A 72,089-nucleotide genomic window follows, 5' to 3' on the forward strand; every position below is an offset into this window, starting at 1 on the left:
AGGAGAAGGCTCTCTCCGGTCAATCTCGGCAGATCTTCAATAGAATGAGATGACCAACAAGGTAGCACTGATATTAGGCTAGTAAACGAATTAAAAAGGTTGTTTTGGGTTTTTTAATTAAATGACGGGGTTTTTCTGGGTTGCATGGGCAAAATCACAGCTTGAATATAATGAACAACACAGATTATTGACTGAGGCAAGGTAGGCAAGAAATTTAACACCAAATCTAGATTTAAATGGGATGGCAAGACTGGTGAGGAGCTAAGGAGGGCAAACAATAACTTTGAATCCTCCTTAAACAGGAGAAAACATTGAATTGAACAAACTTAAAAGCAGAGCATGGCAGGCATGAATTCTTACTTTAACACTTCATTTGTTCAATTAGATATGATCATGTAGTGAAATGGAACATAACAGATTACATATTAAACACAAGAAACACATATGCTAAATTAACATACCACAGGGATCTCAGAAGTCAGAGCTGTGTAATTTCATTAAACTCTCTGCCAAAAACTGTACATTGAAAGCTCTGTTCTCCACCAGCTCTCAGCACTCAGAACTCTCCCTTTTCTCTCTTCCTCTCATACACTAAGAATTTACAATTAAAATCATATCATCTGTAGGAAACAGATCGACCTAAAACAGGGCGCTGTTTAATCTAACATTACAAAAATTAACAAAAAAGCGTTACATCCATTCTACAAATAAAACAGCCTTCCTCTCAACCTTCTACGATTGGTTTATTAAGAGACAAAATCTGGAGCAAAGATCTCATGAAATCATGACTGAGGATCGAAATAGGAAAATTCGTTTCTCTTGAAATCCTATGATGGCTAATAAACCAGAGCACAGATCTTTTTGATTTCTGAGGTCTTGAAATAGGAAATTGGTTCCTATTTTTCTGTTGCGGTTGATGTCTTTGTGGCGTGAATGAGGACCGAATTTAGTGCCCTGGCGGGGTTGACATCACCTGATTCCATATCTAAAGAGAAAACCTTTTTTATTGTAAATATCTGTTATTGGGGCGCCCGCATCATTCGTGAAAGTGGCAGTGGTGATAGTGAGGAGAAAACAAGCCACGACATCCAGTTTCATGGGCAAGATGTTCTAGCACTGCATGCGCAATTGCCTGTCCATCTGTTTTGAAAAGGGGCAGCGTTACATATAAAATCCGATGATAATCAATGTGGAGGCAACAACTGTAGCTGCATATCCTTTCTGAATCGGAACTGAAACTAGGAATAGACCGTTTACTCCTATTTCAATGCTTCTGTGGCATTCGTTCTTTGACTATTTACTTTCCCTTTACCTGGGCCTTTTAAATCAAACTAATTTTTAAATAAAAATAGCTCTTAAACTAAAATTTTGCCTTAAATGAAGGGAACCGCCATTATGCGATCAAAAGTGGCTCTGTCATTCTTTCTGGCGTTGGGGCCATTCATTTATTTCAAGTCTTCCACTTCCGTTATCCTCTGCCTCATTCATTTCTTGGATCATTATGCCATTATTTCTGCCTGCACTTTAGCGGTAATATCCAAAGAAGCTTTTGTTGTAGTAGATGCTGGATTTGACATAGCGCTGATACTAATTGCACATTTTAAATTCTGCATACAACACCACGACTCTAGTTTACGGTTTGGAAAGCTTTATCCACAACTAACTATATCCCCAGAACTATGTTGCATAGTGTGTCTACAGCTGAGAATTTCATATTCTAAAATCTACAGTTCCTGAAGCAGATGCCTGGGACTCTTCAAAGGAAGCACTTCTAATTGTTCTGCACATGCCACATGTAGAAACATGCTCTGGATTGTCATAGGTGCAAATTGAGCAATGCCAAACATCAGCTTGTCTATTGAGATTCTCTACTTGTGACACATCATGGCATTCAGCTGATTCTTCATTGTCATCATAATCATAGGCATAGTCCTCATAATCGCGATGCTTGATTTTCCGAGGCATCTTCCATATCATAGCCTATATAAGCAAGCACTGCAACAATTGCATTTGCCCCTGTAGGGAATTCATCAATCATATACTTCTCATATCCAATTGTACGTGCAATCAGAGACTGAGGTGTTTGCAAACGATAGAGCTTGTTGTCACTGCGGTATTGTACAGATTGAGAAGCGAAACCCATAGTTTGTTTTGCCATCTGACATTGATACATGTTACGTGGACTTTGATTGTGGTCAGACCAAGGGGTTAGACCAGCAATAACACTTAGCATTGCAGTCGGATGTATTTCTTCATGGGTTGCAGGAACAACAGATTTCCTTCTCCCTCCATTTCCGCCATCAATACATTTTATTTCCATATATGCCTGTCAATACTGCTCAAATGGGCCAATAAGTTCTATGTTACGATGGTCCTTAAACCTGCCATCATTTATGAAGTCCATAACCTCCAGTAAATCTTCATGAAGTTGTCCCGCCATTGAAGTCAAGTTTCTTCCTGAGGAAGGCAGGGCCTCGAATGCAGAACAACATCGATGGTGCATTGTCTCAACTATGTGTAGAAACTGAGGAACTACCTCCTTTAACTCATCAATTAAATCTGGCTGTGATTTTAGGGCATTAATAACCAATGATCGGACTAGCTTTTGCATTATCATGCCCATATATAGCACAAACATCCATCAACTTTGGCATGTCCAACAACCTTTTCCCCAGCAAGAGATCAGTGTGCTCCTTTGAACTAAAGCTTTCACTTGCACAAGTTAATCACCTCGGATCACATTCCTCTCATAAATGAACAACAGGGCATTCCCAGCGCTAACACAATCATTTAATTCAATAGCTGTGACAATGAAATTTGTTCGGGATTTCGAGTGAGACTTTCTCCAAATAACTTTTTGCCTCTGATTGCTGATGATGTTTTGAATTGTGCTTGTGCAGAGATAGGAGCTTGAAGTTGCTGCTGACTTTTGAAGAGCTGGAGAATAAATTACATAATCTTAAACAACACATTTAATGATTTCTTCTTCAAAACAGGGTTTTGAAGAAGAATCAATCTCTGACATGAGACGGAGTCTAACATCGGCTCCACTTGGGATGGCAGCTGCCGCTCCGTGGAGGTGCCAAGAACCGCAGAACTTTGGGAGAGCAGACAGTGCCTCCACCCATTGGGCAATGTAGTCATCATCAACACAACTCTTGACTCATTTTCAAACTGAAACTAATTTAATCTCAAGACTGGAATGGCTGAAAAAATGACTTAACAATCTTCAAGCAAACTAAAACAAGATGCTGCCCTTATGGCTACTTATTTATTTACAACATCTACCCTAATCTGTTGTACAAACAAGAGATCAAGTAATACTAAAATGCCATATTAACCATTCAAGTAAACCTGAAAATGTTGCCGCCGCTTGAGAATGCTTCCACCAGGACACAGATGTGATTACTGGCAGCCCTTCATGCACGTACTCACCCTAGCCATGGAAAATACAGCCTGATCTATCAATCAAACTGAAAAATGTGTCCATGTATGCCGCAATAGGATCACGGAAACCAGACTCTGTTGGCTACCCCAACTCTGCAACACATACTTCCAGCTGCACATCGTCAATGTATACATCTATGGGCAAGTCTGTTATTTCTTGTTTCAATGGAGGAACGATTTCCAAAAACTTTTTAGGGTCTTGGAAATCATATGACTGGATTTGCTCATCGAGACACTGAATCTCCTTTTCGATTCTTTTAACAACTAACTCACAAGCAACAGTTTTAGCTTCAGAAGAAAACTCTAGCAATTTCAAACCTTGAAGGAAGGTACTGAAAAATTCTTCGTTAATTTCAATATCCACGAACCACTCTCTAACTTTGTTTAGAGCTTCACAAAATGCAGGGTTTACCACATACCCTACCATTGCATGAGTGAATCAACAAGCATTGGAATGTCTGGATCGAGTTGGAGTCGCCAGGTGAATGGTTAAGCCTGCATAAGTGTCTGACTGTTGTCCACCATCAGCATCAGATCTGCACCTTGATACATGTACTGGGGTAAAATGCAAATGAAGTGTTGTATTCACAAGCTCACGGAGATGGACTGAAGCAGCGTTTATCTACTAACGCTGATGTAAAACAAGAGCGTTTTCGAAGGCTACCTGGCATAACTTCAGGCTCCGTCTAAGACTTATGAAACAAACACATCAACCCACAAACAAGTGTGTTCTCCCCAGTATGGTCGCCAGTATGTTAACGCTTGAAATTTCACCTCAGGCTGAGAAAGGTAAACCTCCAGGCTACATCAAACCATTTAACCTCGTAGCTAGCCCTATGGGGCAGGAGAAGGCTCTCTCCGGTCAATCTCGGCAGATCTTCAATAGAATGAGATGACCAACAAGGTAACACTGATATTAGGCTAGTAAACTTATTAAAAAGGTTGTTTTGGGGTTTTTAATTAAATGACGGGGTTTTTCTGGGCTGCATGGGCAAAATCACAGCTTGAATATAATGAACAACACAGATTATCGACTGAGGCAAGGTAGGCAAGAAATTTAACACCAAATCTATATTTAAATGGGATGGCAAGACTGGTGAGGAGCTAAGGAGGGCAAACAATAACTTTGAATCCTCCTTAAACAGGAGAAAACATTAAATTGAACAAACTTAAAAGCAGAGCATGGCAGGCATGAATTCTTACTTTAACACTTCATTTGTTCAATTAGATATGATCATGTAGTGAAATGGAACATAACAGATTACATATGAAACACAAGAAACACATATGCTAAATTAACATACCACAGGGATCTCAGAAGTCAGAGCTGTGTAATTTCATTAAACTCTCTGCCAAAAACTGTACATTGAAAGCTCTGTTCTCCACCAGCTCTCAGCACTCAGAACTCTCCCTTTTCTCTCTTCCTCTCATACACTAAGAATTTACAATTAAAATCATATCATCTGTAGGAAACAGATCGACCTAAAACAGGGCGCTGTTTAAACTAACATTACAAAAATTAACAAAATAGCGTTACATCCATTCTACAAATAAAACAGCCTTCCTCTCAACCTTCTACGATTGGTTTATTAAGAGACAAAATCTGGAGCAAAGATCTCATGAAATCATGACTGAGGATCGAAATAGGCAAATTCGTTTCTCTTGAAATCCTTTGATGGCTAATAAACCGGAGCGCAGATCTTTTTGATTTCTGAGGTCTTGAAATAGGAAATTGGTTCCTATTTTTCTATTGCGGTTGATGTCTTTGTGGCGTGAATGAGGACCGGATTTAGTGCCCTGGCGGGGTTGACATCACCTGATTCCATATCTAAAGAGAAAACATTTTTTATTGTAAATATTTGTTATTGGGGCGCCCGCATCATTCGTGAAAGTGGCGGTGGTGATAGTGAGGAGAAAACAAGCCACAACATCCAGTTTCATGGGCAAGATGTTCTAGCACTGCATGCACAATTGCCTGTCCATCTGTTTTGAAAAGGGGCAGCGTTACATATAAAATCCGATGATAATCAATGTGGAGGCAACAACTGTAGCTGCATATCCTTTCTGAATCGGAACTGAAGCCAGGAATAGACCGTTTACTCCTATTTCGATGTTTCTGTGGCATTCGGTCTTTGACTATTTACTTTCCCTTTACCTGGGCCTTTTAAATCAAACTAATTTTTAAATAAAAATAGCTCTTAAACTAAAATTCTGCCTTGAATGAAGGGAACCGCCATTATGCGATCAAAAGTGGCTTTTTCATTCTTTCTGGCGTTGGGGCCATTCATTTATTTCAAGCCTTCCACTTCCGTTATCCTCTGTCTCATTCATTTCTTGCAGCATTATGCCATTATTTCTGCCTCCACTTTAGCGGTAATATCCAAAGAAGCTTTTGTTGTAGTAGATGCTGGATTTGACATAGCGCTGATACTAATTGCACATTTTAAATGATGCATACAACACCACGACTCCAGTTTATGGTTTGGAAAGCTTTATCCACAACTAACTATATCCCCAGAACTATGTTGCATAGCGTGTCTACAGCTGAGAATTTCATATTCTAAAATCTACAGTTCCTGAAGCACATGCCTGAGACTCTTCAAAGGAAGCACTTCTAATTGTTCTGCACATGCCACATGTAGAAACATGCTCTGGATTGTCATAGGTGCAAATTGAGCAATGCCAAACATCATCTTGTCTATTGAGATTCTCTACTTGTGACACATCATGGCATTCAGCTGATTCTTCATTGTCATCATAATCATAGGCATAGTCCTCATAATCGCGATGCTTGATTTTCCGAGGCATCTTCCATATCATAGCCTGTATAAGCAAGCACTGCAACAATTGCATTTGCCCCTGTAGGGAATTCATCAATCATATACTTCTCATATCCAATTGTACGTGCAATCGGAGACTGAGGTGTTTGCAAACGATAGAGCTTGTTGTCACTGCGGTATTGTACAGATTGAGAAGCGAAACCCATAGTTTGTTTTGCCATCTAGCATTGATACATGTTACGTGGACTTTGATTGTGGTCAGACCAAAGGGTTAGACCAGCAATAACACTTAGCATTGCAGTCGGATGTATTTCTTCGTGGGTTGCAGGAACAACAGGTTTCCTTCTCCCTTCATTTCCGCCATCAATACATTTTATTTCCATAAACACATATTTCATTAAAATTGGAATTTTTTTATTACAAATACATCATTAGAATTGAGATTTTTGGTTATTTTGAAATTCTAGATTCACTGTTTAATTCCAAATTTAATGAAATATGTGTTATATATGCCTGTCAATACTACTCAAATGGGCCAATAAGTTCTATGTTACGATGGTCCTTAAACCTGCCATCATTTATGAAGTCCATAACCTCCAGTAAATCTTCATGAAGTTGTCCCGCCATTGAAGTCAAGTTTCTTCTTGAGGAAGGCAGGGCCTCGAATGCAGAACAGCATCGATGGTGCATTGTCTCAACTATGTGTAGAAACTGAGGAACTACCTCCTTTAACTCATCAATTAAATCTGGCTGTGATTTTAGGGCATTAATAACCAATGATCGGACTAGCTTTTGCATTATCATGCCCATATATAGCACAAACATCCATCAACTTTGGCATGTCCAACAACCTTTTCCCCAGCAAGAGATCAGTGTGCTCCTTTGAACTAAAGCTTTCACTTGCACAAGTTAATCACCTCGGATCACATTCCTCTGATAAATGAACAACAGGGCATTCCCAGCGCTAACACAATCATTTAATTCAATAGCTGTGACAATGAAATTTGTTCGGGATTTCCAGTGAGACTTTCTCCAAATAGCTTTTTGCCTCTGATTGCTGATGATGTTTTGAATTGTGCTTGTGCAGAGATAGGAGCTTGAAGTTGCTGCTGACTTTTGAAGAGCTGGAGAATAAATTACATAATCTTAAACAACACATTTAATTATTTCTTCTTCAAAACAGGGTTTTGAAGAAGAATCAATCTCTGACATGAGATGGAGTCTAACAGGGTCTAATACCATATTGAAAGAACAACAAAGGTGGGGAGCGGAAAGAAAAATATTGGAACTGTGGTGCTAGGGTTTTGGAGTTTGGCACCATGGCGGATCGCGCAGGGGGGGAGTGCGGCTCCCTCCTACAGTCAGGTTGTTACAAATTGAAGTAAGGATAAAGGAAAGTAGAATTTTAAAAAACCTTTGGAACATGTTTCAGAAGCAAGAAGCAAGGGAACTTTGCGAAGAAACAAACTTCAGGAACAGGAAGGAGATCAAATGGACACAAACAAGGAGGAGGAGTATATAGGCAGTAGTGAAAAATCTACTTCCACAAGAAATAATGGTGTCTGTAGACCCATGTCGAGCACCATCCCTCAGGTCATATTGAGTCGTCTGGCGCTTCAAGCGCATAGAGATCATATGACCAAACATGCGATCATATGCAAATTTATGGGGTTATGGCCGATGGAGAGGGTGCTACACATCTGGATAAGAAATCATTGGAAGCCAAAGGGGGATATACACCTTCATCTAGGATCTAAGGGCTTTTTCACAGTGGTGTTTGCAAGCCTGGAGGATAAGGACAGAGTATTCGAAGGAGGGCCATATTTCTATGTTGCTGTTGGACTCTACATGCAGCCATGGATGATGAACTTTGTCCCGGAACGTGAAACTTTCACATCAGTACCGGTATGGATTAGATTATACTCCCTTCCTCTAGATTATTGGCTACCAGAATCTCTGAAAACAATAGGCAACAAGCTGGGACACTTTCTAAAGATCTCAGAGGCAACTCTGAAAGGAAAATACACATCCTTCGCCCGAATATGTGTGGAGATGGACTTATCGGGAGCCCTTCCGGAAGCAATAATCTTAGAAGTATATGATGAGGAATGGGTGCAAACTGTGGACTATGAGCAAATCCCATTCAGGTGCCGCAAATGCCATGAGCACGGGCATTTAATCAGGGATTGCCCAAAAAATAATATGGAAGGTAATACGAAAACTACTATGGATAAAAATCATGAGGGTTTCACCAAGGTTGGGAGCAAAGGCATGGGTGGGAAACGTACACAAAAAAAGATGAATGAAAACAGACATTCAAGGCATAATCGGTTCCAGATCTTAGAGGAAGAAGAAGGGATCAAGGAAACAGTCCAAGACAAGGAGAAAATAATAAATGAGAAGGAAAAGGAAGATGACATGGAAGGTATCACAGTAAACAGCCAGCAAAAGGAGGATCGACCAAGTTCCATGGAAATAAGCAGGGATCTAGAGATGACTCCAAGTGAAGCGGGTATGGAGGATCATGAACTACAGGAAATTCTAGACAGGGAAAATCTAGATCTAGAAAAAAATTTGGAACAAGGGACGACCACAGGAGTGGAATCTTTGCCAAAAGAGGACTATGACAGAGTACAACAGCTCTTTCTATGGAGATCACAATCGAAGGGAGCTGGAATCAAAAGAATTCATGATAACCAGGAACACAGTGGGGTCAAAGTGATGGAGAATATACAGGCACAATCTCCAAAGAACTCAGGTAGGAAAAGAGGAAGGAAAAAGCAGAGTGAGTTGTTGAACGAATGTGGAAAATTATTGATTAACTCAGGTAAGATGAAAGATCTTACCAATTATTCTTTTACTAACCTTTCTTAATGAAGCTCACAACCTGGAATATTAGAGGCCTAGGTAACAGAAGGAAACAAAGAAATCTCAGCAATAGAGTTAGAGAAGAAAAACATGATATGATTTTTATTCAAGAGACAAAATGCTCAATGGATAAGATTAGAGAAATTCATAGTAAGTGGCTAATCAAGTATGAGTATCTAGAGGTTAAAGAAGACAACTCGGCAGGGGGGATTCTCACACTGTGGGATCCTCAGAAATTTACTATCCTGGATGTTGAAGCATCCAGGAACTATCTTTCTATGATATGTCAACCTGTAGGTGATAAGGTAACATATATGATCACAAATGTTTATGGACCTCAAAATCAAGCAGATAAACTCAAATTTCTGATCTCCCTTGAGGATCTTAGAGCAAGACACCCAATTAAGCCTTGGATCGTTGCAGGGGATTTCAATATGATAAAATCTCTTTCAGAGAAGAAAGGTGGTACTAGACAATTAGGAAGAGACTCCATGGCCTTCCAGAACTTCATAATGAACATGAGGCTAGTGGACATAGAAACTTTAAATGGAATCTTCACCTGGAACAACAAGAGAGGAGGGGCTTCCCAAGTTGCCTCCAAACTTGACAAATTTATTATTTCAAAGGACCTCATTCTGACAAGCCCTACCATCACAGCTTCCATTCTTCCCTTTGGAGTTTTGGATCACTGGCCAGTTCAACTGGAGGCTACCTTTATGGGTACGCCAAGAAATAGACCTTTCAGGTTTGAAAATGCCTGGCTCTCCCACCCTAAATTCACCAGTAGCATTGAAAAATAGTGGAAAGAGGATTTGAACATTCAAGGCACTAGGGTGTTCATGCTCCAACAGAAACTCAAACACATAAAGTCTCGACTCAAAGAGTGGAACATAAAGGAATTTGGTGATATATTCCAAGCCAAAAGAGAGGCTGAGCTAAAACTCCAGGAGATTAATCAGACGAGTATCACTGAGGGCTTTACCGAGGAGAGGCAAAAGCTTATGGACTCTTTGTAGAGAGAATGGGAAATTTGATGCTTGCAAGAGGAAATTTTCTGGAGACAAAAATCAAGAATACAGTGGATCAAAGAGGGAGAAAGGAATACCAAATTCTTTCACAAATCCACCATGGCTCACAGGGCTCATAACAGAATCACAAAGCTCAAAGACCCTCAAGGGATAGTGCTTGTCACTCACAATGATATGGAATCAATCCCTCAAAATAGCAGAGGAGACTCCAGAGGATAGATCCAGGTTCATCAACCTTTTCACTCAGTGTTATGAAACCATCTCAAGAAAAGATAGAAAAGAAAGATCAACGCCTTAGAATTCAGCCTCTTCGAGGGGGCAACCTCCTTTAAATTACATAAATGAACAATTCTTGGATGATACAAATGAAAAAACCTCCTTTCTATATATAGGAGTCTAAGGAGTCACAATATAATCTAGCCGACCTAACAATAATAATATAAAGCCACAAAAATAACAATAGAGGGATTCTATGGGGCACAAAAATAACAATATGGGGGTAATAGAGGCACAACAATATAAATAAGGGGTATAGCTACAATAGTAATGGGGTAATCACTAGTATTATAGGGACCCAACATGCCCCTCTCCTTCAAAAAAGTGTTGTCCTCAACGCTTGAGTAGTTTTGGATACTTTTGCATAAAATTCTAATCCTCCCATGTGGAATCTTCAGCGGATAAGTTCTTCCACTTGATAAGATACTCTGAAATTGATCGATTTCGTAGCTGTCGAGTTCTTGTTTCTGTGACTGCTTCTGGTTCCAATATAATTTTTCCTTCCTCGTCAAGTTCTGGCAATATTGTTTGAACTGGGAGCTTGTCGCCTATAACCTTCTTTAAACATGAAACATGGAAAACTAGGTGCAATCGAGAAGCTGCAGGAAGCTCCAATTTGTATGCCATAGTACCAATCTTTTCCAACACCTTGTATGGACCATAATACTTTGGTGATAATTTATTATCCTTCTTAGCTTGCTTTAGGGACATTTGCTTATATGGTTGTAGCCGTAGGAATACCCAATCACCTAGATCAAAACTTCTTTCACTGCGATGTTGATCTTCCTGTTGTTTCATTCTATTTTGTGCCAACACGAGGTTATCCTTTAAGAGTTGGAGGACTTGTTGTTGGTGTTCGATGTGATGTTCCACTGTCTGAACCTTAGAAATTTCTCTTAAATATGATGTGATTGATGGTGGTTGGTACCCATAAAGTGCCATAAATGGGGTCATTTTTGTTGCTGTATGGAAGGAAGTGTTATACCACCATTCAGCCAGAGGCAACCATTTGACCCATTGTGTCTGTTTATCAGATACAAAGCAATGAAGATATCCTTCCAAACATTTGTTTACTATCTCAGTTTTCCCATCAGATTGAGGATGATAAGATGAGCTATGAGCTAACTGAGTACCAAGACAAGAAAATAATTCTGTCCAAAAATTTCCAGTGAAAATGGGATCTCTGTCACTTACAATAATCTTTGGGTTTCCATGTAGCTTTTGAACTGTTTCCATAAATGCAGTAGAAATTGTATTGGCTTTAAATGGATGTGATAATGCACAAAAGTGTGCATACTTGGTAAGTCTGTCAACTACCACCATGATGACACTCTTTCCCTCAGACTTGGGTAAACCTGTGATAAAATCCATTGAAACCTGCTCCCAACGTTGGCTCTGAATGGATAAAGGTTGTAATAGACCCGGTGTCTTAATTGTTTCAACTTTATTTTGTTGGCAAACCAAACATTCCGCCACAAACTTTTGAATATCTGATTTAAGGCCATCCCAAAAAAATTCCTTCTTAACCCTGTGGTAAGTTTTTAAAAATCCTGAGTGCCCTCCTAAGGGAGAAGTGTGCAATTCCATAAGAATCTTTTGTTTTAGCTGGGAATTCTTACAGAGGTATAAGCGATCTTTGTACCATAACGAATCATTGTTCCAGCTAAATGTATCAGAAGTACTGGAATCTTGTTGTAGCTTTCGAATAAGTGCCCACACTTCTTCGTCATTCTTCCATTCCTACTTTGCTTCATTTATCCAATCTGGTTGGATAATAGAAATGGCGCACAACAATGCTTCCATATCCTCATCCTTTCTTGAGAGTGCATCTGCCACCACATTTTGCTTCCCTTTTTTGTATATGATTTCAAAGTCATAACCCAACATCTTTGTGACCCACTTTTGTTGCTCTTCAGAGGATAATCTTTGTTCTAAAAAGTATTTAAGGCTATCATGATCCGTTTTTACCTTGAAGTGTCTTCCCATTAGGTAGGGTCGCCATTTCTTAAGTGCATGGAGTATTGCCAACATTTCCTTCTCATAAATATCTTTGCTTAAAAACTTTCCCTTGATTGGACGACTTTCAAAAGCAATGGGTCTTTCATCTTGCATTAGAACAACACCAATTCCATTACCTGAAGCATCACATTCCACAATAAAGGTTTTTTTGAAGTCTGGTGTAGCTAAGACCGGTGCTTGGCACATTGCCTCTTTAAGATGTTTAAAGGCCTTTGTTGCTTCCGGAGTCCATGAAAATGAATCTTTCTTCAATAATGTTGTTAGAGGTGCTGCTATTCTCCCATAATTCTTAACGAACTTGCGATAATACCCTGTCAACCCAAGAAATCCTCGCAGATGCTTTATGGATGTGGGGATTTTCCATTCCTTAATGGCTTTAATTTTGCTAGGGTCTACCTTAACTCCTTCATGAGATACAATATGACCCAAATATTCCACCTCCTGGACTCCAAAGAAAAAATTGGATCTTTTTGCATATAATTGTTTCTCCTCCAATAGTTGTAGCACCTTGTCAACATGTTCAACATGATCCTTCCAAGACTTGCTGTAGATTAGTATATCATCAAAAAATACCAACACAAATTTTCTAAGGAATGGTTTGAAAATTGAATTCATCAAACCTTGAAATGTTGAAGGTGCATTGGTAAGGCCAAAAGGCATGACCAAAAATTCATAATGACCCTCATGAGTTCTAAATGCCGTTTTCGGAATGTCTTCAATCTTCATTCTGATTTGATGATATCCCGAACAAAGATCCAACTTGGTGAAGTAAATTGATCCATGCAATTCATCCAGTAATTCATCAATGACAGGAATGGGGAACTTATCTTTAATAGTGAGCTTGTTGAGCTCCCTATAATTTGGACACATGTGCCATGATCCATCCTTCTTGTGCACCAATACTACTGGAGCTGAGAAAGAACTTTGACTCGGTTGAATTATACCAGCCTCTAGCATTTCTGCAACCATACGTTCAATTTCACTTTTTTGGACATATGGATATCTGTACGGCGTGATGTTTGGAGGAACACTTCCTGGAATCAGATGAATAGCATGATCATGATCACGCATAGGTGGGAGACCTTTGGGTGTCTCAAATACCTTGGAATGATTGTCCAGGACTTTTTGGAGATCTAGAGAAATAGATGATTCCAATGTGGAAACATCTAGCGAACATAATTGTGCAATTACACCTCTTTGCTCCTTTTTTAGAAGCTTTGTCATGCCATTAGAGCTGATTATCTTTCCTGGTTTCCCTGCAATACCCCTTAATTCAACTTCCTTTCCTTCCACAGAAAATTTCATGAAAATTAAAAGCTATTGTACCCAAGGATTGTAGCCATTGGACTCCTAGTACAACATCAGCACCTCCCATTGGAATGGAAAGCATTGGGCTAGTCAATACATATTCTCCCATGGATAGCTCGATATTATGGCACTTTCCAGAAAAATTTATTGTTCCTCCATTTGCAATCATCACTTGACACTCTGGTGCTGGATATAGGAAGCAATTCAATTCTTTTGCTACCCTACAATGAATAAAATTGTGGGTGCTTCCTGAATCAATCAACACTATTACCTTTTTCTTCTTGATTTGTCCTTCTATCTTGATGGTTTGAGGAGTGGTAATTCCCGCCAATGCATTACAAGATATGGTTGGATTTATTTGTTCTTCATCTAGGCTTTGTTCCTGGAATATATCCTCTTCTTTTGACCTTTCTTGCTCCTTTTCTTCTTCCTCTTCACAATCTATGTAGAATAATTTCTTCTCAGCATACTTATGACCTTTTGTGTATTTGCTATCACAATTGTAACAAATCCCTTTTGCTCTTTTTTCTTCCAATTGTTGTGGTATCAACCTTGTAGGTTGTGGAAGACTATGGGCAACATTACTTCCATCTTTATAGTTGTGAATGGTATGCTTCCTAGTTTCCATAATTTTGCTTTCCATTTTTCTTGCTAACCTGAATGCCTTCTCTAATGAATTAGGTTCCCAAAGGCGCACATCATGTTGGATATTATCCTTTAAAGACCCTATGAACACATCAATCCTATGCTCCTCTGGAATATCTTTTACCCTTATGTTCAATTTTTGGAACTCCTCAATGTGCTCCATTATTGAACCCTTTTGTTTGAGACTTATCAATTGGCTAAAAAAATTGTTGCTTTTTGTATCCTCATAATGTGCTATCAATTCTTCCGTAAAAATTGCCCAAGTGATAAATTTTTTACGAGAACAAAGCCATTGATACCATACAAACTGATTTGGTTCCAAATATAAAGTTTCCATGCGTACCTTTTGTGTGTTTTGCACATTATTGATATCAAAGAATTGCTCCATCTGTAATATCCATGTGGTGGGATCCTTGCCATCAAACTTCCTCATATCGATTTTTGGAATGTGGTGATTCTTCGATCCAACATTAGCATCTATGGAATCATGATTAAGATTTCTTTTGTTCTCATCATGAGTTTCCTTTACTACCTTTTCACCATTAGTAAGTATTTCTTGTAGAAAAATAGTCAAATATGTCTTCAAGTCTGCCATGCCTGTCTTCAAATTTGTGTTCAAATCTATCTTCAAATTGTACATCTTAGCTTCCATGCCATTCATCTTAGCTTCCACGCCATTTATCTTAGCATCTGTTAACTTTTGTGAGCGTGACATTTGTTGCACGTGTTCTTGTAATTTTGATATATCATGTAGCATTTATTCCTCTTCTTCATGAGTCATGCTAGAGATTTCAGGTTCCTTACTAGGTGTTTGCATTTTCTTTCCTTGGGGCATCAGTTACCGATAATAATGCTCTACTATGCCCTTTGAATTCCTTCAAAATAAATTTTCAAACCAAGCTTAAGCAAAAATTAAAAAAAAAACTACACACCGTTTTTCACTTTGTAGGAGCTCGATATTGCCTCTGATGTATCTCTGTACTTTCCAATCATCTAGCTCTGAATTTGTGATCTGTAGTAGCTCTCTGTGTCCTCTTTCCAATGCCACAAGTCTGACCCAAATTGGATTCTCCAAGGAAGATTTATGCGAAATATCCCACAGTGACTTGATTATAGACTAGTTCAGTAGAGCTAACTTGTACGATGTGCCACGAGTCCCTGTTTCGACCTTTGGACCTGAAAAACCCCCACAAGAAACTACAGTCCATTTTCTGTACCTTCTTACGAAACTTCAATCCGATTCCCAGAGAGAAATTTATGACGATTTTCCCCAGGTCATCTATTTTGAATGTAATTCAGGAGTCTGCAAAAAGACAAACTTCCTCAGATCATATCTCCGCAAATATCGCGCAAAATTCTCTGAAATTCAGACCCAAGGTTCAAAGCGATTTCTTCTCAAATGGGTTTTTTTTGCGACTTCTGAAACGTCACAGAAAAATGTTATAGCGAAAATTCCACGATGACCTGTTTGGAGCAGCGAAACCCTAGAATCCAAAGCTCTGATACCAAATGTTATGAAACCATCGCAAGAAAAGATAGAAAAGAAAGAACAAGGCCTTAGAATTCAGCCTCTTCGAGGGGGCAACCTCCTTTACATTACATAAATGAACAATTCTTGGATGATACAAATGACAAAACCTCCTTTCTATATATAGGAGTCTAAGGAGTCACAATATAATATAGCCGACCTAACAATAATAATATAAAGCCACAAAAATAACAATAGAGGGATTCTATGGGGCACAAAAATAACAATATGGGGGTAATAGGGGCACAACAATATAAATAAGGGGTATAACTACAATAGTAATGGGGTAATCACTAGTATTATAGGGACCCAACACTCAGCATATACCTCAGTTTGTCACCGGAGAGGACAACCATAATCGTAATAGGCCAGTGTCGGAAGAGAAGTTCAATGAAGTGATGAATGAGATGAAAAATGGAAAAGCCCCAGGCCTGGATGGTTTCAATGTAGATTTCTTTAAAGCCTGCTGGGAAACTGTTAAACAGGATATACTTGAGGTTGTGGAAGACTCAAGAAAATCCAAAAAGATTTTGAGGGCTCTTAATGCTTCCTTCATAGCTTTGATCCCAAAATAGGAAAATGCCATGACTCCGAAGGGTTTCAGACCCATAGCCTTATGTAATGTTGTGTACAAAATTATCTCCAAAGTGATAGCCAATAGACTCAAGCCCCTTCTACCATCTCTTATCTCGGAGGAGCAAACCGGCTATGTGGAAGGAAGACAAATCCTTAACAACATCATTCAAGCTCATGAGGTAATACACTCTCTTAAAAGAAACAAACAAGTTGGCATGATCATTCAGCTGGATCTTGCAAAAGCTTATGATAAGTTGAGTTGGTCCTATGTCAAGGCAATCCTAAAAGCCTTTGGCTTCAACCAAAATTGGATAAGATGGGTCATGGCACTCGTAACCACGACCAGTTTTTCAATCTTGTTTAATGGTGCTCCATCAAGAACCTTCACACCTTCAAGAGGTCTCAGACAAGGAGATCCGCTCTCTCCTTTCCTCTTCGTCCTCATGATGGAAGGGCTCCACAGAGCAATCAAAATGGAAAATGCTGAAGGTCGGATACACAAAATCAAACTCACCTTGGATGGAGTATCAAACACTCATCAACAATTTGTGGATGACACAATGCTACAAGGCATCCCCACAGTCAGATAAGCCCAAGTGATCAAACACATCTTAAATAACTTTTCTATGGTAGGAGGCACAGAGGTAAGCCTCCTCAAATCCAAGGTTTTCTTCTTTAATACTAAAATTTCTATCCAAAGGAATATCACCAAAATTATTAAGTTTCAAAGGGTACTTCTTCCTTCAAAGTACCTAGGCATTCCTCTCACTGATAAACCTCTAAGAAAGATAGTGTGGGAGCCATTAATGAACAAATTGCAGGAAAAGGTCAGAAAGTGGACATATAGGACTCTGAATTTGGCGGGACACCTTGTGCTCACACAGGTTGTCTTACAGGGAATTCTTGCTTTCATGTTCTCAGCCCTTCCTGCTCCTGAAGGCATTAAATAACAAATCAGGAACATACAGAGAGATTTTCTGTGGGGCAGAGGAGAGGAAGAAAAGAAGTGGGCCTTAGTGGCTTGGGACAAGATATGTAAGCCCAAAATCCATGGTGGTTTGGGGCTTCATGACCCCAATACTCTTAGTAAAGTCTCAGGGGCCAAACTTTAGTGGAGATGGATTAAGGAGCCGACAGCTCCATGGGCTAAGTTGTGGAAACAAAAATATGCTAGGCATTGGCAGGAGAAGGATCACATTAGAATGTTAGGGAAAATCAAGGGCTCTCAGATTTGGAACCTTGCATGGGAAAATAAAAGTATTGTTCAACAACACAGCTTCTGGGAAATTCGAGCAGGGAACCTTGCTCGTTTCTGGGAGGATAACTGGCAACAGGAACCAAACCTTTATAAAGAGGAATTAGCAGATCTCAAAAGTGACATAGACAACAAAGGCTTACTCATGGTCAAAGACTTCTGGGACCAGGAAAGAAATGATGGAAAATGGAGGAAGTGGAAGGATCTAGGCCACAGTAATGAGAGTCCCATGAAAGCTCATGCAGATGCTCTCCCATGAACTTCAGAATAAAAGGATTCTAGTTTCCGCCTTACTTGACCAATTAAGGTGGGGAAACAACAACGAAGGTGACTTCAAACTCAAAGAAGCTAATATGGAAATATCAGGATTTAACTACTTAATTCTGGATCAAGTATGGAAAAATCCAGTGTTGATAATATCGATATCGGGAAAATATCAACGATGGTCCAGAAAATATCTTATCAGCAATATCGATGAAAATATCGGCAAAATATCGGAAAATATCGGCAAGCATAAAAAATGCATAATATATTCATTTTTTTTTTTCATATTTTTAAACATATAAAGCAATAACAACATGAAATAAACACATTGGCACATAAATATGAAGAAAACAGTGATATATATGATGTCAAATAGAAATTATACATCAAAGGCGATACCAAATTCTGCTGATCCCTAATAATTGTCCATTCAAGGACTCAAATGTGGAGAACCAATACAAATAACATCACATATATAAAAGTATCTCATCATCATGAGTTATATGTAGCATAACAAATAAAACTAGCAGCTATCTATCTGAAATCACTGCCCTCTCCCCCTTTTACGAGAAAACATGATGGGCTGTTTGCTAGGCCTGACCCTACCTCTGCACCTAGTGTCAAATAATGAGTGCTAGGTATGGGGCTATGCTCTCCTATATCTATAGCAGATGGTGTTGATACTGATGCTCCCACAGTGTCCTCCTCCTCCTCCTCTCGCTCCTCCTCTCAGTGCTGCTGCTCCTCCGACTCTGAGTCCTCCTCTTGCTGCCCCTGTTCTAATGGATCATCTGCCACTGGCTCTAACCATGAAGGTGACTCCTCCAATATGGGCTCCTCAGACTCCACCCTCCACGGAGACAATACATCAATATTGTCTAAGGAAATGGAATCTGGATCCATTGGTGATTCTATTTGCCTCACTCGAAGTCGGATGTTGTCATGCACATACACCAAATCGTTGAGGTGTGCGAAATCCAACCTGTAAGAGTGTCAAAAAAAGTAATGAGTCTTGACTCTTAACTCTTGACACTTGAAGGTCATAAATTAAAAATTAAAAATTACAATAAGTGTAATTGCTCAACTAAAGGCTTGAGCTCAAAGTTATACCTGTTGCGCTTTTTTACGTGTATTTTCTCAAATACACTCCAATTGCACTCACACCCTTAAGAGCTACATGTTTGAGTCAAGATTCGTATGGCCAATTTCTGCAACTTTGGTGCCCTTGCACCATAGCTTCGCCATCAAATATCTACAACAAAATAATGAAATAAAAAATTCAAAAACTTAAAACATAATTAAACTTTCAAATAAAAGTTACATAATTGAATTTAAAAAAAATAGAATTATAAGTAGGGAAATTCTAAATTGAAAATTCTAATTTCTAATGAGTGATGACTTGTCACTTACATGGCATGAAGACGGTCCTTTCCCTAATAGCATCATCAAAGACAAATAGGCCAACACAATCCCGATAAGACTGTATCTCGCGATTGATTTTTCTACTAAGCTCAGGATCAGGTACCATCCTCTAAATACAGGAATGGAGCCCTTCTATCACCTCGCCATCAAAATCAAAGCTGCATTTGTATGAAAATGCGGGGTTGAGGAAGAGTGCTGCTGCATGAATGGGTCAATGAAGCATCCTTATCCACCGACTATCAATCACATCCCATAACATCATTTGCCTATCAAGACCAACAGAGCCCTTGTCTACATAATAAGAACGAATGGCCTCCTTGGCCCTATCCATGCCCTCATACAAATAAGCCATTGCAGGCTTCTCCCCATCCACCAATCTGAGAACCTTTACTATATGTTCACTAACTGCACATGCTTCTTCTACTCCATGCCGAAATGTCTCAGAGTACACCATTTTTGTAATGGCTTTCCCGTCCTGTCTCATGTTGTATCTACAATTATGCCAATCATCAGACACAAACATTTGCTTCAACTCGAACTGACATCGAAGCAAAGACTGAAGAGTAATAAAGTTTGTGGCAAAACGTGTGATGGCAGGACGTCGCAACTCCTTGTTTCTAGTGAACCTCCTCATGAGGCTAAGAACAAAAGCATGGTTATAAATAAACTTGGGGATGCTCCTAGCCATATCAATCGCCTCCTTGATGAAGGAGAGTTTCCCCATATCCTCAAGCAACAAATCGAGACAATGTGCTGCACATGGAGTCCAGAACAATGCGGGATGCCTCTCCATAAGCATCTTGCCGGCAAACACATAATTAGCTGCATTGTCTATTATGACTTGCACCACATTCTGCACACCAATCTCCCAAATGAACCCATCTAACAACTCACATATCGTTGCTGCATCTTTGATATGTTTTAATGCATCCAACGATTTAATAAACATGGTACATTTAGGACAATGTACCAAGAAGTTTAGAAGGGTCCTACCCTTCCTATATGTCCAACCATCAGACATCACTGTGCATCTAGTAACTTCCCATGTCTTTTTCAACTCCGCCAATCTAGAGTTGATGTCCTGCTTTTCTGCTTGAGGAATTGGCCCCCGCAACTCCTCATATGTGGCACTTTTGTACCCTAGGCCCACAACAGCAATAGCATCACACATTGGCTACCAAAATGGATTGGTTTTGGTGATGCTGATAGGTAAGTTGCTCCAGAAAATACACCTACCCATGATTCTATCTGCTTCTTGCTTCTCCTTTTTTTAACAAGCGATTTTATGCCATGTTGTGCTCCAGGTCCTGTTTTCGGAACAAAAAATGATGACCTCGCAGTCGCACTAGCAGTAGCAGGTGATGATGTGCCAATTGTGGAGCCCTTCCCACTACCCTAAACAACAAAATCAGAAGAACATATCCTAAAATATCTACCTGAACGTTCAACTTTGTTTCTTTCTGCCCCTTCCTTCTTTCTGTCTTTTTCATCAATTGCCTCAAGAGCTTTTTGTATAAGCTCTGGACTAGAAACTGTACAAATCCCAACATCATGTCCACTAAGTCTAGCAAGATGGTATTTCAGTCATGTAACCCCACCTGTCATCCTGGTCCCACATAATTTGCATGTAAGATATGCACGATTTGTCCCACCATCAGGGTTCCCATACTCCCAAAATGGGTCTAAGGCTTCTGGCATATTTGTATTTTGTAGTGGGCTAACTCAAACCTAGGGCACCCAAAAAAAATTGGAATTAGTAACTTAATAAGTAATACTAATAATCACATCATTTTACAAAACAATTTTTTTGCTACATTATTTGCAATTTTGCAATGTGAATTGAAAATTGAAAATTCATAAATTCATTTGAAATTTCAAAAATTCATACATAGAATTTACTTTTAGAAATAGCCAAACGGTAAACCTACCTCACTGTTCACAACTTCACATTGCACAATAAGAAACTAATTTCTAAGGTGAAGAAATTTTATAGAGATGAACCCCTAATATATAATAAAATTAATAAATAGCCTCTGTAGCTATGAACTCAAAAAAAATGGAGTTTGCTCTCCAAATATGGAGAAAACTTGAAAACTTAAAAACTTAAAACCCTTGCATTTGCTCATGGGCATGAAAATATTTTCAAATGGAAAAAAAAATCAAGCAAAATGATTGTAGGCAAATAGGCAAGCAAGAACAATCCTAAAACTAACAAAAAATTCATTAAAATAGGGGTTTATTTGAACATACCTATTAATAGAAGAAATGAAATTGTCTTACTGTTCTTGAAGCTTAGATCAATGAAATCTTCGTTGTTGGTGGCGATAATAGCTATGGAATTCTCAAACCCTCCTTGGAAGCAAGCACATAGCTCTCTCCTTCCTTCTCCAACAATCAGAAATGAAAATGATTCATAAAAAACCAAAATCCGAATTTTATAACCCGCGTGCCAATTTTCTACTATCTCCCGGCGATAAATTAGGTCGTTGCGCGATATTTTGGAAATATAAAAATATTTTCGGGAGCCAAAAATATCACGATATTTTCTCGGCGATATTTCAGCTCGCCGAAAATATCACAATATTTATGAATATCACCGATATTTCGGCGATCTTATCAACACTGGAAAAATCTATGGCAGAGCCCTCACTGGATGAAAATAAAGATTTTCATCTGGCTTGTGCATCAATGGAAAATCCTAAATTGGGAGAATCTCCTAAAAAAAGGCCTTATAGGTCCCTCCAAATGTTACCTCTGCAACCTACAAGAGGAGACAATGGAGCACCTTCTCAACCTCTCTCCTTTCACATCACATGTGTGGGATTGGGTGGCCTCAATTTTTAGACATATAGATCGGGACAATCTCAGCATTTCCAACACTTTGAGGAATTGGAGGAATAATTTCTCAGGGAATGAAATCATCAATAAAGCTTGGACTCTGGTTCCAGGCTTTGTTATCTGGAATGTTTAGAAAGAGTGCAACAGTAGGATCTTCAAAAAAAAGGCAAGCACGCCACACCACATAACTGATCAAATTTTAAAGCAACTCAAAGATACAGTAGGAAGTTTGGTGAGAACACTTCCCAAGGAACCTCCTCAGCCCCAAGAGGAAAGTATCATACTTCAGTTGGGTCTTCAGTCCATAATCCCTCAGGGCCTGACCAAGGGAATAGGACAACTAAATGTAGTTAGTATAATTTGGAAACCTCCTCCTCATGGCTTCTTAAAGGTTAACATTGATGGCGCTTCCAAGGGCAACCCAGGATTAGCTGGCTTTGGAGGGGCTATAAGAAATGAACAGGGTCAGATAAAGAAGATCTTCCATGGACATCTGGGAAAAGCCACTAACAATATGGCGGAGCTTATGGCATTAGAACAGTGCTTAGAAATCCTGTTGGACTCAAATTCTCATAATATTATCATCGAAGCTGATTCAGAATTAATTATTCGAGCGGCCAAGAAAATTTGCAATGGTTCTTCTCCAGAAAAAGTTTCGAAGAATTGGAGGCTTCTGCAGATCTTTCATCGGATCCAATCCCACCTGCAAACCTTAAAAACTATTCACTTTGTTCATGTGAAAAGGAAAGCTAACATGTTAGCAAACCGTTTGGCGAATGAAGGTGTATCCAATAGGAACAGGGATTCAAGATTTATTTGGGAGTCGCTTCCCACAGGAAAATTGATGGAGGACTGTCTTTGTCAGGCAGACAGAGATATGGAGCTATGGACTAACAGGTTGGAGAGACACAGTTCAGGAGATAAATATTTCGGGAGGAGGGCACAAGTTTCGTCTGTTGCACCTGATTAATGGCCAGTGCAGGGCACATGAACATGTAGGTCTGTCAGCATTGCGTCCTTTGCTAATACCATTCAGCGGTTTATCAGACAGAGTATATCCAGTTTGTGGTTTTTTTGGTTAAGGCTCTGATTCCTTTCAACATGCGACACATGGCAGTGTTAAGTGAGAGAATACCACCCTCATCGGGCAGTTATTCTTTGAGCTTTTTGTTTACCTGATATCTGTGTAGACCGTTGGATCTGTGTAAAGGGATCAACGGTGTAGATTGATCGTGCATGTTTGTTTGGCATCGACGGTTTTTCGGACAAGGCTCTGATTCCATTCCGAGGGTGACACATTGCCTCATCAAGTGAGAGAAAAACCACCGTCATCGAGCGGTTATTCTCAACGCTTTTTATCCACCTGATATCCAAGTAGAACGTTGGAGTCGGGTTGGGGGATCAACGGTTTGGATTGATCGTGCAATTTCGTTCGGTAGTATGGATCCGAATTAAGTTTTATAGCTAGCCTAATGTTTTATCTGGCTCCATGCTTGACAGTTTTTTGGGCGGGGCCCATTTGACTTGATCGGCCAGTGGTAATTCATGCTTACTATAAAAACTTTTATGGTTGTTGGTAGACCATTTTGAAAATTTTGTATTCTATTTTCTGCTCTCTTTTGTCCAAGAGTGCTCATTTGTAATTCCCAGTTTCCCTAACCAGCTGCCTGACTCTCAGAGTTGGGGCGATGACATGTAAATTATGTATCATTGGCTAGATTAATAGAAGGTCCTACTCTTACTTGATAAAAAAAAAAGTTTATCATATCAATCAAAATCAAGTTAGATACCAAATTGTTATAAGAGGCTTCCTTATTTGTGAGACAAGTGATTTTGTTGTTAAAGTTTATGGAGATGTATATACTTTACCCCTTTGAATTTGATCATGTGGATATTATAAAGGATTATTCATAACCTTTTACTCACTATACTATATATATAGTATAGTAATATATCACCATATATTTAACACATTAATAATGTTTCTTCTCTAAATTGTATTAAATATAGGTTTATTGATGAATATTTATTAATGTGATTGTTCTTAGTAATTAGTTATTATGGAGGACCTTATGTTATTATTAAAATTATTTCAATTAATTTATGGAGGAATAACTATTAAGTTTAATAGTTAAGTTTAATTGCTAGAAGTGATATGTTGATCTCTTGAGCTTGTGAAAACTTTGGATTACCATTGGTATCGTCTTCACAATGACGGAAATTACCTTGTAGGTTCAAGGGGATAAATATTGCATGGTTAAAAAGAAGAAAGAGAAAAAAAATTGATTGTGTGCTAGGACCATATTTTTATGGAAACATTTAATACTTGTGAAGCTTTAGCATGGGTGAGGAAACAACACATAGTGTTATTGAAACCAAAAAAATAAAGATAAATACCTAACAATAAGCAGAGAGGGACTTTGTAACAAACGTGTCATCGATAATTCTGGTTGAGATGTGATCCAAATTTCCAGGTTTGCAAATCTTTTAGAATGCCATGATACCATGGGTCACCAAACGAGATGGTGAATAAGTGTTCATTTGGAAGTTCATCATTCAAGGGTAGGTCTTGCACACTCGTGGGGAATTCAAAATGAACTTAGTGAGAGCCAAGCCTTTCTTACTTTCTAGGGTCACAAACTCCAAATCATACTCCTAAAGGATAACAACCCAATGGGCATACCTCCCATTAATGACCTAAATACTCGATATAAAGGACATAGGGTTATATTTTGTGATGACCCGAGTTGTTCAAATCAAGATATATTGACAATTTCTGGACAAAGAACGCAACTCACAACACCAACTTCTCCTCATGGAGGTAGGACATAGAGGGTGTGGTTAGATTCTTTCTCCCATAGTAAATGATATGTTCAAATCCATTGACACTCCCTTGAACTAAGACACATGCTACAATTTAAGTGGAGGTGGAAAGGTACACGATAAAGTCCTTATCAAAGTTAGGTGGACTAATCAGAGCAGGTGAGAGCACACTTAACCTGAAGAAACTAATGAACAATGGTGGTATACTCAAGAATGAATCTACGTAAGAAAATTTCTTTCTCTTGAATGCTCAACAATTGGTGTAGGTTATCAGGGCGAGGTACCTCAATGGTAGCTCAAACTTTGAGAGGTTCAAAGGTAACACTACCTTTGGGGATTATGAAACCAAAAATCTATTTCATAGGAGCGAAAAAATTCACTTAAGAGGGTTAAGACGTATATTATACTTGTGACATGAAATGAAGATGATACACAAATCTTACAAATGTTGCAACCATTGTTTCAAATGAGTAATGAGATTATCAAGGTAAGAAAGGATGGCTCTAGCATTTTTTAACCCAAAAGGTGATCCGTAAATTTCTGTGGATATTCCACTGGACAGTTCGTCACAAAAAATATGATAATAATGTATTAAAATACTGAAATTTTACACTATTACAGTTCTATTAAACTTTAATATATGTAGATTTAATTGAAATTAATGCATGCATGTGAATGGAAATAATGTAGAAATGTATAAAATGATAAAATAAGCTCAGACGCACATAAGACAAAAGATATGATCTATGGGAAACCCTTTCAGGAGAAACCCCGGCTGGAAGGTGAGGTTGTTGTGCTCTCTTTCTCTATTTGGAAATATGGCTGTAGGTACAAAGAAGTAATGCCTATGGCTCGTGGGATGCTAAAGTGCACTGATCTTATCTATGTGCTCTACCTCCTATCTCTCTTGGCTATCTTTGCTAAGCTATTGAACAAAATTCTCTTGAAAGAATGGAATGCCTCTTCCTCCTAGTGGTCTGATTATAACAAAACCAAATAGCCTACTAGTGGTTAAGTTTAACTACATCAAATATTAACTAGAGTTACAAAATATACTCTTTTAGAGTCTTTTACATCAAAAAAACGTGACTAGGCCACTTTCCATGAATAATGGGGGTTGACACAACATCCTCCTGAACTATAGGTGTGAAAACAGGAAGGTCAACTTCTAAATGGCATAACTTTTGCATACAGACTCCGATTGACGTGCTTCTTTTTTTGTTGGAAAGGTATCTGTGTGTAGAATATCATGAGAAGTTGTTAGGCTAAAGCAGCCAATTTTACCCCAAGAAATGTCGTTTGATGCCTCAAAACACTCCCATAAGGTTTTATAATTTGTTTCGCCAAACTGGGTCCTACTGGTAAAAACTGTCCCGTGAGCTGATTCCTCCTCTTTTTCCACTACAAACACATCAAGATGGATGACAAGCAATATAATGATCCAATTCAGATCACACCTCCCCATTTTGGGAGGCTTTTGGTCCCCAAAATATTTTACTGAATGAGGTGAAGAAATTTTTCCTCCACCTTCTCTCTGGTTTACCATTTAGCTTTGCTTGGAAGTTGTCCCTTCAACCCAGTCTTCCAAAGGTCATGTTGCCCCTGTCTTGTAGTTCTAGACCTCTTTTGAAAAACTGTATCTTTTGTCAACTCTACGTGATCGTTTGGTGCCAAATCCTCCATAGAAGGTAGGACCTGTTCCTCCTCATGATCTAGCATGGAAGGCTCATAGAGTTTTAAATTCTCTACATTCACAACTGAATAAATGTGAATATATGGTCGTAAATTAAGTCGATAGGAATTATCACCCACCTTTTCCAGTACCTCAAAGGGACCACACCTTAGAGCCTTGATTTTCATAGTAGGCCCCTGCAACCTCTCCTTGTTCAACTATATCCATACTCTGTCTCCCATCTTGAATGATTTCTACGGTTTGTGCTGATCATGCCTGGCCTTATACTTCTCTTGTGACTTTTGTAGTGTTTCATGTACCTTTAGATTGATTTTCCTAATCTTCTCTATACATTTTTCAGCCCTCAAAGCATCCCCTGTAAGATCTTCCCTCACTCCTCCTTGTTGCCCATATGAAATATCCAAAACAAGTCTCAAACGGGGAGTTTCCTGTAGAAGTGTGGACTCCTTTTTTTACAAGAATGGTGTATATATACTAGATTTTCATCCTAGGTATTCAGATGCTTCTCGTTGTATCCCCCTAGAAGCTACACCAAAGTCTTGTTGACTACTTTTTCCTGCCCATCTGTCTGTGGATGGAATGTTGTAGATATCTTCAACTTTGTGTCCATCTTCTCCCACAATGTAGTCCAGAACACACTAAGAAATCTTGTGCCCTTGTATGAAATGATGCTCGTTGGTATCCAAAGTGCACCCAGACCTATCTAAATTTTTTTTTACTACTTATTATCCATTTATTGTCTTTGTCCAAAGCATCAGAACACACATATTGCTGAAACTGTCAACTACCATGAAGAGGTATTCATGTCCCTTCCTTGTTGTCGGTAAACCTCCCACAAAGTCCATGGAAATTCTTTCCCAAGGACAAGTAGGTATAGGTAAGGGATGATATAGACCCTATTTCCTATTGTTAGGCTTGTTGGTACAACAAAGCATTCATCCTCTTATGAACCTAACTACTTGCTCTTGCACCTTGGGTCAATACACATACCTCTGCAGGTTATCCATGATCTTCCCTACACCAAAGTGCCCTGCAACCTTCAAGGTGTGAGCCTATCTAATCAACTACAAACGCTCACTGTTTAGGAACACATAACTTATCCATCTTATAGAGTAACCCATCCTAGAGATGGTAGCCAATGGTGTTGTTGTGATCATGCACATGACTCTGACTCTGCAACTGCTAATACACCTCCTTGAAGTCCTCATCTTCTGAATATGCCTCTATATATGCATCATGGGTAAATGGCTCCATGTGCATAAGAATCCCTAAAGTTGTAATCTCTGATGTAGGTGGCCTTAAAAGCATATTGACCAAATTGTTTTTGCTACCCATCTTATAGTTAATCACCAAATGAAAACGTTGTAAAAACCCCATCCATTTTTAATGCTTGGTATGATGTAAATCACTTTGGGCCTGCAAGTATTGTACTAGCTGGTGATTTATTTGGATTACTGTCTCCTTTCCCATCAGATAGTGCTTCCACTTCTTCACAACTTGCACCATGGCATAGAGCTCCTTATCATAGGTAGGGTGGTTAAGAACTTCCACATGAATACTTCAGAATGGTAGCAAATGAGCATTCCTCCTTACATCAAGACAGTTACTCCCATATCATACCCGCTCGCATCTGTCTCCACTTCAAAGGGTCGTTGCATGTTCGGTAATGCTAGAACTAGTGCTTAACTAATCTTCTTTGTTAGCTCCTCGAAAGTCTTCTACTAAACTTTTTCCCATTTGAAACTCTTACCACTTGTTGTTATGGCGTGGAGTGATACTTTTACCGTTTAAAATGAGGCTATGAACTTCCTCAAGTACTGTACTTCCCTAATGAAACTCCTGACCTCAGAAAAATTGCTAGGCACCGGTCATTTCGTGATGGCCTCCATCTTGGAAGTGTTGATTTGGAAGTTCATCATTCAAGGGTAGGTCTTGCACACTCGTGGGGAATTCAAAAATGAACTTAGTGAGAGCCAAGCCTTTCTTACTTTCTAGGGTCACAAACTCCAAATCATACTCCTAAAGGATAACAATCCAATGGGCATAATTCCCATTAATGACCTAAATACTCGATATAAAGGACATAGGGTTAGATTTTGTGACAACCCCAGTTGTGCACATCAAGATATAATGAAAATTTTTGGACAAAGAACACAACTCACAACACCAACTTCTCCTCATGGAGGTAGGACATAGAGGGTGTGTTTAGATTCTTTCTCCCATAGTAAATGATATGTTCATATCCATTGACACTCCCTTGAACTAGGACACATGCTGCAATTTAAGTGGAGGTGGAAAGATACACGATAAAGTCCTTATCAAAGTTATGTGTACTAATCAAAGAAGTATAGGTGAGAGCACACTTAACCTAAAGAAACTAGTGAACAATGGTGGTATACTCAAGAATGAATCTATGTAAGAAAATTTCTTTCTCTTGAACACTCAACAATTGGTGTACGTTATCAGGGCGAGGTACCTCAATGGTAGCTCAAAATTTAAGAGGGTCAAAGGTAACACTACCTTTGGGGATTATGAAACCAAAAATCTATTTCATAGGAGTGAAAAAGATGCACTTAAGAGGGTTAAGACGTATATTATTCTTGCGACATCAAATGAAGATGATACACAAATCTTCCAAATGTTTCAACCATTGTTTCAAACGAGTAGTGGGATCATCAAGGTAAGAAATGATGGCTCTAGCATTTTTTAACCCAAAAGGTGTTTCATAAATTTCCGTGGATATTCCACTGGACAGTTTGTCACAACAAATATGATAATAATGTATTAAAATACTGAAATTTTACACTATTACAGTTCTATTAAACTTTAATATTTGTAGATTTAACTGTAATTAGTGCATGCATGTGAATGGAAATAATGTAGAAATGACAAAATAAGCTCACACACACATAAGAAAAAATATATGCTCTATGGGAAACCCTTTCAGGAGAAAACCTAGCTGGAAGGTGAGGTCGTTGCGCTCTCTTTCTCTATTTGGAAATATGGCTGCAGGTATAAAGAAGTAATGTTTATGGCTCTTGGGATGCTACAGTGCACTGATCCTCTCTATGTGCTCTACCTCCTATCTCTCCTGGCTATCTCTGCTAAGCTATCGAACAAAATTCTCTCGAAAGAATGGAATGCCTCTTCCTCCTAGTGGCTTGATTATAACACGACCAAATATCCTACTAGTGGTTAAGTTTAACGACATCAAATCTTAACTAGAATTACAAAATATACTCTTATAGAGTATTTTACAACAAAAACACGTGACTAGGCCACTTTCGATGAATAATCGGGGCTGACGCGACATCCTCCTGAACTATAGGTGTGAAAACAAGAAGGTCAACTTCTAAATGGCATAACTTTTGCATACAGACTCTGATTAACGTGCTTCTTGCATTGTTGGAAAGGTATTTGTGTGTAGAATATCATGAGAAGGTGTTATGCTAAATCGGTCAATTTTAACCCCAAAAAAATGTCGTTTGATGCCTCAAAACACTCCCATAAGGTTTTAGACTTTGTTTCGCCACACTGGGTCTTTTCAGTAAAAACGGTCCTATGAGTTGATTCCTCCACTTTTTCCACTCCAAACACATCAATATGGATGGAAAACAATATAATGATCAAACTCATATCACACCTCCCCATTTTGGGAGGCTTTTGGTCCCCAAAATATTTTACTGAATGAGGTGAGGCAACTTGAAGACACATGCGATGAACAACCAATGGGGGAGAATTTTTTTTGCATTGTTTTTAGACTAAGAGTCCCTGGTTGGCTTGCCATCTCTGCGTAATTTTCTAGAGCATTGATGTTGGGCTGGTCTGTGCATTTCCTGAAAGCAGTGGAGCTGGCTAGTTCTGCGTAGTTCTGGAGAATAGTGCAGCTGACCTGGGCTGCTCTGCGCATTTCTGGAGAGTAGTGCAACTAGGCCTGTTATGCACATTTCTAAAGGGTAGTGCAACTCATCTGGCCTACTCTGCACAATTTTGGAGAACAGTGTGAGTTGGCATGCTCTGTGCAATTTCCATAGCAAGGCTGGTTGGCCTACTCTGCGCAATTTTTGAGTGCAGGGGAGCTGCTAGGCTTCTCTATGCAATTCCTGAGGAGAAGACAAGTTTTCCTCTAGGTTTGTGCAGTTTTGCCTGACAATCAATTAACAGGGTGTGAACCAAGTGTTGGATGTGCTTGTGGTTGACCGACGGGAAGTGAATGAACACAAGCTGTTAAATGATAGATGAGATCAAATAAACACTAGTACATGATATGTGTAGGATAGTTGCAATGATTTTGAGAAGGGAGGCTCCAAAATGAAGCAAAGGAAAAATTTTGGAGGGAATGTTGTAGCCGCTACAACAAATCCATTGCCTTCAATGAATATTAATGTCAAGTGGTGTTTCCATCAATCATAAATGTGGATATTGTTTCACATCGTGTTGTCATTGATGACAAGAAGTGCCTTTCATGAATCAACGGAAGCAGTATGATAGCCATATCTCTTGCATTCCCTCATCAAGTGAAGTGAAAGAGTCCTGAAATTTATTTAGTTTATTTCAAATTTAGGTTTCCCTAATGATTCTATGGATGGTATGATTGGATAGTCCTCTATGAGACCTTTCTAATGGTATATCACACTTGGAAAAACTTCTCCTTCGTGAGAAGTTATGATCATTTAAATATGGAAGTTGTAGTGAGAGCCCAATACACCAAATTTATGTAAACTCACCAGATTTGTTAAAGATCACACATGTTGAGGGCAAATCCATACATTGGAAAATCAATCAATGATTTCAAGTGTGTGAACATGTGCATTGTTTGATGTAGTTAAACGATGTGCATCTATCAATTTATCTAATGGTGGTCAAATGATTTAATGATGGATGATGAGAAGAGATGTGTGGCATTCAACCTCCCACATTGAACCAATGAGATGTTGACATGTGGTAGGCATCTAGTAGGTGTACACCTGGACAATCAAAGTGGCAATACTAGACAACTGGCATGTTGAGTCAAGTCCACATGGAAGTGTAGGATTATGTGGCATAATGTTGATGATGTGGCACCCTTCCATGTGGCATGCTAACAAGGCTTTCTTGGTTGGCAAATAAACGAGAATCTTGATAAGATTTGGCCCACTCAAAATTAACCACTTGGCAAGTATAATGTCTTGAAGACATCAACAAGTGAATGCCTAATAACTCTTAGCCCCTAGGTTTTAAGGAACGGTTGTACGAGTTGACTTGTTCCTTGAATCAATGGCCCGATTGTGCATATATTATGGCACAAATTGTGGTTCATTGGCATTGATTGTGAACTAAGAGTATAACATGAGAGCCTCATCCTCATGGCTAGTCTACAGTGAGTTTGTTTCATTGGTCACATGGTCAAAACCCTAGAGTATGTCGAGGGATAAATCTTTGATTAGCTTGACACTATGACGGTGATATTAGTTTGGCTTAGATGATTGGATTGATGATATGACATGGAAATGGTTCTTATTTGGAGAGTTCCAAAGGCACAAATTTTACTCGCTCAATGCCATGATTGTGATATTGTTCTGGGTCATTGACTTAGACATTGTGACGCATGGTTTTTATTTGGAATGTGTTGAGGGAACAATAGTTGATTGGATAAGACATCATTACGTATGGTTTTGATTTCAAATGTGTTGAGAGCACAGTAGTTAATTAGGTCAATATTGCAATTGTGATATTGTTCTGGCTCATTGGCGTGACATTGTGACGTGGATACAGTTTTGATGTTATGAATATGATATTGTGACCCGGATATGGTTTTGAATTGGGTGTGTGAAAGGCACAACTTGCGATTGGCTCAAATCATAATTTTACATTGTGACGTGGATGCAATTTTGAATCAAAGTGTGCTAAGGGCACAATTTTTTATTGGCTCAGACACTGTGATGTATGATTCTAATTTGGAATGTGTTGAGAGCACAATAGTTGATTAGATCAGATGTTGTGATGTATGGTTTTGATTTAAGATGTGCCAAGGGCAAAATAAACAATTAGCTTAACACTGTGACTATGTTATTGTTCTAGCTCGACACCATGATTGTGATATTGTTTTTTTTTTCATTGGCTCAACATTGTGACGTGGATATGATTCTAAATTGGAATGTGACAAGGGAAAAAAATTTCGTTGGCTCAAATGTTGTAATGTGGACATTTTGACTGGATCAATGTTGTGATATGGATATTCCTCTAAGTATGGCTCAACCTTAGTGAGATGGATAAGCAGTGTGTTTTGACAAATAGAATTGACAATCCCTTCTAGCACATGATATGTTGTAGCACAGTTGGTTGGAACATGGTTTATCTCCTGTGAGGTCAAGGTTTTGAACCTGAAGGTTGGTTGATTCTTTTATTGTTTTTATTTTTCCAACAAAGATCTATTTTGTAGAATGCCACCGTACCTTGTTCATTTTGTAAAGTGTGCTTGGATTGTGTTATTTTTTAGAACCATTAATTTAATTTCTATTTTTATATGGTTTTTGGAGTCAGTATGAAGCCAAATTGAATTTCGCAAGAAACATCATGACCAAAATTTTGTGGTGCTTGAAGAGCCTTGATGATACGTTTTTGATGTCTAGAACCTATAATCTTTTTTTTGGATGCTTGGTGTGTGTATGACCAAATCAAGATCAGGGAAAGGAGTTAGGGTGATAGATCAATGAAGAGATTGTTGTAATAAGCAGAGTAGGTTATGAGCATGTTTTGGAAACATTACGGTAGCAACAATATTTATATCAAATATTTTTGGACAAAATCACATTTAGATTATAAAGTCGACGTGTTTCAAACCACAAAAACCTAACCATTTCTTTCAAAAAAAGACCATGAGACATAGACAATGAAGTTTTGATAAGGCACTCTATGGTGTAAAGGTCATCGAGTCAAAATTTTGTGAGAAAATCTGAGAGTGTGACTTAAATCCCAGAATGATTTTAACAACTTAAATATCTCTAAATCATAACTACTCAATCTAAAAATTAATCTTGCAAGACTCACAAAAATTAACATAACAAAACAAACAAAAATATTATCATAAAATATTTATTATTTATAAATAAAAAATTAAATATATATTTTCTCATTTTATTCACGATTACATTCACTTGAACAAAAAATGAGCCAAGATATCCTCTACAAAAAAAAACACATACTACAACCACATAAACCCCAAATATTTATAAATACAAGTCCCACTTTAATTGCAACAAATTCAAGAAGCGTGCATTAACTTTGACGAAGAGAATCCCATCTACATTTTTTTTCGATATGCTACTTCGAAACTTTTCGACCAAATCCCTATCCATATCTTACACGCAATTACTATTAAGGCGATGACAGAACCCATAAGCTTGTTGTACCATGGCTCCGTTATTCTGGAGATGCTCTACATCTCTCTTCCACATGAAGATAACGATGAACGGGCTGTGACTGTGGTATCTCCGCCATGGACGCTCTTATTCGCTGCCTCCTTCGAACAAAGGAAGAATGTGTGGGAACCCAAGTCCTCGACCTTATCACCTGGATTTAAACCTGCCAACAAAACTGACAGACCATTAACCACGGTTTGCATACGAACAAAACTGATAGACCATTAACCATGGTTTCCATATCAAACACAACAACCTATATTCTAGGTACATCCACCATTTCTCCGAAATTGGGACATAATTAGGTTCAAGGTGTATTTAAAATTCAACGCAGTTTAGATGACTAAACCAAATTAGGGTTCTTACAGTTGATGGTGAATTGTGAATAATGAAGTCCAAATGAGGCAGGATCATTACTGAGAAGAGGCTTACGCCCTTCCTTGGCATAGAGAACAAGGGTGGGTTTAATTGCATCCTCCACTGTGGCATCTTTGGAGAGTAATGCATGTAGTAGACCAATGCTCCGTGCAACTGTCACGTTCACCAGTAATTTATTAGCGCCTAATGCCTTATCATTCACTCGGTTATTTGTCCAAGCCGTGTGTTTCCACTGATCCCGATTGAGAAGCGCAGGATGTGTCTTTGGCCTTCTCATGGTCACACTTGTATTTTTCTTCAATTTCAATGATGAAAATGTTGAAATGGTAATTTCAACTGCTGCGTATTGTTCCCAGAAAACCAGCCAGACTTCCCCTCAACGCTTTTCAAGAGACAGTGGTATTTCGCAAATGGCAGCGATAACACCTAGCAGCAGCTACTTTACTTATTTGTCCTGATCCGACGCCCCACATTTATTCCAGTTATTTTAAGCCACCGCCATTACCGTCTTTTCACCCTTTAATTGTGTTTGTGTTCCCAAAGGAAGGAGGAAGATCAGATCCACAACTAAGCCATTACTTCTAAACAACCGCATTAAAGAGCAGAATGGCCGAAAGTGGAAAGAACCAGCCTCGAGCCGGCCGCAGCATTTATCAGCTATGGGTTTCAACACAACCAACTCAAGAAGCACAACAGAATGTCAGAAAGATCAGATTTCGTTCATTATGAGCAGCAGATTGCAGCAGAGACTCTATCAGAGAGTTGAAGCGGTTGATGGACTGTTATGACCCCTATTGCACTATATATGTGTAGACACAGTAGTGTAGATGATATAGAGAGCAGAGGAGAGAACGCAACAACGTGAAGAAAAAAGCTTCCAGAATAGTGAAATGCACAGCAGTGCAGATTTGAATGTAATTTGTTTTGTGATTGTTTGCTGTGAGAGAAGGTAGAAACGCAGCAACACAATTTTTATTGTTTGCATCTGAAATGCAAGTGAGGCATAGTAGAAGTGCGATTTTAATTAATGAAGGGGAGCACGCAGCAGCGTGAAGTTTTGGTTATTGTCCATTGTGAAAACAACAGGAAGGGAATGCGTAGTAGTGCAAGTGAAATGTAATGCAAAGAAAACACAGTAGCGTGAAATATTTGCAGTTGTTCTGTTGAGAAAACAAAAGGCAATACGCTGCAACGCGTATGTGTTAAATGAATGTAAGACACAGATTGAAGTGCCTCTAAAGGAGGCATGTTGGAGAATCCCTCCATTAGAAGGAGGATGCTATTTGTGTGGAACTGAAGCGTTCCTTGGTGAATCCCTCTGTCAAGAGGAAGATGCTCTTCAGCATAAATTGGTGAATCCCTTTGTTAAGAGGAAGATGTTTTGTAATAGCAATTGTGAAAATCCCTCTATGTGAGGAAGACGAATTTGTATCAGTTGGTTTACTGTTTATAAATAGAAGTTTTTTTTGTGTGTTGCTGAAACACCAGTTTCAGCGTTGCTAATACACCGTAAGCAGAAAATAGTCTTGACGTCAAAACAGAGTGTTGCTGATACACCGTAAGCAGAAAATAGTCTTGACGTCAAAACAGAGTGTTGTTGATACACGAGTTTCAGCATTGCTGAAACACCGTTGCTGAAACACTGCAAACAGCAACTGACGAAACTGCGTTGCTGAAACACTAGTTTCAGCAAAGCGATTTTTTTTTTCTGTTTCCGCTGTGTTAAAACAGAGTATTGTTCAATTTTGTTCAGTTTTATTTGGAAATATCAGAAATTCCCAACAGAAAATGAAGATGATGCCTCCCAAGTCTTTTAGGCTTGGGAAGAGCGCCCAGAGTAGGTGGAGGACCTACGGAAACCTTTTTCATGGGGGATATTGAAATTGCGAGGTAATGATTGTCGAGTTGTTACGGAGCTGCTCATATGGCCATTTCTTTGCACTGATCCATTTCTCGGATTCGACCTGCTTCCTGACAACTTGGCCGCCCTTTTCTCCATGAGATCTTTGATTATAACTTCAGAAGACAACATCTAACTTCACCTCAACCTCCTGTATCTGTAATTAGGAGTGGGTGAAAAACAAGAACCCAAAACACGACTTCATCACCAGAGAAAAAATAATGGCAAGCCCCAATGCGTGTACTCAGTGTATTGGGTGCAACAGATGCCCACAGGGCGGCCTTACTTCCACTACACATCAATCGAAATTTCTGGAAGAGATTCTAATCCAATCCAATCCAGAAATTATAGATGCAAAACAATTTAATAGCACCTAGGGTATCACTGACCCCTTCGTGAAATGGCACTAGGCATTGTTACAGCAGACAACTTGGTACTGGTATTATAATAATCCATGGATTAATAGGATGGAGTGAACCTATGGCAACTTGCACTCCTCCTTGTCCTTCACTTTGCCTTTCTCAAAACGCTCGAATGAATTGTGAATGAATAAGGGCGTGGGGGACTAAATACATCTTAATGCTATAAAGGGCCCGCTTCGAAACTACTCTAGAGACCCACCTAGTGGCGGGAGGTTGAGTAGCAGGGTGAAGGAAAGTAGCCACACACCCACGTTGTGAGCGAAGGAGAATACGAATGGTCGGACCAATGAGAGTCCGCAACCTCCTGTTTTCAAATTCCTACTCTACCTTATCGCTTCAATTTAACCTAAAAGTCTAGATTGAAACTTTTTAAAATTTGAATTATGAGATGGCATAACTTATTCATATTATCTCTTCAATTTAACCTGAAATTCTAGATTGAAACTTTTTTAGATTTGAACTATGACATGGCATAACTTATTCATGTGTTAAAATTGGGTTAGCATGGTATTATTGTTTTAAACTTTTTGAAAATTAAACTATGACATGGCATAACTTATTCAGATGTTCAAATTGGGTTAGCATTGTATTATTGTTTTGGGATTTAATTTAATTATAAATTTGTTTTTATGTAATATTTAAGGAGGTAGTGAAAATGAAGTGCTATATATCAAAAAATTGAGGTTTAAACTTTTGGATTTACTCATGTTTTTATAGGAGATATATTAGACACCTAAATTTTTAATGTGAATATGTATTGGGTGTTGTCTCGGGTGGTTGGGACGGAGCACTATTGCCCTCCCCACTTAGGTTCGATTCATGATGGACATGTTGAGTTTCATGCGCACAACATATATCGTCTCATGCTGGGTTGCTGTCAAGTGTGACGCTGAGTTGCCTGCGCGCAACATATATCGTCTCATGATGGGTTGCTATCAAGTGTGACGCAACGAATTATACAGATATTAGTTGTACAGATATTGTATATATTGTGATATAATGCTTCTTCAGCCGGACCCTCCCCTCCACCCCCACCCCCACCCCTCCCTTTCAAAAAAAAAATTAAATGTGAATATATTTACTTATTTTTTAATTAGAAATAAAAAGAAAACACAATTAAGAATTTTGATTTTGAGAATATTTTTAAATTTAACTAATAAATATGAAATTAATTATTTATCTTTATTTTTTAATTTCTTTCTCTCAATTTCTAAAATATTCCTAAAATCTACCATAAAAATAAAAATAAATTCCCTTACCTCACTTAAGGACCCTATAGACCCAAAGGACATGAAAAATGTTTACTTGATTCCATGTTACTGTGGTATACCATATATTGGAGAAATGGGTTGTTCAATTACCCAGATAATGCATGAGCACACTATAGACATAAGGCACAATCGTTCCCACTCATCGGCCCTAGCTGATTATGCAAAGAAATACAAGCATCATTTCTGTATTGAGGATTCCAAAGTCATTGCTAGAGTTGATCATTTCTACCATAGGAAACTTACAGAAGACTATCGGGATTGAGAGGCATGCGAGAAATCTCATCAAAGATGATGGTTGGACGCTGAGCAGGAGGAGGAGGAGGAGGATTCTTGCCCTCTCCCTATGATTCTCTTGTCTCCTCTCCCCTTCTTTTTCCTTCCTCTCCCCTGAGGATTCCGGCCCTCTCCCTATGATTCTCTTGTCTCCTCCCCCTTTCTTTTTCCTTCCTCTCCTCTCCTTTTTCTTGCCATTGGTTATCTTTATTAATTCTCTTGTTTTTATTGTGTTCCTTTTGTTTTCCTTATCTTTAATTTAATTAATTAATATTTTATTGTTTTTTTCATTTCCTTTCTCTTTATATTTTTCATTATTATTTGATATTATTTATAAACTCCTAGCAATGATTTTTATATCTCACTCTAAACCCTCTTATTAATTTTACGGAGTACTTGTATCCTCTTTATTCCCCTTTTCAGTTTAATTTTATAACTATGTTTCTTTTAATTTATTAAAATTTAATATTTTATTGTAACAACTATTTTTATTTAAAGCTTATTCTTTTCGCCTTGTTAATTTTTCCTAACTTTATTATTAATATTGGTAAACCAATTTATAATTATATTTATCATATTTTATTAAATAGATTTTATAACTAATAAATATTAAATCATTCATTTTTAGTTTTCTAACTACCTAATCTCGAACGGCTAGTTCTCAACATCGGCTAGTTTTAACCGTGGACAATGATGCATCTTTATATTTATTCATGAAGATTGTATGATTTTTTTCACCTTGCCCTGAAGATGAACCACATTAGTTGGTTCGAAATGTCGACCCAATCTTAAAATGTGATTAATTGAAAAAACATTTTTCTACATTATAAATCACACAAATTTCAAATCTAACCTATTATCACTTAAAAACGGTCTACTAATCTAGATTAAATAAAACCAATTTCTATCAATGAGAACGGTCTACTAATCTAGATTAAATAAAACCAATTTCTATCACTGAGATGCCGTAAACATAATCTTGATTGAATAAAACCCATTTTCTTATCTCCTCGACACTGTCAAGATAATCTAGATTCTCTTTCCCAATAAAACCCCATTTCCTTTTATTTCCACTTCCATTTCAGATCTGCTCGTCTGTGTGGTTCATATTATGGCCAGATAACTATACCACAAACTTAAAATAAATATAAATTATCTTTCACTTTATGGAATTTATTTGAAAATAACTGGGGGAAGTGATGGCTGGTGAAGGTAGAAGCTCATTTGGATATTTCTGTGGTGCTAAAGATTGAATCGATTCCTTGTGATTTAGGTTTAGATTTATATTTTGTGGTGAAGACATTATCCAGTGAAATTATTGGAGCGTGCAGGAAGGTCCTTGACGGATGCATTTATTTTGGCTGTTTTTTAATATGGTAATACAACATGCATAAATGATTTTGGCTGTTTTTTAATATGGTTATATCACAATTCTATTTCCACATTAATTGGGGGAATCTATGAGTGGAACGTTTCCCAACTCATACCCAGCAGAAACCAAACTCTCGTTTGATGGATTTCCTATTGATACACGGACATAGACCGACTGCGTGCCAACGGACGAACATCACGTTAAAGAACCTAATCTACTCTACAAATAATTGTAAAATGTCGCACCAAATGACTTTCAAACTTTGATTGAATTTAAACCCTAAAATTAAAGCTGTAACGTCAAGAAGGTTTGAACCAGAACGCAAATGTTGGCTTTCTTATTAAGATTGGACTGTTTTGATGTTTTACTTGTGCGTTGAAATATAACCTTCACACTAATTTTGATTTCAGAATCTACATTATATTACGCCAATCTTATTTGGGTATTGATGATAGCACCATATACCATCATTTTATTATTTACTTGTTGAAATAATAAAAATTTAGAATATTTAGAATATTTTATTATGTTAATAATAATAATAATATATTACTTATATGACACTCGAAAATGAAGTTGATTATATCAATCAAAATCAAGTTAGATATCAAATTATCTTATTTGGGTATTGATGATAGCACCATATACCATCATTTTATTATTTACTTGTTGAAATAATAAAAATTTAGAATATTTAGAATATTTTATTATGTTAATAATAATAATAATATATTACTTATATGACACTCGAAAATGAAGTTGATTATATCAATCAAAATCAAGTTAGATATCAAATTGTTATACGAGATTTCCTTGTTTGTGGAGTGATTTTGTTGTTAAAATTTATGGAAGTGTATATACTTTACACACTTTGAATTTGAACATGTAGAAATTATAAAAGATTATTCATAATTTTTCATTCTCTATATGATATATGTATAGTATAGTAATATATCACCATATATCTAACATATTAATAATGTTCCTTCTATAAATTGTATTAAATATAACTTTATTGATGTATATTTATTAATGTGTTTGTTCTTAGTAACTAGTTATTATGGAGGACCTTATATTATTATTAAAATTATTTCAATTAATGATTAATTTATGGAGGAATAACTATTATCTAGCCCATTTAAGTTTAATTGCTAGAAGCAATATGTTGATCTCTTGAGTTTGTGACGAATTTGGTTTACCATTGGTACCATCTTCAGAATGAGGGGAATTACCTTGTAGGTTCAATGGGGATAAATATTGCATGGTTAAAAAAGAAGAAAGAGAAACAAAAATAATTGTGTGCTAAGACCATCTTGTTATGCAAGCATTTAATACTTGCAAAGCTTTAGCAAGGGTGAGAAAACAACACAATATGTTATTGACACCACAAAAATAAATATCATCACCTCATAGTAGGTAGCAACAAGATTGGTGATGAATTTGTCATCAATAATTGTACTTCATATGTGGTCAAAACTTCTAGGTTCACAAATTTGTTAGAATGTCATGATACCATGGGTCGCCAACCGAGATGGCAAATAAGTGTTCATTTGGAAGGTCACCATTGAAGGGTAGGTGTTGCACACTTATTGGGAATTTAGAAATGAACTGGGTGAGAGCCAAGCCTTTCTTTCTTTCTAGGGTCACAAGCTCCAAGTCATACTCCCGAAGGTTAACAATCCAATGGACATACTTCCCATTATTGACCTAAATACTCAATAGAAAGGACATATGGTTAGAGTTTGTGACAACCTCAACTGTGCACGTCAAGATATAATGACATGGTTTTTAGACATAGAACACAACATACAATGCCAACTTCTCCTCATGGAGGTAGGACATAGAGGGTCTAGTTAGATTCTTTCTCACATAGTAAATAACATTTTTAGATCCATTGACACTCCCTTGAACTATGACACATACAAAAATGTAAGTGGAGGTGGAAAGATACACGATAATGTCCTTATCAAATTTAGGTGGACTAATCAAAGGACTAGAGGTGAGAGCATACTTAACTTGAAGAAACTAATGAACAATGGTGGCGTACTCAAGAATGAATCTACGTAAGAATTTTTCTTTCTCTTGAAGGCTCAGAAATTGGTGTAGGTTATAAGGGCAAGGTACCTCAATCGTAGCTCAAACTTTGAGAGTGTTAAAGGTAATGCTACATTTGGGGATTATGAAACCAAAAAGCCATCCCATAGCAACAAAAAAGATGCACTTAAGAGGGTTAATATGTATATTATACTTGCGACATCAAATGAATAAGATACACAAATATTCCAAATGTTGCAACCATTATTTCACACGAGTAGTAGGATCATCAATGTAAACAAGGATAATGTGGAATAAGACATGAAAATAGTATGACATGGCATGTTGAGAAGTGGATCTAGCATTTTTAAACCCTAATGGCATCAATCGATACATGGAATCTCCCCAAGGATTACTGAAGGCTAATTCAAAAATTGAATGTCAATATGATTATAACTCAAGAATCCATTCATAAATGATAAAACCTCATAGACCACACACTCTTTGATAATTTGATCAATAAATGTCATGAGATAGTTGTCTTTTTCTCAATCTTTGTTCATATCTTGAAAGTAAGTGTAGTTTTCACTGGTGCTTTGCTTTTTCATGATAGGAACTGAGTTGGAAACCCAAAATGTATAAGTAACAGGGTAAAAAAAGCATTGTTTTTTAAGCTTATCAATTTCATCCTTGATGGCATTGTAACACGCCCCCTCCCCTATCTAACCTGACAAGCAGAGGTGGTTACTAAGCTAACTCAACGCTCTATGTGGAGTTATGCAAAAGGTGTATACAAATTTTTGAATTCCTTTCACTTTTATCACTAAAAGGACCAATTTCATCATATTTGTCTCTTTGAAATGTTTCTGGTGATAAAAATTGTTGTCTTAATTAGACTCTAAAAATGGAAGTTGTATTGTCTTAATGTTATGCACTTCACCTGCAAAAATAACATAATGCCAGAAATACAAAACAATAATGCCAGAAACACAAAAATATCACATGAATTGAGACAAGCTGCAATGATATTTTATTATTCTGGAGCATAATACAATGTTCACTTGCCTCTTCGAGGGGGCAACCTCCAACAAAGAAGATTTTAATTACAATAAAACTTGATGATCCTTCCCTTGCTATCTAAGACTATTTATAGATTTATGACATCCAAAACCCTAACTACTAGGGGTATCTTGCATAATATGCATTAACCAATTTATTTATTAATTATGGCCCATTTATAACTAATTTTGGTCACTTTTCTGTAATGTGAGTCAACCACTTATAATTATTATTAATGTCGATAACCGCTTATTGGTTTTATTGACTCAACTAACTAACTATGACTCTAACTAAGCCGCTTAGGATGATTACATATATAAAGGGGTTAGGGTTGGATCCTAACATGCCTTCCCTCATAAAAATAAACTCTAACATAACTCCTACTCTACCTAGGTAAGAGAGTAGTTACTCGCGAATTCAATCCCCATTGTCGAGTCATGGAAACGAGATTACGAGGGTCTGACCCTCAGTATTCTTTTTTTCTTTTCCATTCATTCTAGCATAATTCCTTATTTACCTTACTTACACATTGGGTATGGCAATCACCAATACCCTACTACCACACAATGGTTCACCACGAGTTCGTCGAATTAACAAATGCACAGATGATCGGGATGACCACATCTCCCTACCTCATGACACCATTTCATGTCCCAAACCCCAACCTCTTGACCATGTCCCGACACCATTATATGATTATTAAAACAAAACTAGATGACAAATCTTTATCACTAGAAATAAAGTTAAAATATAAAATACAGTTGTTTAAGCAACAAAAAGCATATGGTTGTGGACATTAAGTAGTCACTACATCCAGAAGAAGCTATGGACATTAAGTGGTCTCTACATTCACAGTAAAACATAACTAGCAAGGCCAAACCCTAAGGGCGTGGAAGAGATTTGAACCCATGAACTCCCACAAGTTACTTAACAACCAAACCAACTCAGCTATCTTTTGGGGACTAGAATTAACTAAATTATAACTTTACTTAAAATAATAATTATTAATGATAAAAAGAATTAATTCACAAATTAAACATATATAGATTTCAAAACAACATGTAACAAAGATTCTCAACTATAAAGATACACCCCCACATTATTATAAAGATTTTTAATTTGTATATAGGCTTTGTTATAATACCATGGGCCACTACCAAACTATTTTTTTGTTATAATGATGCAACAACAATTGGAGTGACTGAGGAACAGAGCGTGGCATTGGTGGTAGCGCTAATCGAGGGCCTCCTACAGTTGAAGAAGGAAGTTGAGGTGGTGACATTAGCTCCAATGCAACAAAGGAAAATTAATGAGGACAATGGAGAGGGCATCTTTGAACTCGGTCCACCTAGTGCAGACTAGCTTGTTTTTCTATTTTAAATCATGTATTATAGATATATACTAATCCTCAGATTATTTTGGAAGGTATATACACAAAACGAATTTAGAGTAGAAGCTTGTTGATGATGTAGTAAGAAGTCAAGTCTTTTTTCTGATATTTTTTATCTCAATTGCTGAAGAACTAGCTGCAGATGTAAAAGGTTTTGTTCTTGATACGAGATTGAAGTTAATACAAAAAACCTAGCCATTTCGTTTAAAAAAAACCATGAGCCATAGAGTAGATGATGAAGTTATTTTAAGGCACTATATCGTGTAAAGGTCATCAATTCAGAACTTTGTGGGAAAACATCTAGCCATGCCAAGGGCTGGTGTGACCTACGCTGGGTGAAGTTTTGTTAAGGCACTCTATGGTGTAAAGGTCATTGATTCAGAGCTTTGTGGGAAAAAATCCAGCCATGCTAAGGGCTGGTATGACCTAAGCTGGGTGTGATCCACGAGTTATTTTTCAACTTAAATGTCTATAAATCACAACTACTCAAGCTACAAATTAGTTGTGCAATAATCCCAAAACTCACAAAAATGAACATAACAAACAAGAAAATATTATTGTAAAAATATTTCTAAGAATTGTTTTTGGTGATAATCACATTAAGATTCATTTGTCGACACATTTCAAACCAAACAATGTGGTTCATCATCAAGACAATATGAACAATCAAATCATGGCAACGGATTAAACAGAGAGATAAATCGTTCCAATGGCTATAATGAAACGATTACTTTTGATTGGGTCAAAAAATGGGTGAAGGTATATTTTCTTATTAATTTAAATAATTAAATTATATATATATATATATATATATATATATATATATATATATATATATATATATATATATATATATATATATATATATATATATATATATATATATATATATATATATATATATATATATATATATATATATATATTAATTATAAATTTGAAATTACAATAAGTTTTTACCATATTCATAATGGGAGGTTACTTTTGACTATACTAAGAATTGGGAGAAAATCTATTTTCATATATATATATATATAATGATAATTTTACCCAATCCTTAATATGAGGCCTAGGATTCTTTATTAATTATAATAGGAATTGTAGAATATATATTATAAATAATGTGAAATATTATTCTTGTTTCGAAGATTAATAAATAAGAAATTAAAATATAATATAAATTACTGTTGTAGCAGCTACAACCACCCTCAAAAATTTTGGCTTGCATGCAAGTTTCAGGGCCTACCTTGGATCCTGTGATCGATCATCCTTGGTCACTTGTTGGTAAGCTGATGATTTCAAGCTCCCCTCCTTGATCCTAAGAGTTGTACGCGTTCTCATCTTTATGCAACATGTGCCATCATCAGACATGGGGGTTGTTGTTTTCCATGCAAAGGGAATGTTGTCTTGCTTCAAGGGAATTATGTGCGTATGGGTGTGTTGTAGAGGCTACAACCACCCTCCAAAATTTTGACCCACACCAATTTCAGAGCCTCCCTTAAAGAGTTTCACTTGATGACTGCACACACTCAGGTTCACTCTGTGAGTTCGTGTGAGTCTTTAAATCCACCTTGCTTATTCATTGCATTCAAGTCTCTGCATGCTAATGTCTAAGTCATGCTTGCGATCATGTTTTGATTATGCTCAAATTATTCGCTTCGTATGTGTTTGTTGTGTTCGCTATGAAAGCATCTGTCACACTCACACACGGAGTCACGTTCATCATTACGCAAGCGTCGTCTCAATCAATGAATGATCAATCACGAGTGTCGCACTTGTCACTTGCACCGTTGGTCAGTCATGTTAAACATGTGTGTCTAGATGGTTTGGTCATATTGTCGTCAAGTCATGTGAGTGTGTGTTCGTATGATCATCTATGCATCTTTCGATTGTTCACACACTTAGTCATTTTGCTGAAGTTCTGGCGACCAGACTCCCCACTGGCAGTCGGACAATCAGCCTACTTTCGACTCGATCGATTGTCAACCAGAATAGCTCAAAAGCACCAAAATAGTCTTTTCAAGATGCGCTACCCGCAAGCAATTCATCACCTCTCATGTTGGCCACCCAGATAGTCAAACCCGATAGTCACCCCACGACTGACTTCGCTCAAAAATTGCACAGAAGCCATTGAACTCACCCGCTCAACTGACTGAGGAAATTATGCAGACAGGTCAAATAGACACAAAGTGCCCATCCCTGTATCCTTCAGAAAATTGTGCAGTTTTCCCAGTCATTCATCCGGAGGGTCGACTGACTACTCATCCAAGAAATTTCGCAGTTTTCATGAGTAGGAATTCTATTGTCCAGCAGTCCCCTCAGCTCATAAATTGTGTAGAGATGATTAGTAGGCCGCCTTCCGAGCCTCAGTGCAATTTCCCTACCAGCAGATCCTAGCAACACGCTGTCAGTTCCCTCTGGGAATTATGCAGTTTTGTCTGCCAGTGACCTGAGCAGCCAACTGGAATTTCCCTCTGGGAATTGCATATTTTTGGCTACCAGTGACCCTAGCAGCCAAATGGTAGTTCCCTCTGGGAATTACACAGTTTTGGCTGCCAGTCTCCCGAGCAGTTCCCCCAAAAAACTACGCAATCCTTGCCCGCTGACCCTTCATGTAGCCCAACCTGTTCCTCTAGAAAATTGTGCAAATATGTTTGTCCAACCCCAACTAATTGTTCATTCTAAAAAATGTGCAGAGCATGCCTGCCTTTCCCTCCTATAGCCTAGACTATCCCTCCCAAAATTTGCACAATTTTGCCTCTCAGCCAAGCCAGACCCGCAGACAGTCACCGTTGACTTAGATTTCCCGTCTCCATCACTCAGTGACTCTTGTGCAATTTTCATCAGCGGTGCCTGGAGCCATCGTCTTGCTTCACAACCTTGCTGCCTCTCCCAGTCACCTGTATCCAAAATGATCATGTGTCATGGTAGACTGGGATGTTTTGGATTTGATGTCGTCTCATCATGAGTAACTGCAGGTACAGGTACACCAACAAACATGTCAAGATGACGAATGAGATGAATGAAGGGGGCACATGCAAATGGATAGGTTCACCAATGGACAAATGAGAAAAGCATGCGAAGCATACGAACATACACCTTCGTGAACAAGTGAGCCTGCCAGGCTTTCCAGCATGAAAAGGAAGGAACAACATGCTAAAGCTTCATCAAGCGAACCAAGTACCATCGAAGACTCCGTGCAGTTCGCCTTGCAGAGGTGAAGCTATGACACACCATGAAGAAATCCATCACCTAGCAGCACTGTAGCTCGACATGCACTCCAGCAACAGCGCGAATGTACCAGCATTGTCATGTCAAGTCATGAGTCATGTTGCCCACATCTCCATTATGGGCTTGTTGTCAGTCAATGTGATGTAACGTGGAAGTCCAAGAGACCCACTTGTTGAACATAGAGTCATGTAAGTCGAAAAGTCATGGAAGCCGAACGGTCATGACGGTAGTCGAACAACCACAAGGGTCAGTTTCACCCCTGCCTATAAATACCCCCCTCATTTATACATGAAAGGACTTTTCACCTCAACTCCTCCCACATAGCCAAGAGAGTTTGTAATCTTTTCTTTGAGGAGTAAGTAGTGGCTCCAATGCCCTGCTAACGGGGTTAGTGATGTATGGTGTAATGATGTGTCTTGGAACTTTCACTTAATTCAAAAGCCTATTAACAAGCCAACACATTTTCACACATGTATTGTATTTATTGTAAGACTAATCTTTAACACTTGTAATGCATGTTGCTTTAACATGAGTTCTACATATGAACTAATTCATTTGTTGTAATGCATAATCTATTAATTGAAATGTGTTGTATATGATGTTAATGTTGTCCCGTCTGTGTCGATTGCTCTGCTAGACATCAGACAAACATTTCACATGAACCTTGCTATAAGAACCGTTGCACTCATTCAGATGGATCCGTGAGTGTTGTACGTGTTATCCTCCCTTGTATTTTGTGACTACTGCATCCGATTGGATTTCTCTGCCAGAAGCTGTGTATGTCCTCTTTTGTTGTGTGTTCTTAGGCGAGTTGGGACTAATCCCTTTCAACCTGGAACTCATCTCACTCTCTTCCCTTCACAGTGAAAGAACCATTGACACAAGTACACTTACACTCACCAGGCATGTGAACCTCACTTCCCGAAGACAAACCATACCACTCTCATGTGCTGACAAGAAAGAGTTGAGGTAAATCCTTAAGACAATGGAAACTGGGCCGTCATACCTAATGGGACTCCCACACCAAACGGTGTGAGGTTTAGTTGGGACTTCATACCAGGGTGATCCCCTGAATGTTGGCAGGTCGAGCACCATCAATAGAGTGGTTGTAATCACATAGACATGTTTCGCACTCACTTCACACACTTTTGTCATGGAGGTTTTTTCATCAAGCAAAGTATATATTATGAATTATGGATGGTCTACGTTGTGTCACTAAGTGTCTGTGCATGATCACAGTCAAGTCCTATCATGTTTACATATGTTTCACTGGTATCACACATAGCAATTTTTTCGAGAAACCTAGCCTCACCCAGCTTCCTGGAACTATGTGATTTGCTTCTACAACCATCAAGCTTCCTCCCTTACCTGCTGAAACCCCGTAGCCCGTAGAGACCCCAGCCAAAAATTCTCTCCAAAACTGTGCAGAGAAGTCAGGCAAATAACACTTCTCTCCAGAAAGGCGTAGAGCAGTCTAGCTGCACTGCACTAAGAAATTGCGCAGAGGTGTCCTCCCAGCACCCCCATCACGTAGCAGTGTTGTGTGCCTCAAAACTACGCAGTGTTTTCCAAGCTACCCTCTTTGTCTTGCATGCAAAAAGTTCTTAGACGAGCCTCCTAGGGCCTCATTACAACAACATTTAATATCTGCTAAAATTGCGTAGATCTACCTCCCAGTGACTACAGGAAAAAGTGAAATGTTGAAATCGCTTCCAAGGAGTTGAGGAGAAGGACTAAGGTACCAAGTAATGGAAAAGGTCAGTACCGCATGCAGACTTTGTCGGATGCATGATTATCTTGAGGGTAGTATGGTAAGTAAAGAACACCTTTCAAAGTACAAATCTTAATTGAGTTTGTAGGACTTCTTGTCATTGCCAGATCATATTGTCCTCAGTAACATGCATGTGCGCAAACACGAAAAGTCATTTTATGCGTTTCTTCTACATGTCTTGCTTCCTTTTCACTTGTCCAACCAACTATCATCTTCGTCATGTTGATTGTTATGACATGCTTGCAACCTCGTTCTGGTGATGTTGAAGGTTGTGTTTGAGTTGTGTTCACTATGTAAGCATCTTTCACAACCACACACGAATTCATATGCACTCTCACACAAGTGTCGTTGCGGTCGTTCAACAATCTATCATAAGTTTTGTGCTTGTCACTTGCACCCGTCGGTAAATCACACTGAGTGCATGTTGTCTTGATGGTTTGAGGTGTCTTGTCATCAAGTCATGCTGAGTGTGTGCTCGCAAGGTTGTGCATGTACGAAGTCACTCATTCACACAATTGGTCATTTTGTTGATACTTTGTTGACCAGACCATTCTCCAACAATCAGACATTTGTTGAGCTGCATTGTGTAGTTTGAGCTCTTAGTGATCATGTACTGCTGCCCAAAATTGCATAGAGCTTGAGGCTGCCTCCGAGGCAGTCTGCACTACGCAATCCTGGAATTGACTCAACCAATTATCACCCAAAACAACACAGAAGTTTCCTAGCAAGCCATTTCAATTTGTGTTGCCTGCAAGCACATCAACTAAGCCTCTAGCTGGTCAACCAGATAGTTTGACTAGCCAGTGACCTTGGGCCTCACTCCTCCAAAAAATTGTGCAGAAGCTGCATTGCATGTCCACTTCCGATAACTGAAGAAAATACACAAACAAGCTGAACAAACACCTTGTGTCCATCACTGGACTGCCCTAAAAATTTGTGTAGTTTTTCCAGCCAGCGAGTTAGCCTACTTCTCACCCAAAAAACTGCGCAGTTTTCATGAGAAGTCTCCCAGTTTCCCAGCATCCTGCTCAACTCAGAAAGCGTGCAGGGATGTCCAACAGGCCAACCTCCTAGCATTGTGCAGTTTTTTCCAGCAGCCTCCCGCAACCCGCTGCCAGCTCCCTTGAGAAATTGGACAGTTTTCACTACCTGTCTCCCTCTGTTGCCTGCACTATCTCCCTCAAAACATTGCGCAGATCTTCCATCCAGCCAAGCCAGATCCTTCATACAATCACTAATTATTTGAATTGCCCATCTCGACCTCCCAATGAAATCTATGTAATTTTCACTGACATTTCCCGGAGCCCGCATCCCGGCTCGAAATGCGCTCTACGTAGTTTCAGAGCCTTGTCCTCTCCCGAGCACCTACACCTAAAAGCAAAATATAATGAAACATGGTAGACTGGGAGATTTCTGGATTTGATGTCGTCTTGTCATGAGTGGCTGCAGATACAGGTACATGGATGAGACATGATGCAACAATGAACGAGATGAAAAAGGAGCACATGCGAGGAGATTGTTTCGTGAATGGATGAACACAAGGAGCATGCCAAAGTATAAGCGAAGGAGTGATGCTCACATGCAACATCAAGCAAACACTAATACCATCGAAGACTCTACACACCTTGCCATGTAGAGGTGAAGCTATGATACACCAAGAGCACATTCATCACTCAGTAGCACTGCAGCCCGACATGAACACCACCAACAGCATGAACACACCAACACTATTGTGTCGAGTCATGTCATGAGTCATCTCAGCCACATCACTATTGTGGGCCATATTGTTGTAATCAATGTAATGTAACGTGGAATTCCAAGAGACCCACACGTAAAGCTGAAGAGTCATGTAAAGCTGAAGAGTGATGTAAGTCAAACAGTCATGACGGAAGTCGAACGGTCATAAGGGTTAGTTTCACCCTTGGCTATATATACCCCTAATTTTTACATGCAAAGGACTTTTTACCTTGGCTCCTCCCACATAGCCTTGAGAGTTTGTAATCTTTTCTTTAAGGAGCGAGAAGTGGCTCCAATGCCCCACTATCGGGGTTAGTGATGTAATGGTGTACGGATGTGTCTTGGAACTTTCGATTAATTCAGAAGCTTGTTAACAAACCAACATGTTCTCACACATGTATTTTATTAGTTTGTAAAACTATTCTTTGGACGCTTGTAATGCATGTTTCTTTAACCTATATTAAGACACTTGAACTGTTTCAGTTGTTTTAGTACACACTATTGGAAATGTGTTGTATAAGTAGTTAATTTTGTCTCTTCCGTGTGGGCTATCTCATCGAACACTTGACAGATTCATTCTTGTAAACTTGTTATAACGTCTGTCGCACTCGTGTGGACTATTCCACTAGGTGTTGTACATTCTATCTATTTACGTTGTGTTTGTGACTGTCGCATCCATGTGGACTACTCCGCCAGAAGCTGCACATGTCCTATTGTGTTGTGTGTCTCCAGTAGATTTGGGACTATTCCCTTTCAACCTGAGACTCACTTCCACCCTCTCCCACTGCAGTGAAAGAAGTTTGACACAAGAGACACTAAGCACTCACCAGGCATGTGAACCTCATTGTTCGAAGACAAATTAAACCACTATCACGTGCTAACAAGCAAGAGCTAAGGCATATCTTTAAGGTAATGGCAAGCGGGCCATCATACTAGATGGGACTCTTACACCAAACGATGTGACGTCTAGTTGGGACTTCATATCGGGGAGATCCCCTGAAGGTTGGCAAGTACAACACCATCAACAATTACCAAATTCAAAGGTTGAAAATAAATATAAAAATAAATTAAGTTAAATAACAAAAAATAAAAGGGGAATAAATTAAAGGGATAAAATAAATTAACAAAAGCAAAAGGGAACAAAGAGGAATCAATAAATCTTAGGGGGAGAAATCATAAGATACCAAAATCGAGATTTTCTTTTTTTTAGGAATTAGGGGGATATAATTAAAGATAAAAAAGGAAAATCAAGGAAATCAATACAAACACCATATTAAGAAAGGAAAAAAGCTAAGATGAAAGGGTAGGGATCTAATAACTCCTAATTTTCCAATCGTCACCCTTATAAAAATTACTTGGCCTCATTTCAATTTCAATGGCCTCCTTAAACTTACAGTGATGAAAATGAGAAATCCTCGCAATAACCCGGGCCTCCTCAATGCATATATGATGCTTTGTCTTTTTCACATGTTCCGCCAAAGATGAAGAGCAATTCCTCCCATGCTTGGTGTCAGTTGCGTGCCCATTAATCCTATGATTTATAGAGCGATCAGTTTCACCAACGTATGGTACTCCACAAGAAAAAGGGATAACATAAACACCTTTCATATCGTTGGGGTCCTGTTGTGCTGTACAACAACCCCCCATTTCATAAAATTTTACTTTCAAAATTATAATATGAAATGGGTCCCTTTTAGATTAAATTGGTATCAACTTATCATTCCTCAAAAGGTCCAAAAAGAAATAAGACATTATAGAACCTTTTGAGACAATATATAGTCGGTCTTATAATAAAAAATGAATAATTCTTTATTATTGCGATAAAGCGATCGCAAGATCGCATATCGCAATAACAAAGGAGCATAACAAAAGACCCATTAATTTTCCTCGATGCGACAAGCGCGAATAACTATCAGATATTGGGAAGGTAAGCAATCGTAACAAAAGGCCCCTCTCTTTGCTCCGATGTGATATCGCTATCGGCGATCAGGGAATGTAACACACATGCAACTAAAAGCCCTCTTCTAAAAACTCTCAATGCGAGTTGGAGATATCGCTATCGGCGATCGGGGATCCCGTAGTAACACCAATATAACAACTTAAGCATTCCTCCGATCCCCGATTGCGGTAAACTTAAGGGCAACTTTCAAAAAGGATTGATAAGGCTTGGGTATATTATGTTTAATTATTATTAAAAGCCTTTCTCTTCCCAATAGTGATTGACTTACGCCAAACCACCAAAACATCAAAGCCATGCTTAAATGAATTATTCGGCCAATAAACGATATGATGATCATTTAAATGATTGACAGGTTTAAACGGCCAATTAATGGAGCAGTAATGCCAAAATCTCTTCAGAGATTGTATCTGCGGCCACCTTATGTTAATCCTCCATTATTCATTGATTGATATAACTCTTTCATATTTGGTTTGTGCCATCTATTCTCCGCATTACGTTCATTTTATCTCCTGTGCAGAGCTCCTCCGAAGCAACAAATTTAGGCCAAATGGGGAAGAACTCTAAGAAATTGGGAACAGCTTCAGCTTCCGCAGTAACAGGACAACCCACTGCCGATCCAGGACCATGTAAAAAAGGATTAGTCTCAGACACCACATGTCTTGGTCTCGGTTATACTACTTGGCAGAGCATCTATAATCTAGTTGAGGCCGAAGAGCCTCAGGAAACATCAGCACAAGCTACAGCAGGCGCGAACCGGAATTCCGACGCTACCCTAAAGGATTTGGCCGATTCTTACCTGCACCGGATAGCAGCTCGAGAGCAAATTCTTTCATACACAGATGTGGTAAGATGGGCAATTGAGGAAATTCCAATTACAAACAGAACATTTTGCACTATCGACGGGAGAGTATTCGGTTCATTTCAGCCCAATGATTTGAGACAAATGTACCATTTGCCTGAACCAAAGAATAGGTATAACAAAGCATTTATGGAGAAGTTCAGAGATGAAAATGAAACTGAATCAGCGCCTATACGGGAATGGAGACAAAACCCAGTGAAACACAAGCATGAGTCCTTGGGTAAGTACTCTGTCGATTCCTTGTGTTCTCCTTATTGTTATGCTGGAGCGATGATGTGTAGGATTTGGGGGTTGCATGATTCCTCAAAATTCTCCATAGAGATGGTACCTTTAATGGAAGCGGCATGCAATAGAAAAATAATGGATTGGGGGAATATATTATCTGATAAGTTAGCAATAGCTATTCTTGAGTTCAGAAACAAATCCCTCGTTACTAAAAGGCTCATTCCTCCATTTTACTTTAGTGCCTACATCTTAGATACTCTCTATTGTAACTACGAATTTCCTATGCTGGGGTGGAGATGGACTCCACGGGACCCTATGCGCATTCATATCTATCACCAGAAGTTGTGGAAAGCCCATTATAAACACCACCTATATCAAATTTGCCATGGATTCATGTTACCCATTTACTATGCAATTTTTTACAAACCTACTCCTAAGATTTCCTCACAAGCACAGATTGAATTGACAACCTTAGGAAAATGGTTTGGAGAAGAAAAATTTACATATGTAAGAGTTTTCGGCAGTCATGCCAAGCCTCATGTCCTCCCCTTCTATATACCCGACAAACTATTGGCTCGAGAGATAGCATATCAGCGTACATTCAAAGGACTTACAAAGACTCTGAGGGATAAAAAGAAGCAAGTCTAGCCTCCTTTTCCTCTAAGGTGTGGCGTTTACACTCTGCGTGACTACAAGCATGCAGAGAAAGAAGCAGAAAAGATAAATACACTGAATCTCGCCACTCTTCCTAACATACGATTTGATCCAAACAAAGTCCTCTATAATGCACTAGAACAGGAAAAACTCACTAAATTTGAACATAAAACAGATGAGTTTGATGACCTATTCTCCTCGGACAAGTCATTATTTCAGGTTCAAGTGTTAGCTAAAATGAGATATCACAACGAAGGGTTAGTCAAATTTAACAAACTTAGAGAGCAGAGGTTGCAAACTCTGCCTCTAGATTTGTTAGCCACTGCCCCAATGACACAGTCAGGCGAGGGTAGATTCGAGTGCAATTCAAAAGCAAAAAGAGTTATCGGAGGCATTAGCAAAATTGAAAACAATGAATGAACAGATGGTAAAGATAAAAGATGAGCAAATTTCTCAATTATCAGTTCAAATAGAGGAGTTCAAGATTCTTCTGCAGCTTGTCGATTTCAGAGCAGAAGCACTACAGATTAATAAGGCACTGGTAACACAAATAAGATTATTATGTCATAAAATTTCTCAAGTTGAACCCCTGTGTGACATAACAGCATCAATAATCGATAAATCAATCGATGCTAGACAAGTCTTTAAGCAGGCCGATGAGACCTTAACAAATTTTCTTGATTGGCAGGACACTAGTGAGGGACAGACAACAAATTTGCTTAAAATCCTAGAATCCCATAAAGAAATTTTATTTATGGAGTGGTAGTCCCAATTGATGAAGGCAGAGAGAGCAGTTTCTAGATGCAAATTATCCACAACTAATTTGATTGAATTAATTAACGATTCTCTCTATTTATCTAATATGATCTCTCAGTGTACACCAGGTAAATTACTATCGGCCAAAACATTGGAGCAATCATGTTATCAAGAGCTGGAAAAGAATGGGAGATTGATCAGAGGTATTAAAATTTTAGCTTGGGACACCTATTGGTTGTTCCTAGTAAAACCATACAGCCAGAGAGCCGCCCTCAAGTACCTCACAGATGTAATCGGGTGTATCATTCCCGATATACACGATGCCACCTATGCTGCTCAACTCAATTCTCGTCTCAGCCGCCCTCAAGAAGTGGAACCGATGCTAGTGATATGCCAACTCAAGTCGAAAGGCAAACAGCCAGAGTGATGAATCATGCTGCCGACTACCAGATTGCTATAGGGGAGATATTCAAGATCAAGTTGTACCAATTTAGTAGCACTTTAATTTTGTAGTTAGTTAGTTTAATTAAGTATTTATAGGCCCTTTCAATGCATTGGAAAGGGTCATAAGTTTTTGTATATGACTTAAACCTGAAGTTGCACTACTGTACTTCAGGTATATTTTTTATAAAGACTGGGCCAATTATTCCAATTTTGATAACGAAGCTTTTATGTGGATGTGCAGTATTTCCTTTATTTAAAAGTATGTCTGAGTCGGAAGAAGAAATTCGAATTGCGATTGATGTTGGGAATGATTTGCAGCTCATATGGTACTACTATCTATGTCTGAATTCATTCTTCTTATGTAAATTGTTATTTGATCATTCTTGCTATTATTGATTATATGCATGTGTTTTAACAACATTCTTTATACTTTCCACTATTGGGTGTTTACAGCGTGCTTTTCTTCTAATCATACATGTATCAGTAATATAAAAAGATAAGTGTAACAATGTTTTATTAATTACTTTGTTCAACTATTTGAACAAAGAAATTATTATATGAATGAATGTCTATGTTTATTGAATAGAGTCATCTATATGCCTATTAATGAACAAAGATCGTCAAACGTTGAACTTCAGAATAGAATCTTCTCGGGATAGAATAGTCATTTGTATTTTCGCTTTTAGATTAAGTCATCCATTCATTATCACTTATTAGAAAACCAATCACTCATCCATCCCTTTTTATTCATTACTGGGAAACTGGTCCCATTATATCCAGTCGGAGCCACCATCCCAAACGGAAAAGGAGCTGTATTAAGGTCCGGACTGGGTGGTTATCCCCCGATGTTGATGCAACGATTTTCGAGGCATCAACACTTTTGGCGCTAGAAGGAGGACCATCAACTGTGAAAGGCGAGCAAACCCAAACTTATAATCCATTCTGAGAGTAAATCTCCCTCCACATCACCTCGTACTTCCCAATTTCATGTTGGTTCTCCAACATCCAAGCGAGAAGAAGAGGAATCAACTACCACTGCTCAAACCCACAATACTCCAGAACAATTAAGTCCTGAGTCTCCTGAAGTTCAGTTACTTATCCATAAACTTCAAGGCTTCTCGATATCACCACAGAAATCTGAGGTATCTCAAGGCAGTGAGACTTCGCAATTCAATCTACCTCATCCTCTCACCAGACTTCAGAGCGGAAAGCTCGGTATCGAACCTACTGAGTTGCCCTTACCTAAAAGGAAAAGGGCAAAGAAGAACACTGAAGGATCTGACAATGAAGCATTCTCATCCACATCCTCCATCTCATCTTCCCCAGTGCGAAGTCAGCCATCCACTCCCTCATTACATATTGTTGTTCATCAGGGATTAGGAACTTCAACATCCCAACCTGCTCAATCCTCAATATCAATTCCTTCCCAAACATCTGGAATTTCATCAGCAATCTCATCCACTACTTGTGTTTCAATGGCAAATCCATGGAATAGTCCCGGTGTGGTCAATATGCCTGCATCATTACATGAATTACCCGATTCTGCTGAAAAATGGTTACCCAAGTTTAATCTAGATGCTGGAACACAAGCCGAAGAATATATTAATAACTTCATGTTATCAGTTAATTTGATAGGAGTAAGAGAGGAAAATGTTGTCGTTAGGCTTTTCCCTTATACTTTGCAAGGATCAGCAGGATCTTGGTATTTTTCCCTGCCCTCTGGATCCATTACCAGTTGGAGCATTTGCCAAGAACATTTTCTTACTAAGTATGGCGATGGTAGATCTTTAGCCACATTAATCAATGATCTCTCCAATCTTAGGATAGAGCATAAGGAACCGATTAAAGAATTCAACTTGTGATTCAATAAACTCTTGAATAAGATTCCAACGGCCTCCAAACCAAGTGAGAAAATCAGAAGCGAATGGTATATAACTGCCCTACCCACCAATATAGTTATCTTCATAGATAGGGCCGCAAAACCAACTTTAGCTGAAAACATGAAAGAAACACTTGCTGTGGAGAAACACATTAATGCTCTAGAAAAGAAAGCTGCTCTTGAAGATAGAAAATCCAAAAAAGTTTCTTTTAAAGATGATTCAAAGAAGAAAACCCTTAAAGATCCATATGATATGGAGGGTCTATAAAAGGTCCTCAAGACTATGTCAAATGAAATGGTCGAAATCAAAAAACAAGTAGCTGAAACCTCAACAAAAAGGCCATTTAGAAATTTCAAGAAACGTGAATCAAAACCACCAAATGTTATATCTAATGCAGATTCAGATCCCGAAGAGGAAGAAGAAGATGAAACAATTCCACCATCCGATGAATTCGAAGAAGAGAAAGTTGTTGAATGCCATGGAATGTGGGACTTCATGTTACCTAACTCTGATACAGAAAATGAATAAGAAGCTTTTCCTGTGACTACTAGGAGTAAAGGTGCCCCTGAACCTATCCAGGCAAGTTCAAAGAAAAGGAGTGCAGGTACTACTACTACAAAGGAAAAGGTACCCGCAAAGAAGCCGGCTGCAACAGTACCTCAAAACCAACCATCATCCTCAAATATACCTTCAACATCTAAAACGTTGGTAGTATCGGATTCAATGGATTACAATATTGTTGATGATATGAAGAAGACTAAGGCAAACATCACCATGTTTGAACTTAGAAAATTAAAACATCAGCAGAAATTGCTTCTTAAGGAACTGAATGCAGTTCCTTCTTCACCTCTTCCTAGTGCTAAAGCTGCAAATGATTCAGGTCAACCACCTTCTAGTAGGGTTGAGGCTACTGATATGATTCTAATTGGAGACTGATCAACTTCCCATACTCCTTCTTTCCTCTTAACCTACGAGATCTATAATCGAAATCTACATAATTGTTTGACTGACTCAGGGGCATCATCTAATATAATTCCAGCTTCAGTTTGTTCCAAACTAAACATTGAGCCCCAAAAGTCCTCAATTCACATTGTGCCGTTAGATAGAACCAAAGTCCAAGTTTTAGGGGAAATCAACTCTGTGACTATCAGGTTATCGGCTGATCCATGAGTAGTTCAAAGAATTTATATCTTAATCGCTGATATACTTGAGTTTTATGGTTTAATCTTGAGTAGGGATTGGTCTGAGAAGCTCCATGGGTATATTTCTACTGATTGGTCCCATATGTGGCTACCCTACAAGGGAAAGCCAAATCAAATAAAAATCAATCGGGAGAAACCTATGACCCATACTGTTACATAATTTGAACAAGAGAATCAACCAATAGCATTTAATAACAATATCTTGGGGAATTATTTATCTGAATCATTCTTAGGCAACTTCATTGCCCAACTATCTCCTTTCCTAGTTAATAATTTCACATCTCAGATCGAAATTTTTTCACAAACAGATAGGTCAAGATGTTTTAATGTTACCGAGGAAACTGTAAATAAAATTGTTGATAATTCCTTATTTTGGTCTTTATACTTTGACGGATCTAAATCTAGTGAAGGATCAAGAGCAGGTTGCATTTTAGTTAGCCCCGAGGGAGAAAAAACAACGTTGTCTCGTAGGTTGGAATTTGAATGCACGAATAATACAGCTGAGTATGAGGCCTTAGTTCAAGGACTATATAAAGCTATTGGCCTTAATGTTCAATATTTGAAAGTGTTTGGTGATTCAGATATTGTCATAAAACAGGTTAGAAACACAATTCATTGTCTTTCTAGTCATCTCAAACACTGTCAGTCTCTGGTACAAGAACTCACCTCTCAATTTTTAGCATTCAATATTTCTCCCATCCCTAGGTCCTAGAATGTAGCAGCAGACCTATTGGCTAATGTTGCTTCCAAACTCCTACCTTCCGAAGATTATAGCCCAGATAGATTTTCACTAGAGTTAATTTTTAGACCATCGATTCCTAACAATATCACCAATTGGAGAGTGTTCAATCACGATGAAGACATCTTACATTTTTTGACTTCTAACAAGTCCTATGATGATCAGATCATTGAGGAAAGCGATCATGATCTTCAGATGAAATAAAAACAGGAGGAAAACTCAATACCAAAACTTGTGGCTAAACTTGAGGATCTCTACGATATTAAAGACATGTTTAAACAGGTGACCAATGCAAAACTCCAAAGTTCCACCTTAAGATTTGAATTGATAAACCTTGGTACTGAACTAAACCTTCAAAACATTAATTTGGGATTAGGACTTTCTGTGGAAGAAAGGATAGTATTCAATAGATTATTAAGAAAAAATAAACATGTCTTCGCTTGGAAATATGATGATTTAAAAACATACGATACATTAATCATTCAGCATACCATTCCAATGCTTTCTTAACAAAAACCAATTCAAAAAAAGTTGAGGAAAATACATAAGAACTTAGAGAGTCAAATAAAATCAGAACTCAATAAACTCTTGAAAGCTAAGATTATTTTTCCCGTTCGGCACTCAAACTCGGTTTCCAATATGGTGCCTGTTAGCAAGAAAAATGGCGATATCAGGATTTGTATAGATTTCAGAAATCTGAATAAGGCAAGCCAAAAAGATAATTTCGAGGGAAAATTTTAAGAAGCCCCCCTAAATTTATAAATATAATAAATGGGCGAATATCCATGGTATATAGGAAAAATGGAAGGCGATTTTATCAATAATATAATATGTATATATAATTTTTTGGCGAATCTCTCACCAGGCATGGCGAATATTTTACTCAATTATAAAATCTTGTAAGATCTTGGCGAGTCTTTCACTAAATAATAAAACTTTGTAAAGTCTTAGTGAATATTAGCATAGGCTACATGTTGGTTTAATTCCCCCATTTAAATAGGCTACATTCCAGGTGAATACCATGGGTCAATACCATGTGCCATTTTGGTGAATACCATGTGCCATTTTTATTTTTATTAATTCTAATATTAGGGTTAATAATGGTTTTTTGCATGGTATTAATAACGATCTAGTCCATGGTATTTGTCCCATAGTATTTTGGCCATAGGTTTCACCTAAATATAACCCATTTTTTGAGTGTTCTTAAATATAAGGTGACTTATGGAGTAAATATAAAAAAATGTTTTATTTGTTTACCATACCTCTCGTTTATTTATATTTTTATTAATTTACCATACCTCTTTTACAAATATGGTATTTGGCCATAGGATTCACTTAAATAAAACCTCTTTCTTGAGCCTTCATAAATAGAACGAGGGTTATGGACTAAATATAAAAAGAGGTTTTATTTATTTACGATACGTCTAGTTTCTTTATATTTTTATTTATTTACCATACCTTTTGAGTAAGTATAAAAAGACGTTTTATTTATTTACCATACCTCTCATTTATTTATATTTTTATTAATTTACCATACCTCTTTTATAAATATGGTATTTGGCCCATAGGATTCACTTAAATAAAACCTATTCTTGAAAATGGGTGAATGGATTCACTTAAATAAAACCTATTCTTGAAAATGGGCGAATGGAAGGTTGTAAGTCCTAATTTCAAGGGCTAAATTTACCTTTTTTACCCTCTCCCTTAAAATAAGGTGGGCTATTGAGGTGATTTGTAAAAATGTACTATGATACAAAATATTCGCCCACTAAAAATTTAAAACCCCTTAATTTCGCCAAAGGGCGAACATTCGCCCCTAAAATTATCCTTGATAATTTCCCATTACCTACCATGGAGCAGATACTCCATTCAGTAGCAGGTTCTGAGTTAATGTCCTTTTTAGATGGTTTTTCAGGATATAATCAAATTTTGGTCCATCCTGATGACAGACTCAAAACTACCTTCAGAACAAAATGGGGAACTTACGCTTATCAGAAAATGCCTTTTGGACTTATTAATGCAGGAGCTACATTCCAAAGAGCAATGGATATAGCCTTCAAAGGATTGATCAACAAAACAGTAGTTGTCTATTTAGATGATATTACTGTATTTTCCAAGAAGAGATCCAATCATTTACATGATTTGAATCAAATCTTTGAACGCTGCAGAAGGTATGGTATTTCACTCAATCCCAAAAAATCCTTCTTTGCTCTTAATCAAGGAAAGCTCTTGGGCTTTATCATTTCCAAAGATGGTATTTATATTGATCCGGATAGGATTAAAGAGATTTCTGAAATTCCATTTCCTCATAACAAAAAATCCATGCAGTCATTTTTAGGTCAAATTAACTTTGTCAAGAGATTTGTTCCCGATTTTTCCCACATCATTTTACCATTACAAACCATGATTAAGAAAAATTCAGTGTTTAGATGGGGATCTACAGAAAAGGAAGCATTTGATTCAATCAAACAATCAATAATCGATGCCCCCACTTTAAACACTCCTAATTTTTCTAATCATTTCATATTGTACACTATCGCGTCCGATTCATCTTATGTAGCAGTACTCACTCAGATTAATGATCACAACTTGGAAGCACCGATTTCATTTTATAGTTCAAATCTGCAGGGTGCTGAACTAAATTATTCTGAAGTTGAAAAACAAGCCTTTGCTGTGTATAAAGTTGTCAAACATTACAGACCCTTCCTTTTAAAAGCCCATACAAAAGTTATAGTTCCTTTTCCTGCAGTAAGGCAATTGCTAATCCAAAGGGAATTAGGTGAAAAAAGGGCAAACTGGGTTACAGCACTTCAAGAATATGACTTGGAAATCAAGCCAGCAAATATTGTTAGAGGCCAAGGTTTTTGCAGGTTATTAGCAGGAGCATCCAACATTCAAGAACCAGGTGATACAGAACATATTGAAGAAATCAACCAGATAAGTATCACTGATTCTGAATCGCAATATGTAGACTTGATCTTTTATTTGAAAAATGGATATGCACCTCCTAACCTATCTTATAAAAACAAACGGGCCATTAGATTAAAAGCAAAAAACTTCATAATCATTGATGATGTACTTTTTAGGCAAAATTATGATTCAATTTTATTAAGATGCCTAGAAAAACCTGAAGCACAAAAGGTTTTGCAGGAGCTACATGATGGACCAGCAGGAGGACATTTTGGAGCTGACACAACAGGCAACAAAATCATTCATGCTGGATATTATTGGCCCACCCTATTCAGAGATACTCATGAATATGTAAGGAAATGCCGAAGTTGTCAAATCTCCAGTGGAAGACAAAGAAAACCATCTTTCCCTTTGCAACCAGTCAACATTGATCAACCTTTCGAGCAATGGGGATTAGATATCATTGGGGAAATAACTCCACAGTCCTCCAAACAACATAAGTATATCCTTACTGCTACTGATTACTTTACTAAGTGGGTTGAAGCAATTCCTTTAAAGACAACAAACTCTGAAGTAATTATAGAGTTTATAGATCAATTCATCATTACCAGGTTTGGTGTCCCAAATGCTCTTGTTTTCGATAATGCATCTTATTTCTCTGGAAATGCTATGTTTGAGTTCGCTATTAAAAGAGGATTTAAATTGAAATATTCTGCAAATTACTATCCCCAGGGTAATGGTTTAGCAGAGTCTACCAATAAAAATCTAGTTAAAATTATTAAGCGAACTATTGAACAGAATCATAAAAACTGGCACAAATCTTTAATATTCGCACTATGGGCTGATAGAATAATGCAGAAGGCTTCCATAGGTACTTCTCCATTCAACCTTGTATATGGGAAAGAAGCAGTGCTACCAACCAATCTAGTGCTTCCTTCTCTAGCCCTAGTTCAGTTTATTGAAGAAAGCCCCTCTTCTTCTATTCAACTTAGACATGATCAAATCTTAAAATTAGAAGAAGAAAGAGAAAAGGCCAAAATTACTCATGCAAAACATCAGCAAATTATCAAGTCATCTTTTGATTCAACTTCATCCAGTTCAAAACAGTTACAGGTTGGTGATCTAGTTCTAAAATGGGACAAAGCCCATGAGGATAAAGGAAAACACACCAAGTTCCAGAAAATGTGGCTTGGACCATTTCATATCTGCAAGAAGATAGGCCATTTGACATTCATATTACAAGATTTATCAGGAAAAAGAGATTCTCTTCCTGTTAATGGCCTCATCTTAAAGAAACTGTTCAATTGAGGAGGTAACCCCTTCTCCCTTTTTTTTTTAAGCTCAGTAGAATTTGTAGTTTTTAGGACCAATAGGAAATAAAGTTGTAAATATCTTCTATTGGCCTTTGCTATATTGAAAAGTTGCTCAAAAGAAGTAGTTTTGATATTTACTTTTAAAATAGAAGCCTTAAACAAAGGGACAATTTCTAGGAAATTAGGTATATTCACATTCTGAAACTTCATTTCATTTTTGTGAAATCTTATCAAAATTTAAAAGTACTGTAAATCATTTTATGGTTTTCAAATTGGCCACAAAAAGGTTATCAATATCAAAACAGAAAACTAATTAAATCTTAGCATCTTCAACTCTTACCCTGTCATCCATTCTCTCTTAAGGAGGAAATTGTCCATCCCATTCATCCAAGTTTATGATTACTCAGAGTGTAATTCTAAAATATTTGATATAAAAGATAAGGGGTCTTATTACAAGCCTACTTACCATGATCATTGGGAAATAGTTCAACTGACATTACCAACACTGTATACCAAACAGGGTAATGGCTTATAATCATAAGACAAGGGGTCTCATCACAAGCCAGCTTGTTCGGTGAGATTACAACTAGTGAATGGCATTGTCAAATAGCTGGCCACCAAACCAGGACAATGGCTTTTTATCTTACAAAATAATATAAAAGGAAAAAAGAAATACAAAATAGGAAAGCATATTTTGAATTCATTCTTTTAATCATACTCTGAAATGGATGGGATAATGGACAGTCAAATGGTTAAAAGGTATCCCTGTCGAAACTATGAACGTTTGCTGGAAGTAGAGGCTTTACCTATGACAAAGGAGTCAATTAAAAAAAGCTAAGTTGGAAAGGTTTTTTGTTTTATCATTATCAACTAATAGAGGCCAATTTAATACTTAGAATGTATCTAATTTTAACGAGAGAAGAAATTAGTAAAAATAGTTCTCATTATATTCAGAATGTATGTATACCTAGTTATATTATAATTTTCCTCTTTGATAAGATTTATATACAAAGAAAGTCTAAGTATTTCTCAGAGATAACTGTTTCTCCCAGTGAATCGCCAATTGTTGTGTTGTACAACAACCCCCCATTTCATAAAATTTTACTTTCAAAATTATAATATGAAATGGATCCCTTTTAGATTAAATTGGTATCAACTTATCATTCCTCAAAAGGTCCGAAAAGAAATAAGACATTATAAAACCTTTTGAGACAATATATAATCGGTCTTATAATAAAAAATGAATAATTCTTTATTATTGCGATAAAGCGATCGCAAGATCGCATATCGCAATAACAAATGATGCATAACAAAAGACCCATTAATTTTCCCCGATGCGACAAGCGCGAATAACTATCGGATATCGGGAAGGTAAGCAATTGTAACAAAAGGCCCCTCTCTTTGCTCTGATGCGATATCGCTATCGGAGATCAGGGAATGTAACACACATGCAACTGAAAGCCCTCTTCTAAAAACTCCCGATGCGAGTTGGAAATATCGCTATCGGCGATCGGGGATCCCGTAATAACACCAATATAAAAACTTAAGCATTCCTCCGATCCCCAATTACGATAAAGCTAAGCGTGACTTTCAAAAAGGATTGATAAGGCTTGGGTATACTATGTTTAATTATTATTAAAAGCCTTTCTCTTCTCGATAGTGATTCACTTACACCTAACCGCCAAAACATCAAAGCCACGCTTAAATGAATTATTCAGCCAATAAACGATATGATGATCATTTAAATGATTGACAGGTTTAAACGGCCAATTAATGGAGCAGTAATGCCAAAATCTCTTCAAAGATTGTATCCGCGGCCACCTTATGTTAATCCTCCATTATTCATTGATTGGTATAACTCTTTCATATTTGGTTTGTGCCATCTATTCTCCGCATTACATTAATTTTATCTCCTGTGCAGAGCTCCTCCTAAGCAACAAATTTAGGCCAAATGGGGAAGAAGTCTAAGAAATTGGGAACAGCTTCAGCTTCCGCAGTAACAGGACAACCCACTGCTGATCCGGGACCAAGTAAAAAAGGATTAATATTAGACACCACATGTCTTGGTCTTGGTAATACTACTTGGCAGAGCATCTATAATCTGGTTGAGGCCGAAGAACATCAGGAAACATCAGTACAAGCTACAGCAGGAACGAACCAGAAGTCCGACGCTACCCTAAAGGATTTGGCTGATTCTTACCTGGACCGGATAGCAGCTCGAGAGCAAATTCTTCCATACACAGATGTGGTAAGATGGGCAATTGAGGAAATTCCAATTACAAATAGAACATTTTTCACTATCGACGAGAGAGTATTCGGTTCATTTCAGCCCAATGATTTGAGACAAATGTACCATTTGCCCGAACCAGAGAAGAGGTATAACAAAGCATTTATGGAGAAGTTCAGAGATGAAAATGAAATTGAATCAGCGCCTATACGGGAATGGAGACAAAACCCAATGAAACACAAGCATGAGTCCTCGGGTAAGTACTCTATCGATTCCTTGTGTTCTCCTTATTGTTATGCTGGAACGATGATGTGTAGGATTTGGGGGTTGCATGATTCCTCAAAATTCTCCATAGAGATGGTACCTTTAATGGAAGTGGCATGCAATAGCGAAATAATGGATTGGGGGAATATATTATCTGATAAGTTAGCAATAGCTATTCTTGAGTTCATAAACAAATCCCTCGTTACTAAAAGGTTCATTCCTCCATTTTACTTTAGTGCCTACATCTTAGATACTCTCTGTTTTAACTCTGAATTTCCTATGCTGGGGTGGAGATGGACTCCACCGGACCCTATGCCCATTCATATCTATCACTAGAAGTTGTGGAAAGCCCATTATAAACACCACCTATATCAAATTTGACATGGATTCATGTTACCCATTTACTATGAAATTTTTGACAAACCTACTCCTAAGATTTCCTCACAAGCACAGATTGATTTGACAGCCTTAGGAAAGTGGTTCGGAGAAGAAAAAATTTCATATGTAAGAGTTTTCGGCAGTCATGCCAGGCCTCATGTCCTCCACTTATATATACTCGACAAACTATTGGCTCAAGAGATAGCATATCAGCTTACATTCGAAGGAGTTACAAAGACTTTGAGGGATAAAAAGAAGCAAGTCTGGCCTCCTTTTCCTCTAATGTGTGGCGTTTACACTCTGCATGACTACAAGCATGCAGAGAAAGAAGCAGAAAAGATAAATACACTGAATCTTGCCACTCTTCCTAATAGACGATTTGATCCAAACAAAGTCGTCTATAATGCACTAGAACAGGAGAAACTCACTAAATTTGAACATAAAACAGATGAGTTTGATGACCTATTCTCCTCGGTCGAGTCATTATTTCAGGTTCAAGCACTAGCTAAAATGAGATATCACGACGAAGGGTTAGTCGAATTTAACAAACTTAGAGAGCAGAGGTTGCAAAATCTGCCTCTAGATTTGTTAGCCACTGCCCCAATGACACAGTCAAGCGAGACTGAACATCAACTTCCCAACGAACCTCTTGCTACATCAGAAATTTTTGAAGAAGTCCAAGGAAGAAAGCAGGAGGAACTCCAGAGGAAAGAACAAGAGGAAGCACAGAGGAAAGAACAAGAGGAAGCATAGAGGAAAGAACAAGAGGAAGCACAGAGGAAAGAACAAGAGAGGATATGTGAAGAGGAGCAAAAAAGGCAGCAGGAGCAGAGCAGCAAGGATGTGAATGTCGATACCCAAATTGACCCAAGGTTGCTCCAGGAATGGCAGCAATTCGATTCAATCATAAGCAATCTAGAAAGCTCAAGAGAAGTCGATACATCCAAAGCGGCTGATACACATAATACAACATCAAAAGAGGTTCCAAGCGAAGGAACCAGCGGTCTACCCCCTACTACAGACTTAGAAATAATTCCCAAAGATCCTTCGGATCAAATAATTTTGCAAGTGGAGGATATACCTCCATTGGATGTCTTCTACAGCCTAAAGCATAGGGCCGTAGTAAAGTGACAACGGAAAAGGAGAAGGTTTGATCAACCTTCCCTGTTCCCTGAACAAACAGTGACAGCCAACATAGTTTGGAAGGAGGAGTTCGATCCTTCTGATGACCTAACAAAGTTGTCTCAATATGCTGGAGCCTATTCGGTGGCCACCATGGACAAGGCATCAGAAGTGAGTAATTTGTTAAAAGAAAAAGACCAGGCAATCGCTTCGTTACAAGCACAGCTATCAGAGGCACAGTCGAAAGCAGAACAATTAGAATAGCAATTGTCCACGCAGCAACAGTTAAATAATCAATTGAACAAACAGTTGCATGAAGAGAAACAGAGGGTAGATTCGAGTGCGATTAAAAAGCAAAAAGAGCTATCGGAGGCATTAGCAAAATTGAAAGCAATGAATGAATAGATGGTAAAGACAAAAGATGAGCAAATTGCTCAATTATCAGGTCAAATAGAGGAGTTCAAGAGTCTTCCGCAGCCTGCTGATTTCAGAGCAGAAGCACTACAGATTAATAAGGCACTGGTAACACAAATAAGATTATTATGTCATAAAATTGCTCAAGTTTAACCCCTGTGTGACATAACAGCATCAATAATCGATAAATCAGCCGATGCTAGACAAGACTTTGAGTAGGCCGATGAGACCTTAACAAATTTTCTTGATTGGCAGGACACTAGTGAGGGACAGACAACAAATTTGCCTAAAATCCTAGAATCCTATAAAGAAATTTTATTTATGGAGTGGCAGTCCCAATTGATGAAGGTAGAGAGAGCAGTTTCTAGATACAAATTATTCACAAGTAATTTGATTGAATTAATTAACAATACTCTCTATATATCTAATATGATCTCTCAATGTACACCAGGTAAATTACTATCGGCCAAAACATTGGAGCAATCATGTTATCAAGCGCTGGAAAAGAATGGGAGATTGATCACAGGTATTAAAAGTTTAACTTGGGACACCTATTGGTTGTTCCTAGTAAAACCGTACAGCCAGAGAGCCACCCTCAAGTACCTCACAGATGCAATCGATGTATCATTCCCGATATACACGATGCCACCTATGCTGCTCAACTCAATTCTCATCTCAGCCTCCCTCAAGAAGTGGAACCAATGCTAGCGATATGCCAACTCAGCTCGAAAGGCAAACAACTAGAGTGATGAATCATGCTACCGACTACTAGATTGCTATGGGGGAGATATTCAAGATCAAGTTGTACCAATTTAGTAGCACTTTAATTTTGTAGTTAGTTAGTTTAATTAAGTATTTATAGGCCCTTTCAATGCATTGGAAAGGGTCGTAAGTTTTTGTATATGACTTAAACCTGAAGTTGCACTACTGTACTTCAGGTATATTTTTTATAAAGACTGGGCCAATTATTCCAATTTTGATAACGAAGCTTTTATGTGGATGTGCACTATTGCCTTTATTTAAAAGTATTTCTGAGTCGGAAGAAGGAATTCGAATTGCGATTAATGTTGGGAATGATTTGCAGCTCATATGGTACTACTATCTATGTCTAAATTCATTCTTCTTATGTGAATTGTTATTTGATCATTCTTGCTATTATTGATTATATGCATGTGTTTTAACAACATTCTTTATACTTTCCACTATTGGGTGTTTACAGCGTGCTTTTCTTCTAATCATACATGTATCAGTAATATAAAAAGATAAGTGTAACAATGTTTTATTAATTACTTTGTTCAATTATTTGAACAAAGAAATTATTATATGAATGAATGTCTATGTTTATTGAATAGAGTCATCTATATGCCTATTAATGAACAAATATCATTAAACGTTGCATTTAAGAATAGAAGCTTCCCGGGATAGAATAGTCATTTGTATTTTCGCTTTTAGATTAATTCATCCATTCATTATCACTTATTAGAAAACCAATCACTCATCCATCCCTTTTTATTCATTACTGGGAAACTAGTCCCATTATATCCAGTCGGAGCCACCATCCAAAACGGAAAAGGAGTTGTATTAAGGTCCGGACTGGGTGGTTATCCTACGATGTTGATGCAACGATTTTTGAGGCATCAACAGGTCCACAGGTACTTTTACATATTCTAAGAAATTTCGAATGGTGTATGAGGGGTCTAAAGGTTGAGGGAACATTATGCTTCCTCAAGATTATCGCACTCTTGTCAATGGTCCCTTGGATGAAATGGAAATGCACCTCTGAAATCCGATCATTGGGTTGTTTCTTAACCTTAAGACCTTTGCTAGCTTTAACGAAAGCTTTAAGACCCTGGTGCCTACTATATCCATTATAAACTCTTCTTGACCGTGTGGCCATATGACGTATGAATCATCAACAAATCTTTTCCAAAGCTTGGGTTTAAATCGAATTCAGGCTAAAGCTTTGGATTCAAAGTCTTCCATAAACAGATTAGCTACAATAGGGGATAGAGAGAAGCCCATGGCCACACCACAAGTTTGTTCATAAAATTCCCCTTCGACACAAAAAAAAGTAGAAGGTAGATCTCAACTATTTTTGCAGTGTTGGGATCAGTGAGGCAATTGATAACCTCAATGGCCTCCTTAGTAGGGATGCTAGTGTGAAGGGAAACTACATCGAAACTAACAAGATTGTCTCCAGGATCAAAGTTCTTGTGCCTTAACTCATTGACAAACGACTAGGAGTCTTTGACAAAAGACTTTGTAAGGCCAACAAGGGATTTAAGCTTCAGGGCTAAATATTTAGCTAGAAGATAGGTTGGCCCTCCTATGGTGTTGACAATGGGTCTCGGGCAGGGCCATCCTTATGGATCTTTGGAAGCCCATAGATCCCAGGAGTGATATGCCTACTCTCGATATGTTTGTGGCTGAAGGTGCCAACAATGCTACTGGACATTATAGCTAGAGCAACAGTTTTGGAGATCATTTCAAGGAATTCTTGTTAAATTTTCCATAGCTCCCATTGTTAAGAAAGTAATCGAACATCTTCTTCCAATAATACTCCTTATCAAAAATTACGACATATTTATTATTTATAAATTAATGAATAAATAGATATAAATTAATACTGAAATTTTTTCCTTCAATCCATGATTACACTGACTTGAACAAATAGTGAGCTAAGATATCGTCTACAAAAAGCACATACTACACCCACATAAACCATTATGAAACATTAAGAAAATTATGAAACATTTTCCACACTAATTTGAATAAGGAGGTCGGAGCCTCCACTGAGGTTGGTAGTTTAATCAGATTGAATCTTAGAGCAAGTAAAATCTTATACATTTCCAAGGTTGGTGCCTCAATTATGTTGTAGCCTATTGCAAGTGGGTGTTGGCAACTTTTCGAGACTAGTTCCTCAATCAGGTTCTAGACTATTCCTAATAGTTATTTGCACATCTTACAGTTGGGTCTCTCTAGCAAGTCAGTGCTTGAAAATCTATGTAAATAAATAAAAAAATAAGAAGAAAAGAATTTGAAGTTTTCTCCCACAAGTATTTCCATGTAAAAGCGTGTGCCCTCTTGTCTCAATGTGATAATGGCTTCTTGATGCATGATTTCACTTATTGTTATAATGAAAATTGTTATGATACACTGCTACAAAATTATATATTGATAAAATGTTTTGAAATGATAAGTTTTCCATTACATTGTTTTATCCCATCTTAATGTAATCTTTGGTCTAATAATTTTTATCTATTTTTATTTTTCTTTGTAATCAAGAAAAAGATAAAATTAATATTCTTAGTCTTGACAATTTATCTTAATCATATATCAATAAGAATTTGATATATTTCTATCCAAACTTTTTCCATAAAAAAATATTTAATTTTTTTATACAATTTTACTAATACAATTAACATTTTTTATCATTTATTTTAATTAAAACCTACTTTGAAAAATAAAAATAAAAGATAAAATTAATATTCTTAGTCTTGACAATTTATCTTAATCATATATCAATAAGAATTTGATATATTTCTATCCAAACTTTTTCCATAAAAAGATATTTAATTTTTTTATACAATTTTACTAATACAATTAACATTTTTTATCATTTATTTTAATTAAAACCTACTTTGAAAAATAAAAAATAAAAAATAGAAATGTATAAAAATGTGTTTAATTTCTTTCTTTAAAATAAGTAATACCAATACATTATTTTTTTTGGT

General features: G+C 37.8%; 1 pseudogene; it reads right to left on the reverse strand.

Annotated features, from left to right (window-relative positions):
* Nucleotides 1-23,220: 23,220 nt before the first annotated feature.
* On the reverse strand, nt 23,221-36,547 carry LOC149198966 (uncharacterized; annotated as a pseudogene).
* Nucleotides 36,548-72,089: the final 35,542 nt, after the last annotated feature.

The sequence above is a fragment of the Pinus tabuliformis genome, chromosome 2_1 (assembly GCF_031772625.1).
Source record: "Pinus tabuliformis cultivar Carrire ecotype Pingquan chromosome 2_1, CPIR1, whole genome shotgun sequence".
NCBI lineage: Eukaryota > Viridiplantae > Streptophyta > Pinopsida > Pinales > Pinaceae > Pinus > Pinus tabuliformis.